This window comes from Gastrolobium bilobum, unplaced genomic scaffold, assembly GCF_033153095.1.
Source record: "Gastrolobium bilobum isolate Gb01-03AN ecotype WA unplaced genomic scaffold, APGP_CSIRO_Gbil_v1 utg1831, whole genome shotgun sequence".
Lineage (NCBI taxonomy): Eukaryota > Viridiplantae > Streptophyta > Magnoliopsida > Fabales > Fabaceae > Gastrolobium > Gastrolobium bilobum.
The window spans coordinates 4,138-76,226 of record NW_026895199.1 but is presented as its reverse complement, the minus strand read 5'-3'; the positions used below and the strand labels follow the sequence as shown (position 1 = coordinate 76,226).

The 72,089-nt window shown below is 36.4% G+C and overlaps 4 protein-coding genes across 6 annotated transcripts; all 4 read right to left on the bottom strand.

The window, feature by feature from the left end:
* Positions 1 to 339: 339 nt before the first annotated feature.
* Positions 340 to 3,520, bottom strand: LOC133299319 (inactive protein RESTRICTED TEV MOVEMENT 2-like). Its single transcript, XM_061498775.1, has 2 exons — positions 3,391 to 3,520; positions 340 to 1,370 (listed from the first exon to the last, which is right to left on the bottom strand). Exons 1-2 carry the CDS (start codon positions 3,518 to 3,520, stop codon positions 340 to 342), a joined length of 1,161 nt encoding a protein of 386 aa, XP_061354759.1.
* Positions 3,521 to 38,727: 35,207 nt separating this feature from the next.
* On the bottom strand, positions 38,728 to 53,178 carry LOC133299270 (histone acetyltransferase of the MYST family 1). Its single transcript, XM_061498712.1, has 9 exons — positions 52,834 to 53,178; positions 51,941 to 52,029; positions 51,057 to 51,119; positions 50,310 to 50,519; positions 45,572 to 45,640; positions 41,517 to 41,678; positions 41,053 to 41,146; positions 40,806 to 40,948; positions 38,728 to 39,329 (listed from the first exon to the last, which is right to left on the bottom strand). Exons 1-9 carry the CDS (start codon positions 53,117 to 53,119, stop codon positions 39,126 to 39,128), a joined length of 1,320 nt encoding a protein of 439 aa, XP_061354696.1. The 5' UTR covers positions 53,120 to 53,178; the 3' UTR covers positions 38,728 to 39,125.
* A 4,205-nt stretch (positions 53,179 to 57,383) lies between these two features.
* LOC133299299 (uncharacterized) lies at positions 57,384 to 58,979 on the bottom strand. The gene is made up of 2 exons (XM_061498749.1): positions 58,854 to 58,979; positions 57,384 to 58,526 (listed from the first exon to the last, which is right to left on the bottom strand). Exons 1-2 carry the CDS (start codon positions 58,977 to 58,979, stop codon positions 57,384 to 57,386), a joined length of 1,269 nt encoding a protein of 422 aa, XP_061354733.1.
* A 3,626-nt stretch (positions 58,980 to 62,605) lies between these two features.
* Positions 62,606 to 66,629, bottom strand: LOC133299279 (ribosomal RNA small subunit methyltransferase-like). 3 transcript variants are annotated; one of them, XM_061498738.1, is made up of 4 exons: positions 66,490 to 66,599; positions 66,242 to 66,307; positions 65,595 to 65,944; positions 62,606 to 63,731 (listed from the first exon to the last, which is right to left on the bottom strand). In XM_061498738.1, exons 3-4 carry the CDS (start codon positions 65,901 to 65,903, stop codon positions 62,988 to 62,990), a joined length of 1,053 nt encoding a protein of 350 aa, XP_061354722.1. In that variant the 5' UTR covers positions 65,904 to 65,944; positions 66,242 to 66,307; positions 66,490 to 66,599; the 3' UTR covers positions 62,606 to 62,987. The 3 variants fall into 3 exon arrangements, with proteins under 3 accessions (XP_061354722.1, XP_061354709.1, XP_061354716.1); XM_061498725.1 differs by having other exon boundaries at positions 66,249 to 66,307; XM_061498732.1 differs by lacking the exon at positions 66,242 to 66,307 and having other exon boundaries at positions 66,490 to 66,629.
* Between the last annotated feature and the right edge of the window lie 5,460 nt (positions 66,630 to 72,089).

Sequence of the window (72,089 nt, the reverse complement as noted above, 5' to 3'; positions counted from 1 at the left end):
TTGGGGGTAAAAATGAGAAGTTATTTGTTCCTATTGAGTGAATTTTACTTTGATTAAGGGTGTTTTCATCTATTAGTTAGATGAAATCTATTGACCCTTCTTTCAAAATGAGTTTTGTGTAATTTTTTTAATAATTTATATTTTTTTATATCGGTGAAGATTAAATACTCCTTTCTACTTGTGATTAGCATTAATTTTGTAGTCATTTTATTTTCAAGACAAATAAATTAAGGTGTTCAATTACATATTTTTGATGCATTCTTTTGCACAGTGCAATATTCCAATTACACTTCAAGATCATTGTGCAAATGTTCCCCAGGATTGATCATTTGAGTAGAACTAGTTTTCAGTTCTTCCAGAAGAGGCAAGCTTATAGGCTACATAAGTTCCCAGTGCTACAATTACTAGAATTGCAGCACCCATATTTGCAACTAAAGGCTTGTCTTGTTCATTCAATTTTCCTTCTCCAATACTTGTCACAAGCCGTGAAGAAGAAGCAGCCAGTTCTTTGATTCCCTTCCCTATAGTGTAGATCTCATCCTCCTTTTTAGCAGAATATTTTGCTTCCTTTGGTGACTCTTTTCTTGCCCTGATTTCTTTTCCTTTAAAAACCACATTCTGATCCATTACTTTCTCTGGTTTTCTTGTCTCATAAGGCTTCTCATCTTCTTCTTTAACTTCCTTTTTTGTGACACCTTCCTTCTCAGCCTCTTCATGTAATTGCTTTTTCACTGTTGCTAATATGGTCTTTTGCCTAATATCCTCTTCAAGGTTTTCATTTATTTTCTTCCTTGAATCCATTGTTAATGTTGGTTTTGGCTCAATCTCCTCTTGACCCTTTTGAGGCATACCCTTTTGTTCTTTTGGGGTTGCAGCTACTGTGGTACTTTTTAGTGCAGTTTCCTCCTTAACATTTTGAGGTCTAGGCTCCAAAACGGGTTCTGAAAGGTTCAAAGTTCTCAATCCCTTATCATTTTGAGCTAGAGGAGTGTCTTTTTGAGTACCCTTTAAGTCAGTTGAGCCTTTCACAATACTTGGAGTAGTTGTAGATTTTGGAGGAATGGCTTCCTCGGCTATTTTAGGCTCTGGCTCAGTCACAACTTTCTTTGAAGGACTTGGACCTTTTTCTTGGGTTTTTTCTACTTTTGCTTTAGGTGTAACTTGTGAAATCAACTTCTTTGGCATAGTAACAATGAGAATTCCTCTTTCAAACTTACCTTCAAGTTTCTCAACCTCACAATTTTCTGGAACAGGATATGTTTGCTCAAAACGGCTCCATCTATTGCCACCATCAATTGAACGTTCTCCTCTAACCCTCAACACTCGGGAAGATCCCACAAAATTGATCGTTATCCTCTCCTTAATAAAACCTGCATGACGCAAAATAAAATGATGTATTAATTTCGATGAACCATTAACTGTGTGATCTTACTTGTAATGGTTCAAGTCAATAAGAATTGGTCAGAAAAATGTAAATTATAGGACAAAAATGTATTTAGAATTACAGAGTAAAAAAGATACATGGTGTCCTACTAAAGATTTTACATCAACTTTTTTTTTAAACTAAAATAAGAAGAGTTGTTGGGATATGATTGCACTTACATCACTTTGGAAGAATGTACTACATTTAAAACTACAAATCAATATTTGATTATGTTATGCCAATTAGGTTAATCACCTTGATTAGTAATGTAATAATGAGGTTTTTTTTTTTATATTTTCAAATAACAATCTTTAAAATCATTCCTAGGTAGCAGGTATCGAGTTATATTCCTTTTTAAATTATAAAAAAATTAGAAGTCTTATATATCGATATATTTTATGGGTTTAATATTTCTCATATTATAGGAGATAATTTTATCTTCTATATACATATAAAAGTATGTAGGGACTTATATTTTTTTTTTCTCTCTATTTTCCTTACATGATCTCATATGGGTCCTATACAGTTTTTTCTCTCTTTTTCTTACATGACCTCGTATGTGTCCTACATGAAAAATATTAAACCCATATTTTATTAGGCAAGAAGTGAGTTATTAGAACTCACAATTACTTTTTTACCGTCTTCATTAACTGCATTTATTTACAATTTTTCAATTTAATTAAATTAGTGTGAACAATCAAATAAATTTAACTTGAATAAATTAATTTTAAGTCGTACAATTCTGTATCCACTTGTATCAGTTTCAATTCATTTTTAAAATAGTTCAAATGTCTTTAAAAAATAACTATCAATTATCAAGGAGTAGAGCTAATCAATGTTATTAAAACCATACTGGACCGGCTGATTCGATTATTTCAATTGAAAATTAGACTACCGGCTAGTCCGATGTAATGAACCGGAAATCAGACAACCAACTGGTTCGGTCCAGTAATCTAATAGGTTTTGCATTCGAATCGGTATAAACTGGTTCAACCATGCATGAATCGGACTCAACCGGTACAGAATTAGAGAATTTTATATAAAATATTGCTACAGTTGTATTAGATGGTAATCTCACCCTAAACCAGATGATAGGAATATAAGAAGTTTATAACTAAATTAATATTAACTCGTGACTTATTAATTGAATCAATTTTCATTGACTTCCGGCAAACCAACAAAATTGATGAATGGTCCGAATTTAAAAACAATATAGTTAAATGCACAGTCTTAAATTACAGCTACGTGAGAATCCTTTTTTTTTTCAACAACCTAGCAATAGTTAAATTTTACTTTAGTTATTTTAAGGGTACTCGCAATGAACATTCCCTTTTGACTTATGTGCCAAGAAAGCGAAAATTTAAGTAACCTTTTTCGTCCACGTCGTAATTAATAACATTTTTCAAGTTATTTTCCCCATGTAACCTATTTGATATATAATTATAAGTTTTTTATTTGACACAAATATTTAATAAGTATTAGAATTAACTTCTTTTGATTTAAACAAAATACATAATCAAAATATTTCAAAGAAATTTTTACTCAATTATTTTCATATAAAATAATTAAAAACATATAATCTTATAAATTATAATATAAAGATTAATAATCCAAACTTACTAATTATATGACTCAATTTTATTTTTTTTATTTGTGTAAATATTTGAATGAACATTTAATATAAATTTATATACACAATTTATATATAATTTTTTGTAAATAGCATGTTAATATTGTAATATAATCTTACACGTTAATTTTTTTTTTTTTGAGACATGAAAATTTTTATAATTTTCTTTTAACCTTATTTTATGTTTAAATTTTATTTATAATTTTTTTCGTTAATTTTAATTATATAGTTAATATAAATTTTAATCATGTAGTTCAAGATAGGCATATTTAAACATAAAAAATGTGGCATGCAAAAAAAAAAAAAAAAAAAAAAAAAGCAAGTAAAATATACGCACCAGGAAGATAAACATGAAGAAGGTGTGCTTCATCGTTTTCCTTCATCTCTGACTTGGGCTGGAAATATTCATAGAGAGGTTGAAGGGGTGGTTGTGCTCTAAATGTAGGTGCTCTTGGCCTCAAAGCCATTGCCCTTATTGCTTTTCTTTCTGTGCTTTAGTTTTGTACCTCACCAATGAATAAAATGTGTTTAACGCTTTGGATAGGATCCTATCTGGGTCATTGGTTTGGATGTGTATATAAATGGAGTCCTACGCGGTTTTCTTGTTGAAGAGACTATTCCTTTTTGTGTACATTGGTTTGTTAATGCAATTGGGTTTTTCCCCTTCCCTCGGTGAGTGGAAGTATAACTTCTCATGCAAATAAAGCAATGTTCTTTATTTTTCCCATACACTTGCGTAGCTAGCCGAGCAATTTTCATGTATTCATAATGTGAAAAACTAATGGTGTTACTTTTCATTATAGGTTTTACTCCTGATTCTGGCAACTTCAGTCTGTGGCTGTTCACATGATGAAAACACTTTTGTAGAATTTATGCTATCCTTTTTGTTTTAGAGTGAGGATATTCTAATTACCAAAAATTCTTACTACTAACTTACTACCCATCACATCACCATTGGATCAAAGAGAGAAAATGTTAAAAAAATTTTGAAGAGAGAAAATGTTAATCTAATAGTGATTAGATAGGTAGTAAGTTGGTAGTGAAAATTTTTGATAGTAAGAATATCCCTCCTCTTTGTTTTATGCCTATTTATTTTATTTTTTTGTGTATTCGAATATGTGAGGCTTTTAGTATGAATTTGTCAATGAGAATTAGTAACCCATCCATTATCCCAAAAACCAAGTAATTAGGTTTTGTTCTGGACGAACATTAATGGTTATTCTGTATCTCTGGTCTGTCCCTTGTGTATGGGGCTTTTATATAGATACGCTATCAGACGGTTATTTGTGAGAGTGGGCAGTTATTAGAGATCCACTATCATTATCGTGGTAGGGCCCATTAAGGCCACTAACATTGGGGTCTTACACTTGTACCTAGTTCCTTGTCCGGGTTATGAGGTTGATTATTGCACCTTAACACGATATCCTAACTCGGATACATATTTTACTCAAATTGTCCTAAACTTAAGTGACTAACCCGGAACATTAAGCCCCCCAGCTCAGAGTATGATGTCTACTCTACTCCGAGTTAATAATATAGGCTATCTTTACATAATATTTATTATCTTTACTTTATTAGTCCTATCATTAAACGTTTCATGTCTATTCATCTTACTCATGCCACGTGTTCTCTTCTTACTGGTATCGGTTTTCTCAAACGGCGCAATTGATATTTGTCAATCATTTAACTTCGAAATTCAGAATACCAGTTGTCCTTTGGGTTTCTTTTCATCTTCTACATAACTTCTGTTGTCAAGCTTTATTTTCTTCCGCTTGTCAAAATCCCTCTTCTTCTGCCTCATTACTCTTCCTTTGTTCTTCCCTGTTCTACGTTTTCTTTGCTCTCTTGTTGGCTTTGCTGCCAAGTTGTTGTTTCTGTTCGCCATCTTCGTCGAACTCTTCAACAAGTAAGTTTACTATTTTTCTTGTTCTCTTTCTTTGTGCTTGATCTATTTCTTTATCATCTTTATTTGTTGCCTTCCTTGTATATTTATTTTTCTATCTATCTTCCATGCATTTATAACTATTGTTTTTCTTCTTGTTATTATGAAACCTCTTGACATTTTCTCTATTGTCCCCTCAAAGAGAAACCTTTTAGATTCACCCATATCCTCTTTGCCTGAAAGTTATTTCACTTATCACCGTAGTTTTACTCCTTTTAGAGCTCATACCCTCCCTTTTTCAGGTTCCGGACGGATTAGGGTAATTTTACGCCCACAACCATCTCCCACTAACATATTAACTATTAATTCCTTTACTGAATTAGATTTTAATGGTGCCTTTCCGTCCAGGCACATGCCGAGGAATCGCCCCTATCATTCGCTTCCCGCCTCTCGCTTTGCGCTCCCTTCTACTATGGCGGGTTTAGAATGGGTTGACGAAGAAACTTTAGGATTTCGTTCAACTTATGGAAAATGTAACACCCTGTGTATACCCGGTTTGTTAACATGTCATCGTATTAAGCCACACTTAATTAAAAATGCGAAATATCTTTTTCTTTTCAATTATGACGTCATTATCATTACCAAGTTGAATTACTTAATTCATTTTCTAAACATTGCCTGTATGTAAATTGCAAATCAACAACTAACTGAAATATCTCATAATATAGATGTGTATCTACTCACGGATCTACAACACATAGTCCGAAGAATATTCTGATAGTTTATACAACTCAAGTCTAAGCAAACGGTACATGATCAAATGTGGCATGGACAATCCCTATGCTCACCAAATAAGACAACATAATCAACAGAGTCTCAGCTTAATAATCCATAAAATGAAGCTAATAGCATAATAGCAACAGACATAATCCAGCATCCAAGCATAATCAGCATAAGCAGGTAAACATCAATCAACTAAGCTCCGGCCTCCTACCGCCCGAGGTCTCAACCCCCGAGTTACCTGAACCTAAAAATGGTGCCCCAAACGTGGGGTGAGATCTCTAAACAGAAATCTCAGTAAGACAAGGGGTCCTCAAGGATCTTCCACCCCTAGCTCACTTACATGTGCAATATAAGTTCTAAAAACAGTTTAACAATATAAGTTCTAAAATCAATGCAGTGCAGCAGATAATCATGCCATGTGTGTCAACTATTCTACTGGCCAGAGAAATACAGGATGTATGTACGTCTACAACCCACAATTAGTACAAGGAACACCGCTTGCACCTCACCCACAGCCTCACCATCTTGTATGTCCCCACATACTCAGGCTTACCGTATAGGTGAAACACCACATGCATATCATAAGGCACTCGCACATAACAGCTCAATAGCATTTCAACAATTCAATACATGAAAACAACATCATGCATATAAACCATCCCCCCTTGGAGTACGGTGGAGCCAAACATGGGTAAAACCGAGGACTCGAAAGCTTACCTTGCAAGCTAACTATCCAAGCCAAGAGTCCAACCAAGAGCCCACACTAGCTCAAAGCCCACAAGCAGCTCAATCACAATCTGTATGGACCAATAATCATATCAATAATCATACTCTACAAGCATATGACATAAAGACAACGTCTTTCCTTTTACATTTCATGTCTTTAGGCTTCTCACAAAACCATAAGCCCTTAATCCCTTAGATTCTGACTTAGATTAGTTATTACAGAAGTCCACATTCACCATTCATGGGTCCACAAACCCAACATGCCATTCTGTATGAACAGTATCGTTACTGTCTCGAACTTCTCAGAATATCTGGATATTTGTTGGGGTAATATCCGGATATCATATCCGGATATCATATTCGGATATCGCAAGACCCCATATCCGGATACCAATATCCGAATATCATATTCGGATATCAATATCCGGATATCATATCCGGATATTTCGCGACAGAATGCAGTTCTGCATTTCGTAAGATATCCTTCCCAAAGGTTGCTGTTTTAGCGATTGCAGAAGCTTAAACATGCATTTTTAGGTGTGTTTAACCTTACCCAACCAGTGTTTTAAAACCCCACCCCACCCCCCGGTTGACCCGGGTCAACCCTGACCCCTCCCCTCTGAGGGTTGGGGTCACAAGTTGGACCCTATATGCACATTGACCCCTCTGACCCCCAAAACCCAGCCGGGTTTCAGTGACTCCCGGGTCAGAGGGGTCGAAGAGGGTCATTGCATGTTTTCTTTTTTTTTTTAAAGAAATTTCTGTGAAACAACATCATTTTATTAAAAAAAATAAAATAAAAATGCTTGCAAACCTAAATCTTATCGTTCTATTCTCTCCCAACGACCTAGACGTCTTCAATCTTCACCTTGCTGCCATAAATCTTCTAGAAAAGGTAAAAATTTACCCATTCAAATGAAATCTTTATGGTCGTAGATGAAAAACAAAAACTCATTCTTACTTCCTTTAAATTTTTCTTTGTTAGAGACCTTCTCAAAAGAGGCAGAACTGGATCAGCGTAGTGATCCCATTAACTTGTTGTTGTAATTGGTGAATTATGTTAAGTATATTTTGAATCTTTGATGATTGGTGGTTTATTTTTTAATATTTTCATATAGGATATATATATTTAGAATTTTTTTAATTGAAATCTTAAAAAATTATAAATATAAAGACTATTGTAACCCTAAAATAAATTAAAATTACAAAAACACCATGATTTCCGTCCCAAAACGACGTCGTATTGACTTACTGCAGATAACTTATCTGCAGTAACTGCAGAAAAAGCGAACCCTTTTTTAATATATAAAACCGGGTCAGCGTAGTGACCCCGTGACTCCCCGGTTGAACCCGTGACCCCATGACCCCTGACCTTGGTCGGGTCGATGGTCGGGCCGGGTTTTTAAACACTGTACCCAACCTTAAGTTATGAACTTTAGCTTATTACATACATCAAGGCTTCATTTTTAACTAAGGAAACTCATGATCAAGGTTGTGAAGCTTACCCAAGCTTAAAACAGAGCGGAGGTGCTCTTGAAGCTCTCAAGTCAGCTTCAAGGTGCGAACACAAGGGTGCACGAAAATGGCACACAAGACTTGGTTTTTCTTCACAAAGGTTAGCACTTGGAGCTTCAACAACCAAGACAAAGGCTCCAACACTACAACCCAAGAACTCAGCCCCTACACTCACACAAAACAGCCACCAACACTCATAAATAGTGCTCCTTTCTCACTCACAAGGATGGTCCACACTCACCCAAGGTGTTTTAGGTGAAGGAAGAAGAAGAAAGGTGCTCACTTGGAGCTTCAATAGAGGTAGAAGATAATGGCAAGGTGGCTGACTCCACTCCTCAGAAATTCCCACGTAGCAAGGCACAAAATGACCTAGGATCATGTGCCAAGGTCTTATATAAGTCACTTAAGTCTTAATCGCATTGTATTAGCGCTAATAGCTACACTTAGCATTTTAATCTCAAACTTAGGATTCTGAACCTACTCATTTTTCTAAGATTTTTTATATTTTTATTTTATTTTTCGCAGCACCTTTCCGGTATGCGCTTTTACGTAGACAGTATCAGTTCTGACACCAGTTCTCATTATTTTGACCTGAAACTTGTTATGCTAGTCCTATACATTATTCTAGGAATATTCTCACACTTATTATAATTTTTCGGGATACTTCATCGGTACACATTTATACCGAGTAGCAGAATCAGTATCTGCACTTTTCGTCAGAAAAGCAACTTTCAGCATTATTAAACACTTACCATAATTATTTAATCCTTCTCATAATTATTTAATCCTTCTCATAATTATTACGGTCAATTATGGAATTATTTCCTAATTCTCATATTTATATAATTAATTTCCTAAATTAACGGTGCGGGTTCTTACAAAAACAATTCAAGTACTCTCCATGTTTGACACGTTTTAATATTAAATAATATTTTAATATATATATAATATAATTTATATTTAATACATATAACATCCCATAATAAGTCATATAAATAATCAAATATTCAAATTTCATAACATAAATATAAACAAAAGTAATTTTTCGTACCTTGTTAATTTTTTAAGTCAAATTTCATAACAGAAAAAATTGATTTATAAATTATTTTTTATGTTTAGTTAATAAAATAAAATTGGATACCAAAAAATAAATAAAAAATACAATTTAGACTTAAAAAAACTTGTCGGCACGTTGACCGCGTGTCCCAAAATGCTGACCACGTGTCGGACGCGTGTCGAAACGTGACGGTGTCCGACACGCATTTTTTTAAAATTTGTGCGTGTCCTTGCTTGTTAGAATATAAGTAAGAGGGAGGGAACTAGGGTTACGGTTTGACATATTGAATGACAATAATACCCCTTTTCTTCTTTCATTTTTTTTGTTAATAATATCTAGAAAAGGAGAAAATTATACTTATAACCTATTTTCGTTTACAATCTTTTATGATCATATCTTAACCGTTGATTTTCGTCAATCAACGATTATCATCTATTGCGAATTAATAATTGATTAATGAGTTTGATTTGCGAAAATAATAATTGTTGATTGACAAAAATCAACGATTAAAATATAGTTGTAAGAGGTTATAAATGAAATAGATTGCAAGTATAATCTTCGTCGTATAAAAGATATGCAAAATGTTCTTAGAGGCTTGTATTGGTTTTTATTGTTTTATTATGACAAATATATAATCCAAGAGGTAGAATATTTTTACTATCAATTTTTTTAGTACCACTCCACTATCACTTTAATCACCATTGGATTCAAAAGTTATTTTTGTTTTCTCTCTCTTTATTCAATTTTTCCTCTAATCCAATGATAATTAACCAAGTGGAGTGATTATACAAAAAATTAGTAGTAAAAATATCTTACCTCATTATTCAAAATTTCAAACTTAATTAGTTGAGAATATACGATTTTAGCAAGGGGGTGAAGGCGATTTTGGAAGGTAAAAACCAAATTAAATTAATAAAAATTCAAAAGAACAAGCTAAAAAATTAAAAAATTAATTCTTTTGTACTTTTTTAATATAAATTTAAAGATGATTGAACCAAACCGAATTAATACTTTATATATTATTTTAACAATAATATTTAACCAAACAAATTTTCATACTATTCATATTTTTTAAGAGTTATTTTATTATATTTCAAGTCAAACTTAATTACTTCTTTTGTATTTGAATATATATTGTATAATTGACAAATAATTTAAAAGTATATTTAGAATTTAAATTTGTATTCTAATGTGTATTGATGAATTTTTATGAAATTATATTTAATGTATTTTGATAAATTAATTTAAATTTATATTTTAATATTTTCATAAATTTATATTTATATGCTTAATTTGATGAATTTATATATTCAAAAAGTTTTTAAAAAAATTAAAAAAAATTGATGTGATTCAAACACATTTAGAATATAATGAATTTCATTATTTTATTTTTTTCATCAGTTCATTCATTACTCGACTAGATGGCTTCATTCAGGCAAGACCAAAGGTAACAAGTTATCCTTACCAAGTTTTTAACATAACTACGCATACCCAAGATTCGAATTGAATGTACCCCTTGGCCACTAAGCGAGCTTTGAGAGGGTCAACAATGCAATTAAGATCAATTTAATTGTGAACACTCGGCAACAACCAACATAAGATGATTTGCCTATGAGAGCCGGAACAAGATCCTATGTGTTATTAGAGTATAGAGCAGGGATTTCATCAAACATTGTCTGGTGCCAACCTAGATGAAATAGTGTTTCACTTGTGGTTTTACGAATGGAAACCGCATAAGGATTTAGCACAAAGGTAAAATATGTTGAAGAAAGGCAACCATGACTCAAAAAGACATAAAGAGGATGACGATTGTAAGTGAAGTAAATACCTTTGCAATGAAAAATTGGAGTAGTATCTTGAGCAAGAGCTGAAGGGGATGGGACTATAGGCGAAGATGGTGAGTTAGCAGGAACTAGCTCCAAAGTGTTCCTGGCACCAACGGGTGGTGGCTGATGATGTTGATAGGTGAGGAGGGGATGATCCTTAAGATCATATTCACCTAAAGTTATTAAAGAAGAATCAATAAAGGCAATAAGGAGAATATAATCAACCTAAGACATTAAAGTGTGGAAAGAGTTGAAGACTTATTAATAAAAAGGTGACATCTGCAGACATAATGTAATGTTCAAGGTTAGGATAATAGCAACGATAGCCCTTTTGAAGACATAAATAACCAAGAAAGAGACACTAAAATGTTTTAGATGTTAGTATTGAAAGTCATCAATAAAGGTAACAAATTCAAAACAGATACAGTTTGACTAGAACCCATATATCATAATGAACAATAAAAAAAGAGCATCAGCTTGTTTATTGACTTTACTCGCAAAAGAAGAGTGAGTGTGTTTTCCCTTCTGAAAAAACTAACACTTTGATTACTTGAGATCAGATCGGATGGGAACCATCCGCTACAAAAATTTGGACAAACTTAAGTGACCAAGATAACTGTGAATGAGTCCTGGAGACTCCATGATAGAACATGTCACTTGGGGACTAGGAAAAATGAGATGGTAGAGGTCTCGTGACTCACGATCGTCTTCCCTATACCCGGATCCTGCACAAAAATAGAACTTTTGGAAAAAAGTGATGGGGGATAAAAGAGAACGAGCTAATTGGCTAATGAATATTAAATTAAGAGATAGCTAGGAACATAAAGAACATATGTCAAGGGTAGAGAAAGATTTGGATAGGCTTGACCAAATACCAAGAACAACGACATTAGTTCCATCAGCAAGAGTAAATAAAGGGTAAATTATCAAAATAGGTAAAAGAGGTAAAAAAAAATCTTATTACTATAGAGGTAATCAATAGCACCCTAAGTTAATTATCTAGGCCTAATGGACGATTGAGAAAAATAAGCAACGAGATTGCCAATTGATGGGACAAAATTTCATCCCCATCTACCTCAGTTTTTAAAGCGGAACAAAGGTCTTTCCGTCCCTTTTCAGTAGATTTCGTATAAATATTGGTATAAATGCAATAAGTGTTGGTTTGCTTAAGGGAACGACTAACAGCGTGTAAAGTGAAAGAAAAAGGGGACAAAAAAGACTAAGAGTGAGCTATCCACTACTTTAACTTTTCTGATTCCACTATCTGTAGCTTTTACTTTCTGGAGACACGTCTGAAATGTACACAAAAAGAGTAGATGCACGTGACTAAAACAGAGAAGGACATTGCCACATACTACAATGCAGACAAACTTGATGGACACGACCGGGTGTCAGAGAATCATCCTTGGAAAAGAAAAATCAAATAAGACAGATCAACCCTAATTACAACCGATCAATTGCCTCTGTTTGATCAAGAAAAGATAAGCCTTAAATTGAATGATGAACGACCTGAGATAATCACAAGAATACCACTGTCTCCCCAGCTTATAAATAGAAGATCAAACAAAGGCAACAATAGTAAGTTTTTTGGGGTTACATCCTACTCTTTTCTTTCCCTTTTTAAGTAGAGTATTAGAGAATCGTGATGCAGAACAACAGCAGGAAAGGACAATGCGACAAATAGCGGCACAGACAAAGATGCAGGACGCGTCCGAGTGTCAGAGAATCGTCTTTGGGAAAGGAAAAGCAAAGGAAATAGCTCAGCTCCAATCTTATCCCCATAAATTTAAAGTTCATTGTCTAATTGAAGAATGGAAGAGACATCCTTAATCCAATGGTGTAGGAACGACTTAAAGTAATCACAAGATTGCCATCGCCTTTCCCAGCCTATAAATAGAAAATCAGACGAAGACACAAGAAGCTTTGGCATATTGGTGTAACATAGGAGCAACATTCTTCTCTTTTCTATTCTTCCCATGAGACTCATCACGAGAAAACCACCATTTTCTCTATTTTCTATTTCATCACTGTATTTGGTTTCTGTATTGTTAAGTTTTGAGTCTGTAAACTGCTTTTCCACCATTTCGTCTTCATCAGTTTGAATCTCTATGTGATCTCAAATTGTTAGGATTATGTTTGTTTTTTCAGCCATGTCTTTGAATATGAGCTAATTTCTTTTTGAAATAAAAAAGTTGTGAAACTGTTAAAGCTCTATAGTTGAATCTCTTGTATTTATTTCAATGGGGTTTCTTGTTAGGAATGTGGCTTCCATACTCAAGAGGGGTGGTGAATTGAGTATTACAAGATTTTCGCAAAAACCCCCTTCTAGTTTCTAAATAATCATTTCAAACAAACTTTAATATGTAGAAAGCTAATCAATATATTCAGACAATCCATAATATTTAATATATCACAATTATAGAACTTATACTAGCACATACAAGATATCAGAGAAGCAATTTAAGTGCTAAAAATAAAGAGTTTAGAGTTTAGAGAATTGCAAACACAATATATCCTGATTCGGTCACCACCACTTGTGACCTACATCCAGACTGAAGTCGCTCGATCAACCCTTTCACTAATCCAAGACTTCGGGTTTTTGGATACCTTTCAATCTCCAAGTTTATGGGTACTTGGTAACCTTATAATCTTCCAAGACTTCGGGCTCTTGGATACCTTTCAAGACTTCGGGCTCTTGATGCCTTACAATTTTTCACTCCAAATTTACTTAGGAATTTGGTGACCTTTCAAACAATGGGTCTCACAACCCTTTCAACTCAAGAATACAAGGAAGAAAATATTTGGAAATGAATATACACTCTCAAAGTGTGGGTATACAACTTGAAGCACTATGGGTATATGGATTTTCAAGATATGAGCTCAAATATGTTTGATCTTTGAAAGATATAAAAAAATATGCAAATGATAGTGTAGAAGCTCTCAAAGTATGCTTAATATGTGTAGAAATGATGTCCAATGTTTTTGAGTCATTGAGAATGCATTTATAGTGTTTCCATTGAAAACTAGTCGTTTATAGCCGTTGGAAAACTAGTCGTTGGGAAACTAGCTGTTTATAGCCGTTGGGATCTCATTTGAAAAACTAGCCTTTTATAGTTGTTTATAGCCGTTGGGATCACTTTTGAAAAACTAGCCGTTGAGATCTGTCGCAGTGGTAATTGATTCCTAACTTGACAGCAAAAATATTGTTTCGTATTTTGGCTATAATTTGAGTTATACTTGTCAGATTGATGTGATCTTGGTCTATTTGGAAAGATAAAAAAGAGATCTACAACTTTTATGAAGAACACAAAATCCAAATCCATCATCTTGGATACGAAAAATTGTATAGAAGGCAGCAGCAAATTAAAGCAATAAATTCTAAGTTCAAATGTGTTCTAGCTTGCTTCCAACCACTTTTTGTGAAAGATCTTGACTTGATAAATATGTTTTGAAGTTATAAAATATGTCAAGGATCTTTTCCATGGATTTTTCAAATTTCTTTCAAGTATATATAAAGGCTATGATTATGCAATTTGAAAAACACATTTACTTTGAGAAAAACTTTGAGCTCATGCAATGCAATCTATCATATACCCTCACATATATTCTAAGTCCTAAAGATATATTCTAAATATGATTTTAGACTTAGCTTTATGTCTTGTGTCTTGGATCTTTTCCTGAACTTGATGCTTTGACTTGTTGAATATGACAATGCTTGACACTTTGTTGGTTTTGATCATTTTTCACCATAGTTATGATATTGAGCTTCTCGTAGATGTTGTCCATGGTTAGTTGTCTTCGATCTTAGTGTTGCTCTTGTAATTATTTCTTGTTGCTCTTGATCCAATGATCTTGCCACTTTGATATGACATTATTCTTCTTGTGTAGATACATCATACATATTCAATATCCACGTATGGTTGATGTTTTTTGCTCTTGATCAAGGCTCTTCTCTTTTTTTTTTTTGCCACTTTGTTATCATCAAAACATACCTTGTATCTACATTTCTGTTGTTTAAGTAAATTAATATCTTGTATCAACAAAACTTGAACATGACTGAGAAAAGAACTCACATAAGGAAGGAATTTCAAACAACTGAACAATAGGAGGAAGGTGAAGAGTGTGGAAACACTTTCGCTGATTGCCTTAAAAATAAGGGACCCCTCGTTCACAAAGATTCTGCACAGAGTAAACGATGGAACGAAGTCGCCATAGGAATATGGGGCTTCGTATACCATTTAGCCCATGATCTAAGGAATCAGAGTTGGCATCGAAGAGACCTAAGCAAATCCTTAGGATGAGGTCTTGAGTGTAAAGAACCAATTCAACCCAAAAGCTTAAGCTGTTGGGTAAGACTATATTAATGGTTTTTATAACACCTCACATTTTTAAGTTTAAATATTAATATATTAAATGAGAATTAAAGGGAAGGACTAGTGAAAATCCTGAAAAGAAAGTCGAAATACGTATAACGGTAAACTGACAAATTGTTGTTACCAATTAATTTTACTTAGTATAAACTAAAGTGTGTAGAGGAAATATAAACTAAATAGTATATTTTTAGTCTCCCAAGTAAGTGATTCATTACTTTGTCCTTATTGAGATAACAAATCAATAAATGGTGTAGTTGGTACCCAAGTAGGTGATGCAATCCGTTAGCTTTACTTCATGAAAAGGTAAGTGATTTGATACCAATAAAAGGATAGGTAGCAAACGGTGGAAAGCAATCCCCAAACGGTGAACAAAAGCAATTGAAGAAGGAATTTAATAATCAACAGAAACAAAAGAGCAAAGTCGGCCATTTTCTCCAAGCGGTGGAATTAATAACCAAAGGTGCAGCCTGGTGTAAAGCGTGGAACACCAAGAAAGAATAAAAAAAGAAGAAGAAGGAAATAAGTGAAAGTTCAAAATGGCCTTGAAGGCCGATGCATGCAAGAGGGAAAAACAAAATTTTTCTTTGCGGAATATACATGCACATCAAGATCATGCTTTAGGAAAGCATGATGTTACCTTGTTCGTGAAATCACCAGATGATCAAGGCCTGTCTGAAGGGTTCAGACCCTCTAACGTTGATCCACACCACCCACTCGTCTAGGTGCAAGAACCCCTTCTTGTGAAGCCACCGTATGATCACCACAAAGAGGCTTGCTAGGCGCTCTATGTGTGAAGATGGAGGCTAGGTGAAAGTGTTTGAAAAAGTGAAGCTCTCAATGTGAAAGCTTCACAAGTGGCGCAGGAGAGAGGAGAGAATAGGCTAGGTTTTCAGAAAAACCCTTGGAGGAACAACTGAACACTTAGGCACATAAGAGGAGAGTATTTAAAATAAAATACCAATCAGATTTTTCTCCTAAAAATCTGATCATTAGGCGCCAGATAGGAGAGAGAGAAGTGGAGCTGTTTTATTTCAAAAATTGCTAACAGGCTCCTAGAATATTCTCTTGAGAATTGGTTCAAAACCTATTCAAAATTCTGATCAGAAATCTTCATAAGATCAGCTATATGGTGCGCCCCATATAGCCCAAAAAGGTGACCAGATACATCTGAGTAGTTGCATTCAAATTTAAATCAACTCACTCAGATTTTCTCCCAACTGACTGAATCTTCTGGAGCTGATTTTGATGAGCAAATCTTGCTCACCAACAACCTAAATCAGCGCCATATATGGCCTTGGATCTTGTCCAAAAGATTCTCTCATGATACTAGTGATTTGTTCCAACAAGATCTCATCTTATCCTTTTGTTATGAAACAACCTTTCATAGGCAATTCAAATTCAAATTCAAATTCAAATATTTGAATTCAAACATTCAAATATTCAAATTCAAATGTTCAAACATTCAAATTCAAAATTCAAATTCAAATTCAAAATTCAAATTTTCAAATTTCAAAATTCAAATTTCAAAATTCGAATTCAAAATCCAAATTTCAAAATTCAAATTTCAAATTTCAAATTTCAAATTCAAAATTCGAATGTTTGATAATTAATTTAACTAATTAAATGAATTAGTAATGTCTTGGACTATCCAAGCCCATTACAATGAACCATTCGCCCTCCACCCCTTTAGGTGGAGTTCCAAACAACTTCTTGGGCTAATAACTATTATTAGGCACAATACCTTTAATGCTAGAGCATCTAGACAATTAGGTGTTTGTGTGTGACCCATTAGGTCTAACTTAGCCACTGACATAAATGGGCTTGGGCCCAATAAGCCCACAACCCATCTAATGACAACACAGAGCACTAGCAATGCTTTGTTGCCCCAGAACTAGTTAGATTAATGATTTGATCATCCTATTAAACATATTTGGTTGCCGTACATATTTCCTTTCGTCTCGGTTACCTTCCCATAGAACTAGGGTAAGGAAGCGTATCAACCCCTGCGGTTTAGGGTAAGCTTTATTCGAAATTAGGGAATCTTCAATTTACAGACTCTAAAGGCATATCATCTCATGATCTCTTTTACTATGCATAGATTCCCGAGTCCCTGTAAATGTCATCCCGATTTCTCCGGTTTACAGATAACCTAATCTCTCACAGAGATTTGACGAATTCCTTCAGCTTATCACCCTAGCCCTGTGTTCTTTCAGGACAAGCCCAGCAGTATACCTATGAGTCTCCATGTTTCAGGCAGACGAGGTGCACAATCAAAGCATGCCTTTTAGAACACAGTCTAGGTAATAACTTCTGGTCTTAGGAAAGACATACCCAAATATAAAGAGACTACTCTAATGATACTCTCTGTGAGAGTTCCTCATAGAGTCTCTTTGTGGGTCCGTTCAGTGCGAGCTATACCCTTATAGGTCCACCCACGACTTTAGCTAAGACATCTCCATATCTGTAGCACATGAGGTCCTATACCTTGTATCCATATACAAATAGATAAGTCGTGCTAGTCTTACTCGAGATTACTGACCCCATTCTCAGTATCTCTAGACTAGGAACATAAAATTAGGAATGAACATCCGGTATTCTTGAATCCTCATGATTGTGATCTCATCACAGATACTCAAGAGATACCTATTTTATTCCACGGGGTTTATCAAGTTATTCATAATATATTAATATTAATATTGAGACATAATTATGAAACAAGATAAAGAGTGCTTTTATTTATTTGCGACAATATTAAAAAGGTCTACATCTCTGTCCTTATTTAATCATAAGATTGTCTCTAGGACACCTAAATACTAACGATAAGATCCTTAGGGTTAAACATCAAGTCGGCAATTTAAGCATGAGGTGGAGCCAAGGAAGGAATAAACAAGTAAAATTCTGAATTCTTAAGTCATCCAAGTCGGTTCTCCCTTGTCCCAATACATCTTAGTCGGTCCTTTTCTTTCCCATTCAAAACACATGACCGCCCTTGTTTTGTTTTATTTCTTTGCATACGGCCAAGGAGAAATTGGGTGAGAATAAGGAAATACAAAAAGGGAACTAATAGACAAGCCTTTGGTTGTTTGAGTCGGTTGTCTCCTTGTGATATCAAGCAGCTGAAATTCTTCTTCTCAACCGTACAACCAAGGAGACCTCAAGCAGTTCAATCCTTTTTTCTAAAACCGTAGCAGCCCAAGGGAGTTAAGAGGAGCCCCCTAAAATGCTTAATACTTTGAGAAAAAGAATCCTTATGTTCTTGTGGTCATAACCTTGTATTTCTTCTTCTTAATAAGTGGTAAAAGATGAGTTCCAATCATATATCATGCGCACCAAGGGGCTGACTTTGGATGGAGTTTCATTTAAATATGTTATGGCTTGATGGTTGATGAATCTCTTGGATTGAAGTGCAAAAACATGGTTATATTTGAAAGAAAATCATGGACTTTAAACTTGGCCAATTTGGCCAACAGGAGAAAATTGTGTAAATAGTATGTTAATAAAATTCTAGGTGGAAGTGGATGTTGGTTTCTATAAGTTAAGATGATGTTTTGACATTTTTTCGTATTCTGACAGAATTACCGTGTATTGACGATTCGTACATGGTTGTTGTAGGTTGCCGTACGTTGATTTGAACCCCGAACTGTGAGCTCGGTGGATTGCCCTTGGTCCTGGATTAAGTGGGATTGAGGTGAGTAATTGGAACCATGCTTGTAGAATTAGTAACTTGCATGTATTCGTATGAACAGTAATTAATTGAGAATGTCCTCTGTGTAGGCATTTATGTTGTATAGCGAGCTCGAGAAATACTACTGTGGAGCTAAGTGAAGAGGCTTATTGAGGTAACCTCTTGGTACTGGGGCTTATTCTCCTTGTGTGTTCCACCATGCCGTTGAGGGTGATGGTAGGAAATGTATATGAGTAATGTAGAATAACATGATCATGCATTTAGTATGTATGTTGGTACATAGGTACCGAGTCTCTGGCCAGCAGACAGTTTTGCCTTCGGGTGTTTCGGACTTCCACTGGATAAGTCTCCGAGAGGGAGTTCCATTTGACCTAGGGTCGTGGTGTGTGATCCGGATAGGAGCTCACTAGGAAGTCTCGGGTGTATGCGGATGGGAGGGGTACCTTGGTTGATGTTCTAGGAACACGCCTTGGATGAGACCCGTAGGCTTATATGCCGAGGACGTTGCGTGGTGTTGGTAGCTACCATTCCAGCTTCGTCGCATTTTGTATCCTATGATCCTTGTTTTCTCCGAATCCTTTGCTTTATCCCGTTTTTTCAAGATGTTATTTTATATTATTTATATGCATCAAAGTAAGCCATTGGGCGGAGTATTCTCCAGAACCTCTGGGTTACTGAGATATATTCGTATATCTCACCCCGTCTTGGGGTCTTTCTTTCAGGAGGTAGCAGTGGTGCAGGAGGGGCAAGAAGCCCGCAGGATGATTAGCTGGAGTATTTGCAGTATTTTGCATTTTGGTGGCCACTGGGCCTAGCTAGACTTAGGGCATGAACATTTCATATGTATGTAGGATGAGATTCATTGTCATATTTGTTCATGTCATTTTGCCTAAGTCTAGTACATATATCATTTTGAGGTTTTTACATTATGTTGTATTTGAAGACTTTGAGTTGTAAAGTGTAATATGCATATGAAGATTGTAAACTGTACCTGAATACTTGATGTAATATGTAAGCATGTAATATGATGGAAGGGCAATAGGCCTATTTTAGGAACATGATTATGTGTATGTTTAGAAGATGGATGCAGTTGGACTTTGATGATTGAAACGTATTAAGTATAAATCCAAGAAGCAATGTGATATGTATTATATAAGCAAAATAAACTGTGATGGGTTGTAAGTGCCCCAAGGAATTGTTGGTTCTTGTGTGTGCCACCCACTGATTATTAGGTACTATTTGAGGTCATAGATCACTTGTACAAATTTGGGAAATGTTGGAAAAACAAAGAAAACTCTCGCGAAATTTCTAGAAACTAACAGTTTTTAGGCGAACTTTGGGAGAGCATATTTCCCTCCACAGAGGTTCGATAGGGACGTGCCATACACCATTTTAAAGCTTGACATGTCCCCCAAATTGTGTTAAAATCTTAGAATTTCCTGGGTTGCACGCAACCCTGTGGAAGCCTGTGAACTCGGACTGTCCAGAACGCACCTGTGCAGGGGCTGTTTCTGGAAGGTTTTGGGAATTTTATTCCCGCTTCGTTTCTTAGTCCAATTAAGTGTATGATATATAAAATTGAATCTTGATGTGTCTAGTTTGTTGTATAAAAATTTGAGAGCAATTGGATGAGTTGATTTTCTGCAGTAATTCGTGGAGGGATGTTTGGAGCTGTTTTGGGGTTGGTTGGCAGTTTTGCTTGTCCAACTTCAAACGGCGATATCCGGAGCAAACGAGATTGAAATGACTCGTGTGATGGCTCATTGAAAAGGTATTTAAGTAAGAAAAAAATATAGCTAAAGATGAAGGACTGGTTTTGTGCGGTGCGTCTGCAGAAAAATAATAATCGAACCATGTTCAGATTGGTAGAAAACGTAAGATTGTGAAATTGGCTAAGTAGGTTTATGGAAACCCCTTAGTGACTTGTATTAAGTAAAATAAGATATAAAAATATTTTAAACAAGTATTCCGCAAGAGTTTACAGTTATGGTCACAGCTTTTATTTATTACGCTTTTTACGGTTTTAAATGCTCGCGTAATAAACGGAAAAAAGTTTACTCGCATTTTATAAATGAATTGTTGTGATTGTAACTGCGCTTAATATCATAATTAATATTAACAATACCGGTGTACAACGGGCTGTTACAGTTTCATATATCTCTAGCATGCCCCCTCACACGAGAGCCCATTGGGCTTAAAGGGTGGATGATGCATCAGGTCCAGCCTACCTGTGCTAAGAAACTCCATAAGACTTAAATAATTATTAATTAAATGAGAAACAGTGAAGATCGAACCCGTGACAACCAGGCTCCAATACGAACTTTATAAGAAGGATTTGAATATTATTGAATTATGTATATAATTATACAAGAATTCTCTATTTAAAAAGACTAAAAGGCCTAATGGGCTAAGGCCAAAGAAACTTCTAGAGTATTCTAGAGTAATCTAAATAATACAAATAATAATCAAATAAATAATTCTAATATTTAAAACACTCCCCCTCAAGCTGAAGAATGAATATTTATCATTCTCAGCTTGTTAGTAAGTTCTTGAAATCTATCATTAGGAAGACTCTTAGTCAAGACATCAGCCAATTGATGACCAGAAGGAATGTATAGAGCAATGATCAGTCCACTGTCTAATTTCTCTTTAATGAAAAGGCGGTCAATCTCAATATGTTTGGTTCGATCGTGTTGGACTAGATTGTGTTTGTGGGCTATACAAATAACTGACTTGTTATCACAGAGTAACTTCATAGATCCTTTATATCTCACGTTAAGATTGTCAAGAATGATTTTCAGTCATAATAACTCACAGATACCTTGAGCCATGGCCCTAAGTTCTCCTTCTGCACTTGATCTTGCTTCTTACTTCTCTATGTTTCTAGATTTCCACATAGAGACATACAATAGCCTGAAGTAGACCGTCAGTTAATCATGGATCCACCATAATTGGTGTCTGTATAAACTTCTAAAGATAGGTTTCCTCCTCTCTGGAATAACAGTCCTCTGTCTAGTGTGCCTTTTAGATATTGGAGAATTCTGTCCACTGCTTGTTAGTATTTTTCCCTCGAATCATGCATGAATTGGCTAACAATACTAACTGCATAAGCTAGTTCAGGTCTAGTATGAACCAGATATATCAACTGTCCAAAATGTGTTGATATTGTCCTTTGTCAACTGGAAGGCTTTCATTTTCATTTTCTAATTTGTGATTCTACTCAATCGGAGTATTGAAAATTTTACACCCAAGTTTTCCTGCTTCTTTAAGGAGATCAAGAACATACTTTCGTTGACAAATAAAGATCCTTTTTTTTCTAATGAGCAACCTTTGTCCTAAGAAAATATATCAGTCTTCCAAGATCTTTAACTTTAAATTCAGCAGTCAATCTTTCTTGCAGAACACATTTCTCACCTACATCATTCCCTGTTATAATTATGTCATCAACATAAACTAAAAGGATAGTGATCTTTCCCTCCTAAGAATATTTAAAGAAAAGTGTATGATCTCCTTTTTGCTTGTATCCCAATGAAATTATAACCTTGGTAAATCTTCCAAACCATGCACGTGGGAATTTCTTCAAGCAATACAATGCCTTCTTTAATCTGCAAAATTTATTAACTCCATTTATAAAGTTAAATCTTGGTGGGATCTCCATGTAAACTTCCCCCTCTAATTCTCCATTGATGAAGGCATTTTTCACATCAAATTGTTTCAAATCTCAATTAAAGTGAGCAGCGAGGGATAATAGAACTCTTATAGTGTTCATTTTGGCTACTAGAGTAAATGTTTCTTCGTAATCAATGTCATAGGTCGGTGTGTACCCCTTGGCTACTAGTCGAGCTTTATACCTCTCCAGAGTCCCATTAGAATTATACTTCGGAGTATACACCCATATGTGTCCTACTGCCTTTTTTCTGTTTGGCCTATCAATAATTTTCCATGTTTTATTTTTTTCCAATGCATTCATCTCGTCATGCATGGCTTAAATCCAATTATCATCCTTTAATACTTCATCACTGATTTCAGGATTGAAATGGAGTCAAGTGCTATAATAAAATTTGTATGTTGCATAGAGAGATTATTAGAGGAAACAAAATCAGATAAAGAGTGTTGGGTACAAGACCTTTTCCATTTCCTTACAGTAGTGGCTAAGTCAACAGAATTAATATCAGGCTCAAGAATAAAAGAAGTAGTGCATTCAGTACTTAACAGCGGTTCGGGTGATTACAATTGTTGGTAGGGCAGTGTGAGTTGTTTTTTCCTTTGGTACAATAGTTTATGTGTCCCAGCTTTGCGTACTTTTTGTCTATCAATAGGAGATATATCAGATGAACTCTCAGCCTCATCAACTAAGTCTTCCTTCCCATTGTCATGTAGTGTAGCTACTGGGGTAGGAGGTATAGGTGTAGGTAATGGAAAAGAATACTCAGACTCTAAGAAAATAGATGAAGCTTCTATATTGTTCTCCCCCTGAAGTTGAGAGTGTAGAAAATAGGACTCATATTTGTGGAAGCTAACATCCATAGAGACAAAGAACTTACGACTTGGAGGGTGGTAACATTTGTATCCTTTCTTGTCTGGAATATAACCAAGGAATACACACTTAAGGGCTCTAGGATCTAATTTGCTCCGCTATTTTTTATGGATATGGACGAAGGCAACACACCCAAAGACACAAGACTGGAGACTGTTCATAATTGGAACAGAAGGGAAAAAGGAAGTCATGAGATCAACAGGACTTACACGGCCAAGAACTCGGAAAGGTAACTGGTTGATCAAATAGGTTGCAGTTAATACGGCTTCTCCCCAGTAAGCTGGGTACATATGTATAAAACCATAACGCTCTGATAACTTCAAGCAAATGACGATTCTTCCTTTCAGCAACCCCATTTTGTTGAGGGGTATCCACGCATGTAAGCTCATGAATCATACCTTTATCTAAAATGAATTGTGACAGACATTGGTTGACATACTCCGTACCATTGTCAGATCTTAATGGCTTAATACTTTTACCAAACTATGTCTCGACCATATGAGAAAATCGAATAAACAATTCTAGTACTTTTGATTTGTCTTTCATCAAGAATATCCATGTCACCCGTGTGCAGTCATCAATAAAATAAACAAACCCTCTACCACCTGAGATACAATGCACTTTAGAAGGGCCTCAAACATCAGAATGGATAAGAGTAAAGGGCTCAATACGTTTTATTGAACTTGAAGGAAAAGGCACACAGTGGTGTTTTACAAGCTCACAAACATCACAACAGAAGGAGTCAATTGACTGATCCAGAAACAAAGAAGGAAACATTGACTTCAATAGTCTAAATGACGGGTGCCCTAGGCACTTGTGATGAAGCCAAATCTGTGAGAATGAAGTAGATGGGTGATGAGTCATCAATAATTGATTCTTGGTATCACTTGTATCATGCTCTAGAATGACATAATACAACACACCCTGCTCCTTAGCAACTCCAACTGTCCTCCCCATGGTGAGATCCTGAATAAAACAATGGGTAGAAAAAAAAATGACAGAACAATTTATGTCAATTGTAAGCTTATAAGTCGAGATGAGATTGGTGGAGAGTTGAGGAACATGAAGAACATTTTTTAAAAACAAGGAAGGTTGAATTTGAATGTTACCAGAACTCACAACTGATTTGTGGGATCCATCAGCTACAACTATAGTATGGATACCACTAATAGGGTGATATGAAAGAAACGGATCAACTAGACAAGTCATATGACCAGTTGCACCAGAATCCATAATCCATGAATTTTTAAAATCAGTGCAAGAAGCAAGAAGAGATATACAGTATGTTATCTTACCGATCATATCCGAAGAACAAGTCTCCATGGATGAAAAAGAAGAAGGTAGCACAAAAAGAGTGTTGATAATTACCACATAAGCCTTTGAACGTCCCAAGTAGTAACAAATAAGTCAGATCTGATCAAAAGAGGCTTGAGAGACCGAAAAAGACTCGATTTTTATGGCGAGATCAAAGGTCCACTAATGAAAAAGTGTTTGATCAAGAAGCTAAGGACAAATATGGAACCAGGGAGTCAAGACGATTCCTACCGATGTGGTCCGAGCCGGAACGGAGGCGGAACGTGCCGTCACGCTCCTTGAAGGTGGTGATGCGTGAGTCCCACGCGCAGAGAGTCAGGGACGCTCGTGAAAGCACATGAGGCTTCAAACAATAGTGGGCTTTTGAGCGACGGTGGTTCCCGGTGATACGACCTGTTCTGTGGGTGGTCGGAGGTCAAAATCTACCGAAAAAGTGGTCGGCCAGAATCTGAACAGTTGGTGGAAGCTTTTACACGCAATCGAAGAGTGTGGGTCTTTCTTATGATTGGGAAATTTTGAGAGGAATGGTGGTCTTCTCGGCCAAAGAGGTCCTCAAAAAATTTTTGGTGGCAGCGAGATGATCGGAAATGGTCAGAAAGGGATTCTGCACTCAAGGCGGTAAATGCAAAAGCTAACAGAACTCCCAGATCGAGAGCTCTGATACCATGTAAAGAACCAATTTACCCAAAAGCTTAAGCTGTTAGGTGAGGGTCTCTTTAATGGTTTATATTATTCTCTAACACGCCCCCTTACACGAAAGTCCACTAGGCTTAAAGGGTGGACAATGCACAGGTCCACCTACCTATGCTGAGAAAATTCCACAAAAGAAAGTGGAGGGCGGTGAGAATCGAACCCGCGACATAAGCTCTGATACCATGTAAAGAATCAATTCAATCCAAAAGTTTAAACTGTTGGATGAGGCTACATTAATGATTTATATATCTCTAACATTGAGCCTAGGCTATAGTTGATTTAATAGTGGATCAGTGTATCCATTCCTTTTCTTTAAATCATCGGTCTGTTTATCACTCCACTATGTTAATCCTGTTATTCCTGCTTGCCAATACTCACTTTATTTTCTGCACATTTTATTTTAAAACCAAACCACGCCACAACCAATATTTTTCCTATAACTTGTTGTTCCTCCTCGAATTAGGAATGACTGAAATATATAACGACATGTCGAAAAGTGACATTATTCACTTTTCACTATTTACACTTTTGTCTCGAAAAGTGACTTTATTCACTTAATTATATTTTTCATCTAATTAACCTCTTCTAACTTGATTACTTAATTTCATGGGCTAATGGGTTTATGTGGAGTATATTATACATAATTATCCTAATTCCAGACAGTTTTTACCAAATTATCATTTTATCCCCTGTGAATACTTAACCCTAAAATCACTATTTCCACTTGATCAACCCTTTAATTATGTATTGATTTTCAATTAATTTTATTTGATTATTTGGGTCATTATACTTTGATAACTTGTTGGACTGGATATATACACTCTTTGACCATGGCTTGTGACATTAAACTTCTCTTGAATATTGTCCATGGTTTGTCGCATTTGATATTGTTTTTGCTCATCTTATTCTTGTTGCTCTTGATCCATTACTTACTTTCTTCAAAGCTCGATAGATACAATTACCACTTTCTTAGCTGGACATTGGTGTTAATCTCCGAACAATACAATATACGAGTCAATGACATTTATTTTTCTTTTCAGATATATCCATCAGTTAAGGGAAATAAGTTTCTTACCACTTGAACCAATGGTTGTTGTAGTCAATAGCATTTTCTCTTATTGATGAAGATGCTTCAAAGGTTTATTATAACCGTAAATTTATTTTAAATTCATCATTTTTTTTTCAAAAATAGATTAAAAACAAAATTAATCAAAGAGAATTTGAATTTAAAATTAAAAAAAAACGTTATTTTTTGAGTTAGAAAAAACTTAAGAATAGCACAAAGTCATTTTTTAAACAAAAATATAGTAAGAAATTAATCCGTTTTCATATAAATGCACACTAATATAATAAATCAGGGTAGATAGATTCCAAGTAATTATTTGTTACACATCCAATTAATTGTTACGCCATTTATTCTTGAGTTTGATGGTAAAATGGTGCAAAGTTAAGAAAAAAGACCGTGTGCTAGGGCAAGAAAAAATACAAAGGATGAGATGCTGAGTTCAGTCACGACCAAGCGATGGTGCCAAGAGATGAAGAGTGGATGAGGGAGGGTATGTCCTTTAAGGAAATGCTAATGAGGCATAATGGGGAATGGTGTAGTGACGAAGAAGAGGTTCCACCGGATGACGACATCGTGGAGGGAGAAGAAGAAGAACAGGGCAGCAAGGAGAAACCACCGGAGGTAACTTGGGAAATAGATGGTGATGGGCGTACTAATTTCAAACTTTCAACTGAATTCAAGAGGAATGCTTGGCGACCATGGCAGAAAGCACTCTATGTCAAGCTATTAGATAAGAAACTCTCTTTGACTTTCATGAAAAAAAGATTGGAAAACATGTGGGCACGAGAGGGGCAAGTTTTTATCACTAATGTTGAAAATGGCTACTACCTCGTTCGGTTCGCAAGTCAAAAGGATTTGGATCATGCATTAACAGCTGGACCTTTGGTAATATTAGATCATTATCTTGCAATTAGATCTTGGGAGCCAGACTTTAACCCTTTCCAAGCAGCTATAGCTCGAATTACAGCCTGGGTGAGGCTTCCGGGATTCCCAACTGACTGAATATGCTAATACAGAGTTAATTAAGGGGATCGGCAATTGGTTGGGGAAATTTATCAAAGTGGATGCTGCTACAACTTCCTTGGCTAAAGGACATTTTGCTCGCATTTGCGTTGAATTAGATCTTACCAAGCCACTAAGTGCTGAGTATAAACTGGAGGGGAGAATTAAGCAAGTGGAATATGAGGGTTTACATGTGGTGTGCCATTCTTGCGGCCAATATGGTCATAGATCAGAACTGTGCCCCAATAAGAGTCATACTGTAAATGCTGAACCATCTCAAGACCAGATTAGTAAGGATCATGAAGATGGAGTTGATACAACTATGATCCCTAGCTGCTCAAGTGGAGATATAGTTAAAGACAATTCGTATGGTCCTTGGATGTTAGTGAATAGACAGAAGAGATTCAACCGGACTAGTGATTCTGGCTACAAAGGGAAGAGAGAAAGCCAAGCTGGCCAGCCCATGAGAAGAAATTCGTCCAGATTTCAGGCTCTGGCAGATAATTCTAATGAGGCTGAGGATGGTAAAGAGGAGAAGCTGGGTGTGGAAAATAATGAGGAAGAGCATGCAGCAGATACTAATTCAAAAAATAAGCAGGAGAGAAAAAATGAGACTATAAATGTTGCCCATGTAATTGAAACCAGTACCAAGTTTAAATTGGTAGGTGGAGATAATGAGGAGATTACTGCAGAGAAGACCCTTGTAGACAAAACAACAATTGTTCTGAGAAAAGAAAGACAAGCTTCGAAGAAGAAAACACCTGCAAATTTGGGGCAAGGTGAGAATGATATGAGGCAAAAAAGAATTCAGTTAGGAACTGCAGAATCCAAGACCAATGAGATCCCTTCAATCCAAATCATTTCTCCTACTAATCTGAGCCAGAATAATACCTCTCAAAATATGGGTATTCAACATGCACCAAGGCCACTGGATCAGAATGGAGATGAAATGGATCATGATATTACTAGTTCAGAAGTGCAGAATAGTGAAAAATTGGGTGGAAATACTTCACCAATGGAATTGGAGATACAGGTACTCCATAATCCTGTAAAAACTGTTTAGTTTTTTTTATGTCTATGCTTTTCTGGAATGTGAGAGGGGCTGCTGGGAGAGAGTTTGGGCGTGTGTTGAAGAATACAGTTAGGAGTAATCAGATTTGCATGATTGTTCTTTTAGAAACTAGAGTTAACAGTTCTACTGGTTCAAAAATTATGAAAAAGTGTGGCTTTAATAGTTGTTTTGTGGAAGAAGCTCAGGGGTTCTCTGGTGGTATTTGGATCATGTGAGATTCAAATAAAATTAATGTGGAGCCTCTTTCCCATTCTAATCAGATGATTCACTCAAGAATTACTCTTAAAGGTGGGGACAGCTTTCTTTGTACAGCAATATATGCTAGCCCTAAGGAGATAAGAAGATCTGTTTTGTGGGATGAATTGAAGAGACTGGGGAGTAATATGAATGAGCCTTGGCTGGTTGGTGGGGATTTTAATGAGATAGTGGCTGCTACAGAAAAGAAAGGGGGTTCTCCTCCAAATTATGCAAAATGCCAAGCCTTCAAAGACATTCTTGATGAGTGTCAATTAGAGGATTTGGGATTCACTGGTTCAAAATTCACTTGGCAAGGTCCAAAGTAGGCTCATTTGAACAGAGTTTATACAAGGCTGGATAGGATTATCACTAATATTCAGTGGAGGCTCAAGTTTGATGATGCAAAAGTTGTTCATCTTCCTAAGGTTCTTTCTGATCACAATCCTTTGCTTTTAAATCTAGTTGCCAGAAAAGATACCAAGTGCAAAAAGCCTTTTCGGTTTCAAGCAGCTTGGCATCAAGATCATGCTTTTCCTAGTTTTCTAAATGATAATTGGGAACAGAAGTTTGATATTCCATACATGCTTCAAAGATTAATTCCTGCTCTTCGAAAGTGGAATAGTAAGGTGTTTGGTGATATTCATAGAAGAAAGGAGATATTATTGAAGAACCTGGAAAATATTCAGCAACAAAGGACTGGGAATGATAATGATAGGCTAAAGAATATGGAGGAGCAGTGTCAAGAAAGATTAAATAAAGTTCTGGAGGAAGAAGAGATGTTGTGGTTTCAGAAGTCTAGGCAACAGTGGATTGTTGATGGTAATAGAAACACTAAATTCTATCACCTAAATACAATCATCCGCAGAAATGCCAATAGAGTTGTGAGACTAAAAGATGACTGTAATAAGTGGATTACTGATCCAGAGGAACTTAAAATGCATGCCTGTAAGTTCTTCCAAAATCTTTATTCTGAGGATGTTCATCATAGAAGGTGGCTTTCTTCTCATAATTTATGGCCTTCTCTATCAGAGGAGGATAAGATCATGTTAAGTATTAAGCCGTCAGAAGTTGAAATCAAAAGGGCTCTTTTTCATATGGGTTCTTATAAAGCTCCAGAAGTAGATGGTTTCCCAACTGCTTTTTTCCAAGTTAACTGGGATAAGCTGAAGACCCAGTTAGTTCAGCACATTCACAGTCTTTGGGAGAATCCGGATTTAGTGGCCACTATTAATTCCACTCTGATTGTCCTTATTCCTAAGGAAAATAATCCTTCCAAAATGTCTCAATTTCGGCCAATATCTTTATGTCCAGTTATTTATAAAGTCTTGAGTAAGAATGTGGTGCAAAGGATGTGTGGTTTAATGGATAAAATCATATCCCCTGTTCAGGCAAGTTTTGTTCCGGGGAGGCATATTCAAGATAATATAATTATAGTTCAGGAGTTGATTCACTCTATGCATAGAATGAAAGGAAGGAAGACCTTCATGGCTATCAAGGTGGATCTAGAAAAAGCTTATGACAGATTGAATTGGGATTTCATTCAAAAGACTCTCCAGGAGGTGCAATTCCCAGATAAGTTAGTTAGGATTATTATGACTGCAATCTCTACTACAAGTTTGAATGTCCTCTGGAATGGAGGGATGTCTCAGGAATTCCAGCCTTCTAGAGGGGTCCGGCAAGGTGATCCTCTTTCCCCGTATGTGTTTGTTATTGCAATGGAAAAACTCAGTCATATTATCAACACTGCAGTTCAGGGTAATCTTTGGAAGTCAATCCATGCTGGAAAGGGTGGACCTGCTATTTCCCACTTGATGTTTGCCGATGACTTAATGCTTTTTGTTGAAGCCTTTATGGATCAAATCCAAATTATTCTTAAGTGTTTGCAGCTATTTGGTGATATCTTGGGAGAAAGAGTCAATAAACAAAAGACTAGTATCTTCTTTTCCAAAAACACTCCAGATGATGTAGCTACTGAGATCTCCAATGTTTGTGGTTTTAAGAGGGTGAGAAATGTAGGGAGACATCTGGGTGTGTGGATGAAGCATGGAAGGGTGTCTAAGGATGCATATGCTAATATTGTTGACAAGGTTCAAAATAAGTTGAATGGATGGCAATCAAAGTGCCTTTCTCAAGCGGGTAGGATCACCCTTGCCCAATCTGTTCTTCAAGCTATTCCCTTCTTCCAAATGCAGTGTGATAAAATTCCTAGATCAATCTGTCATGCAATTGAAAAGTTGCAAAGAGGATTCATATGGGGAGACACAGAGGAGAGGAGAAAGATGCATCTTGTGAGCTGGGAGACTATTACAAAGCCGAAAGCTGCTGGAGGTTTGGGCTTTAAGCAGTTAGTATCCATGAATGATGCTTTTGTAGGGAAGCTTGCTTGGGAGATTTTTACTCATCCAGATAAATTTTGGGTTCAGGTTATTAGAAATAAGTACCAGAGCCCGACTCGAGGAAGTTCCTTGTTTAGCTGCAAAAATGGTGATTCTAGATTGTGGAATTACATATGCTCAATCTGGAAGAATTTAGAAAATCACCTTAAATGGGAGATTGGGAATGGTACAGCGATTTCTTTTTGGAAAGATAAAAGGACTCATGATGGTCATAGGTTGATGGACCTGTCTACAGTTCCAATTCCATGGGAGGAAAGCAACAAAAAGCTTGTTGATTATGTTGATGATCAAGGTAACTGGGATACTCATGCTCTCACTCGGTGGCTGCCTTATCCTATTGTGCTGTCAATTAGGAGCATATTACCTCCTAATAAGCAAGATGGAGAGGATTATTTGTGTAGGAGCTTAGACCATTCAGATCGGATTTCAGTAAAAATCCATTTATCAAGCTCTTACAGGTAATATTTCTGAACCATCTAGTAATGCAAAAATCTGGAAAAAGGTTTGGAGTTGGGAGGGTCCACTAGTCCGTTTATTTTTGTGGAAGGTCCTTCATAATAGATTGCCAACAAAAGCTAGGCTGAGTTCTTTTGAATTAGGCCAAGCTTCCTGTCCAATCTGTCTTGATGAGGCCGAAACATCATTACATTTGCTTAGGGACTGTGTGAAAATGAAAGTGCTTTGGGCTGAATTAGTTCCAATTGGTTTGCATAATTCTTTTTTTTCTGATGATCTTCATGGTTGGTTGGAGAAAAATTTATATTGTATGGACAAGTTTACAAATAATATACTGTGGTGTATTGTGTTTGGCACTACCTGCTGGCTGGATTGGAAATGGAGAAATGATTTAGTTTTTGGAAATTCTATTTCTTATCTATTCTATAAGAAGGATTCGGTTATTAGTACAGCTGAAGAGTACAAGTTGGCTTTTCGTTCTGCTACCTGTAATAGATTAGTTAAGCCCAGAACTGAAATTTTCATTAGCTGGAAACCACCAGAGGAGAATTGGGTTAAGCTCAATACTGATGGAGCTGCTAGGAGAGCTCAAAACTTAGCAGCCTGTGGCGGTATTGCTCGAAATCATGAGGGTCACTGGCTCAAAGGCTTCTCTTACAGGATTGGGAATTGCAATGCTCTAAATGCTGAATTGTGAGGTATTCTTAAAAGTTTGGAGATGGCTTGGGAGGCAGGCTGGAAGAATTTAATTGTTGAATCTGATTCAACATCTACAGTCACCATTCTTTCTAGAAGCGGTGCTGCAGCCCGTGAGTCCCACTTGGTGACTCGCATACGGGCTTGGTTACAAAAGGATTGGCATATTCAGCTTGTCCACACTTATAGAGAAGGAAATTATGTTGCTGACTGGCTGGCGAATTATCCCATGGACAATACTACTTCTCCTGATATGTCTAGCTTTGTTTTTCCCCCTTTGCAGATTCAATCTGTTTTTATTGCTGATTTAGTCTCTGTTTGTAGAGCTCGAACAGTGACTGTTTTGTAGTTTTTTGCTGGGTTTTCCTTAGCATACCAAAAAAAAAAAAAATGGTGCAAAGTTAGATAACGATGTATGTATCTATTTATTAATTATTTGTTTTGCTGTATGATATTGAAATTCATAATGCTTTCAGGTGCTCCAAGAAAGGAAAAGAAACTGTTTTTTTTTTTTACACAATGTCATGCATACATGTTATTATATTATGTGTGAGAGCTTTTCATGATAATCTTCTACTAATATTAGAAGCCCAAGGCATAGAAGATCTAATCCTCAAAAGTCCATGACTGCCAAATAGGTTTATAAATTAACACGCAACCCATGACTGAATAGTTGTGTCGCATTGTCATTTCGATCAAGGATCACGATCAACACCTCAATAACCAGCCAAAGGCAAAATTACATAAAAGCTACTCAAGCACAAAATATACATATAGCCCACAATAGGCAACTTCATCTCGGCTATCACAAAGGGGGCTAATGAGAGGTAAAAGCCACGAGTTCCAAAACTCACTCATAAAAAGGTTGTGGCGCGATTTTTTAAGTAGATGTAAATAAAAATCATTCCTTAACACTACATGTGATAACGCGGTTATCTTAAGCTGATCAAAACTTTAATTGCTTATATATGAATAATAATATAAAATCTTTGAACGTATTGTCTATTAGTTAATACTGGTACGCTTTTATCTATCATATTCATATCATCTTTTATATTATCCCACGCGCATTGACCTATTAAAATACAAAAATAAACCCATTTGATTACTTCACTTTGTTCTATAAGTCTGTTAATTTTAGAAACATTACATTGACAGCTTTATTTATCGCAGAGGATTTTGTACCATGAAAAAAAAACTTAAAAGGATTGTATGAGATTATCGTGAGTTGAAACTTGACAGGATAACACTACCAATCTCAAGATTAACTTCTCCGAATTATTTATTTATAATATGTCAACACCAGAAGGCGAGGAATATAGTTAAATGTAAAAGAATACGTTGTGTATTGATCTGTGTCAGGGAGTTACAATATATAGAGACCCTAATGGGCTTAAGTGTAAGGCCCAAACCTAATCCAAACTTAATCCTAATACAGTCAGAATACAGTCAGACTATTTACGGATAAGACAAAATCTAATCATATCTAATCAAATCTAATCATATCATATCTAATATTCTAACACTCCCCCTCAAGCTGGTGCGTATATATTATAAGCACCAAGCTTGTTACAAATGTATTCAACCCGAGGACCTCTAAGAGCTTTAGTGAAAACATCTGCTAGTTGATTAGACGAGTTGACAAAAGCTGTCTTGATTTCTCCTGACTGAATCTTTTCCCGAATGAAGTGACAATCAATCTCTATATGTTTGGTCCTCTCATGAAAAACAGGATTAGAGGATATATGTAGCGCAGCTTGATTATCACAGATGAGTGTCATGGGTTGTTTCTGTTCACAAAGATGAAGCTCCTGAATCAACTGCTTTAACCAGATCAACTCACAGGTAGTATTTGCCATTGCACGATACTCAGCTTTTGCACTAGATCGGGAAACAACAGGTTGTTTCTTGCTTTTCCATGAGATTAAGTTTCCTCCGAAGAAGACACAATAACCAGAAGTAGAGCGTCTGTCCGAGGGTGATCCTGCCCAATCGGCATCTGAGTAACCACAAATTTCTGTATTTCCCTGATCCGAATACAACAAACCTTTTCCTGGTGCTCCTTTGATGTATCGGAGGATCCTCACAGCAGCATCCTAATGTGAATCACAAGGGGAATCAAGGAACTGACTGGCCGTACTGACAGCGAAAGAAATATCTGGCCTAGTCACAGTAAGATAATTGAGCTTCCCAATCAGCCTTCGATAACGTCCAGGATCAGATAACGGCTCCCCCTGTCTGGGCAATAACTTAACATTAGGATCCATTGGTGTATCAACTGGTTTACACCCCAACATACCAGTCTCCTCTAGGATATCCAAGGCATACTTCCTTTGACAGATAGAAATGCCCTGTCTAGATTGCGCCACCTCAATTCCCAAGAAGTAACACAGCTTCCCAAGGTCCTTTGTTTGAAATGCACTGAATAAATGTTGTTTTAACTGATGGATTCCGTCTTGATCACTTCCGGTGAGGATGATGTCATCAACATAGACTAACAAATAGATGCACTTGTTAGGAGATGTAATCCTATAGAATACAGAATGGTCAACTTTACTGCGAATTAGGCCAAACGCCTGTACAACATAACTGAAGCGACTGAACCATGCTCGAGGAGACTGCTTGAGACCATATAAGGATTTTCGAAGACGACATACCTTCCCAGACTCCCCCTGAGCAACAAAACCAGGTGGTTGCTCCATGTAAACTTCTTCTTGTAAATCACCATGAAGAAAGGCATTTTTGATGTCAAGTTGAAGGAGTGGCCAGTGACGAACAGCAGCAAGGGCAAGAAATAGGCGGACGGACGCCATCTTAGCGACTGGAGAGAATGTATCGCTATAATCAAGGCCAAAGATTTGAGTAAAACCCTTGGCAACTAGGCGTGCCTTGAGACGATCAACATGGCCATCAGGTCCAACTTTCACAGTAAACACCCAGCGACAACCAACTATAGACTTCTCTGGAGGAGCAGAAACAAGGTCCCAAGTGCCATTGGTATGAAGTGCGGTCATCTCATCAAGCATCGCTTGGCGCCATCCTGGATGGGAAAGTGCTTCACCTGTGGTCTTAGGAATAGAAACAGAAGAAAGACTAGAAACAAAGGTGAAATGAGGAGCAGAAAGGCGATCATAGCTCAAGAAGGTATAAAGAGGATAAGGGTTACGAGTAATACGTGTACCTTTTCTTTGAGCAATGGGAATAGCCTCTGGTGAAGGATCCGGAGGGGAAGAATCAACTGCAGAGGGCAATGAGTCAGCAGGGGTCGAGTCGACTGGAGGTACTGTCTTACGACGCTGATAAGTGAGAAGTGGACGGTCCTTAGGTACTGGAGCAATAGGTGATGGCTTATCTGGAGTAGAAGCACCTGCATCTGGCAAAAACAAGTCAAGAAAAGGAACAGGAAGAACATGATCAACCTGTGACAATGGAGATGGGATAGAATTAAAGGGTTGTTGATCAAAAAAGGTGACATCCGCGGAAACTAAGTAACGCTTGAGGTCAGGAGAGTAACAGCGATATCCCTTTTGAAGACGAGAATAACCAAGAAAAATGCATTTAAAGGCTTTGGATGTTAACTTATCCTTACCAGGAGTGAGATCATGAACAAAACAGGTACAACCAAAAATATGTGGGGATAGAGGAAAGAGAGGAACATCTGGAAACAATAAGTTATGAGGAATATCATTATTAAGCACAGATGAAGGCATGCGGTTGATGAGAAAGCAAGAAGCAAGGACTGCATCAGCCCAGAAGTGAAGAGGAACATGCATGTGAATAAGAAGAGTCCTGGCAATCTCAATGAGATGTCTATTCTTACGTTCAGCTACTCCATTTTGTTGTGGGGTGTGAGGACAAGTGGTTTGGTGTAAAGTACCCTGTGTGGCTAAGAAGTGAGAAAAGTCAACAGAAACATACTCCTTAGCATTATCACTACGTAAAATACGAATAGAAGCACCAAATTGAGTATGAATTTCAGCAGAAAACTTTTGATAAATAGAAAACAACTCAGAGCGGTTTTTCATTAAATAAATCCAAGTACAACGGGAGAAATCATCAATAAAGGTGACAAAATACCGAAAACCTAAAATAGACACACTACGACTAGGACCCCAAACATCTGAATGAATAATTGAAAAAGGAGCATCAGCTCGTTTATTGACTCGATTAGCAAAGGAGGAGCGTATGTGTTTTCCTTGCTGACATGACTGACAATCTAAAGTTTGAAGACCGGATAAAAGAGGAACCATCTTCTGCAATTTCGCAAGACTAGGATGCCCGAGACGACTGTGGATGAGCTGTGGAGATTCTGTGAGAGAACAAGCAACTGAAGGACTCGGCACATCAAGGTAGAACAGACCCCGTGACTCACGGCCCACTCCAATCATCTTCCCCGTACCAGGGTCCTGCACAGAAACAGAATGGTTTGAGAATGTGACAATACAATTAAGAGAATTGATCAATTTACTAACCGATATTAAATTATAAGGGATGTGAGGAATGTAATAGACAGATGTCAAGGTCAATGAGGAGGTTGGACAGATTTGTCCAATCCCATGAACGGGGGCCTTAGTTCCATCAGCAAGAGTAAAAGAGGGTAAATTATTAGAATATGTAAGGGAAGAAAAGAGTTCCTTATTACCACAGAGGTGATCAGTAGCACCTGAGTCAAATATCCAAGGACCAAGTGATGCAGAATGAGAAACACAAGCAACAGGATTACCAGTTTCTAAAGCAGAGGCCTGAGATTGAGGAGAGGACTTCCTGAGAAGGGCCTGGAATGCTGCATATTCTTCAGAGGAGAGAGAGAGACTGAACCATTTGAAGCAGTATCCGATTGAGCTACATTAGCAGCAAAAGAAGGTCGCATGTGAGGATACTTGGTGTAGCAGCGTTCCTCATAATGACCAAGTTGCTGACAGTAATGACAACGAGGTCGCTGACCACGTCCGACTGGACCTCCTGGGCCTCCTGGGCCACGACCTCCTGGGCCCCGGCCTCCTGGGCCTCTACCACGACCACGTCCACCTCCAATATGCCCGCGAAAATCAGTACGGGAAACTAGAGCAGTAGAATCAACAGCAGAAGACGATGCAGGAGCAGATTTCTTATTCAAATTCAGAAGACGCTGATACGTCATGAATAGATCAGGCTCCCCACTAGTCAAGATAGTATCACGAACATTATCATATTCTTCGGGAAGGCCAGAAAGTGTGGCAACCATAAAGAGACGTTCCACCTGTTTCCGATATGCAGTAGCATCAGTAGGGTAAGGCAGCATATCCAAATATGCCTGCATCAAAGAGCGACTCTTGCCAATATATATCTCCATCTGAATGTCGGATGATTTGCTCAATTCCATAAACTGAGAGATGATGAAATAGAGCTGCTGAACATCATTAGTGTAGAGGTTTTTTGCTTCCTCCCACACTTCAGTGCAAGTTTGAAATGAATAAAAGATATCCAAGACAATCGGATCAATGGATTGCCAGAGGATACTCAGAAGTTGGTTGTCAATCTTTTCCCAATCAGACTTGTCCTCCTTAGGGACATCAGTAGACTTAGTTGTGAGATGGTTCCCATATCCTTGTCCAAAGAACCAAACTCGAACAGAGGTGGCCCAGTTCTTGTAATTAACAGATCCCTTCAATTTTGAAGAGGTAATGGACCCAATATTGGTAGAGATGATATTGGGAGAATTTCTCAAAGGAGGAGATGAAGACTTGACCTCCGAATGAATTGGAGGGTTTGCTGCCATATCAAATCACAAAGATACAAACCGAATAAAGAGAAACGAACCTGATCACCAATCAAGAAGAGGTGCGCACAAAAAGTCGGACCCACAAAGAACCAACCACAGATCCAGAAAGAGGAGGAGAAGACGAGCTTCTCTGTCGAAGACCGGCCGGAAAAAGATGCCGGAATAGTGCTCACGCGCCGGCAGAAGGTGGCGCGTGAAGCCCACGCGCAGAGAAGACTGGAGGCGCGTGAGAGCGCGTGACAACTCCGATGGTGGCCGGACTTCCACAGAGCAGGTCGCCGGGAGGAGAGGGTTCTGTTCGCGTTCGTTCCAGACTGAAAACTCGCCGGAAAAGTACTCCGGCAGCCTGAACAGTGGCTGACGGTGGCTGATGGTGCTCCGGTGACTGTGGACACGTGCAGAAGATGCCTGGAGAGGACTTACAGCCTTTGATATCTTACCGGAAGGACGCACGGCAAAGAAAAGATGACTCCTAAGCAGTGGGCTTAGGTTTTAAAGCGAAGAACAAGATTTCTAAGCGGAAGCGAGGGTTCCCAGAACGAAATAGCTCTGGTACCAAGTTAAATGTAAAAGAATACGTTGTGTATTGATCTGTGTCAGGGAGTTACAATATATAGAGACCCTAATGGGCTTAAGTGTAAGGCCCAAACCTAATCCTAATACAGTCAGAATACAGTCAGACTATTTACGGATAAGACAGAATCCAATCATATCTAATCAAATCTAATCATATCATATCTAATATTCTAACAATCCATGAATAAAAAATCTTTCCTAGGGGGCATTCATCATTAGAAACGAAGATATACTTAATACAGAGAGCAAAGGTTGAGCACATTAAACAATCAGTTATGCTCCTATTCTCATCCAAGATGTACTAAACCATATCTGTTAATACACATACATCAAAGGAGTAATGTTGACAACTAAGAAACCTAGCCTAGGCTCTATACACAAACTATATCATAGTATTCCTTTGTAGATGGATATGACCATCAACTTTGTTCTTTATAAGGAGTCCAGATCAATTTGCTAACATCAACCTCCAGACCCCCTCTCCCAGCAGCTTTAAGATGGCGATCCAAAACTTTTGGATCTGCGCAAATAACATGCTGTCCTTTCCTGTACTGAATCAATTCCAGGCTTTGAAGAGTGGTCAATATATCTTCAGCTTTAATGGCAGTCATATCACTCAGCTCCTGCAAAAAAGCAGTTTTTAATATTTTAAAAAAATCCCTTAATATGAGAAACTAAATAAGAGACCATGTTCATAACAAGCCATTACAAATGCTTAAAAAGATTTTTACAGAAAATAAAAATAAAAATCCTAGGATAGTTTGGTATGAAAGAACTGGTAGGTAATACTTGATACTTTTTTCATTATAACTTCTTACAATCACTTTGTTATTACTGTAAAATCAAAATCAAATTAACGGCTTTTATTTAAAATCATTTTATAATTGTTGATTTAATTTTGATCCAACGATAAGAAAGATAATTGTAAGAGATTATAAGGAAAAAAAAAGTCATAAGTATAACCTTCTCTTAAAGAAAATAAAAAATGATTATGGTTAAAAGAAAAATAAAAGATTCTCATGTTTGATATCACTTATGCCTTATAAGGATTTCCCCACCCTTTATAACCTTTCTTCTCTTCATCAGGTCCCACACAATGCTTATAAATCACTTAGAATAACAACAACGTTAGGAATCAAGACAAAGAAGCAGCAGAATTGCAGCCCCTCTTTCTGATGCTAGAATCATTTTCAGTTATTCCTTTACTTGGATAGAAGAGATTGAACTCTTAATACCTCTTGGTTCATTTTCATGTCCTGCTTTCACTTTTTTTAACCCAACATCTTCGAATAGAGATATATTTCTCCTTGATAAAACCCATTCAAATCCAAAGCAAGCTCCCTCGAAGGCTAAGTTAGATGGCGACTCTCAATAAGATCAATAGTAATGATACACTATAGGAAACCCCACAACACGATCTCTCCTGACATGCCATGCATAGTTCTAGCTCTGAAACAATTCACCTTTCATTAACACTGCCCTAGATCCATCGAGAATAGACTTTTTGAGGTGTTTGGTGAATCAACCTCTTAATCTAGGTAAGTTTCTTATTATTAACTTAAGGGATTTTGACAACACCGGAGAGGGGAAGTTTATTTAGCAATGTGCTATGCATGCTGTTCTTTCGAGTAGTTTGCTTGAGAAATGCTCGTATTTTAAGAATTCTTTTCAGCCCGCAAATCTGCTTTGGGACAAGATTGTCATTCATCAATTTGGCCCCTCTTTAAAGCTAAGTGCACAATCTCTTTACGCGGGAATATATGCAAAGGGATTAGAGTGCTCTTTTGATTAGCGTGTTTGTCAGTCTTTTGTTCTCTTTTGCACATCTTTTGAGGAGGATTTCTCATTCTCTTCCTAGATCTTTTTCTTACCTCTAATAGACTTTCTTCTATGCGATATATATAAAAAAACAAGGACCCAATTGGATAAACGATATCCCAATAATTAAAATCCTAATAATAATCAAAATCCATATTGATCCACATAACAATTAAGTTCAAAATTGACCAAAAAATCGAATAACTTTATTTTTAAGCAGACAAACTTGAATTCGCCATTACTTTAGAAACATTAATAGAAAGAAACAAGGAGGGACTTACCTTGATAGAAATATTGCCCTTATGCTTTTTCAGAATGTCTAAGAGAACCCTGGTCCAATATCCTCGGTAGCTTAGCAGTCCAAGGTCTGAAAGGGGTCTTTCAGGTGTCCCAACTTTGCCCTCCTTCTTGGAAAGTTCATATGCTGTTCGATGTTTGAAATTATAATGAATTTTGCTCACATTATCATATATAACTATAACAAATACAAAGAGACCCATTTTCCAGAGAGAGAGAGAGATCTCTTACAGAAAGCAATTAGAAATTTCCCATAGCCTTTCCTTTGGTAAGGTGGCAAGGTGAGGATACATGCCAAATTGTAAGATTCCTCAGAATGTTTTTCCTTTATGATAAAAAAAAGTAATCAATTTCATAATGTAAACCAAATAATGAATAAATAAGTATGATAAGAAATAAAAGTAAAGAGATTCAAGATATTTAAATTAACAAAGTTCGTTTTTCATATTACAACTAACATTAAGATCTGTTAATAAACTTCATAATCTTAGCTCCTTCCAAACTAGCGGCTCATGAATGAAAAATAATAATAATAATAATAATAATAAGCATGATAAATAGTCCTGCTCCTTTAAAGGCAGTTTGTTGTAGCCCTTTCAGAACAGAAACAAAAGTTATACAGGATTGTTCGTAGTAAAATGTAAAAATTAGAAATTTCTCATGCCGAACCAAAATAATAAAAGCACAGTAATAACCTTGGAGAAATAGCCAACCATGTGACATCCTCGATCGTCACATTCACACAAAACATAGAACAGAAACAGATCAACGTCGTAATACAGGGTCTTGTGATCAAGAAATAACTTTGCCAAATAACAAAGATTCTGCCCATAAACCTTGTTCTTTTTTCCATCAACCTGTTTGCAGACAAATAATAATAATTAATAGCAACAACAATTCAAACTATCATAATAATCAATAATAAATAATATTTATATCACTGTTCCAACTTGCAACTTCCTCCCAGATATGAGATAACACAACGTTCTCAAAATTTAGTTATCACTGAACTATCAGAATTTGTAAATAGAAATAATTTCAAAAATTTGAGATTTGTAGCTAAGCATACCCTAAAATCATTTTTATTTTATTCAAAACTTGTACAAGATGTTTTTTTTTTTAAAGATAAACTATAAGAATAAAAATAATTTATACCATTAGAGAGATGATGCACGTTAAGCAATAATTGGAGCCAAAGGAATTGGGGCAAGGGGGATCCAATGGCTTTCAAAATGAATTCTAGATAGAAAGGAGGATGATAAACCATCTAAAACAGAGAAAACAGAGTACAAGCAATAAAATATGCAATAAATGCAGCAAAGCAGGACAATCTATGTACATCTCAGAAATGGAAATGCCCTCAAAATACCCGTTAATGATAAGCAAGGTTTTAAATTGCAGTCATGGTAGCAGTTGCAGTTTTTGCTGTTGGAAAGGATTGCAATAGCTGTGGTTTGAGTTTTTAAGACTTGACACAAATTATATCAAATTATCCATATTAGTGTATAGTATAGGATGTTATGCCTATCTTTTTTCATACCTACTTTATCTACTTCTCTATCCACCGATAAATCACAATCTCAACCAACTCTTTCTAACTCCCACCACTTTCACTGTTGGTTGAGATTGTGATCTAACGATGTGGAGAGAAATAAGTAGACATATCCCTTGTTGAACAATATATAATAATAAATTTTATATATTTTTTTTGTAAATAATCTATTCAATCCAAAGAATTATACTATTAGGTATGGTAATAGTTTTATATATTACATTTCTCTAACATGCACCCTCACACAAAAGCTCATTTGGTTTGAAGGGTAGATGATATATAGGCCCACCTACTTGTGCCAAAAAAACTCCACAATATTTAATTATGTATTGATAGAATGGAGGCGGCAAGGATCGAACATGTAACCATTATGGCAACCTTCTTATGGCTTGCAAAAACCAGTCAGTGATGGCTGGAATTTCAATGAAGAGTCTTCCGCTTTAAGCATTTGGGACTGTACTTATTCTTTTTAGTAAAAATCCAATGGTCTTTTTTGCTAAAATTTGTCAATACCGCCTGCCAAATTGTATAGTTAAACACCCGAAGCTCTTAGATCACCTTCTGCATGGGAAGAACATAACGTTGCTAATGATAACAAACAATTTGAAGGGATATCCCAAAGTTCATAACAAAAATCTCAAACACCATGTGTGAGTCCTAGTATTTTGAATACATCTCCTAGGTCAGTTTAAGACATTTTCAACACCATGTATAAACCAAATCCAATTTTAATTTCAAATATTGTAAGGGGTGAGGCTAGTGAATCCAAAGAATTTTCGAACCAGTAGAATGATTATTCTCATCAAGAAAGACACGAGCTTCTTCTAATCAATGACTCAAATGATGCTTCTCACGGCTTCGGACAATTTCCCTTTGGGTCAAATCAAGAAAGTGTTGATTTCAATGGCTCTAAAGCTATCCAAGCCCAAGTGCTACTCGGAAATAATGCCATCTTGAATGGTAGTGCCATGTTCGACTTATATTGAGTGGTGGTCTCAAGTCAAATGTTGTTAGGAAGTTGTTGATTTTGGAGAGAATGATGATTTCCATGCTTTAACTCTTCCCAACCCCCTTCTACCTATGCTCTCGATAAAAGTTTTCTCATCACGTGATCATTTGAAGATGGAGAATCACGAGAGCTATAAAAGATCATCAAATGAGTTTACGGGGGATTCCAAGAGACGAGGAGTCATGAGATATGTCAACAAGATGCCTGGTTCAAGGAGAGAGGTATTTTTGGAGTTAGTTGATTTACATCGTGAGGCTTGCTCAGACAAGAAGAGAAAAAAGACAGATTCATCCTTGAGTAAGAAAGGTAGTAGTAGAAACATAATATGCAACACATAATAGGCCATGAAGAAAACAAAAATTCCCACCAATGGACAGCATTATGAAAGCAAGTATTGCCAAGATTTGAAAGCCCAGCTCCCACCCCAAAAGGTACAACTGCGGAGGCAGAAATTTCATTATTAGAAGGTGCCCCGTTATCTTCAAAGAACAGCTAGTTCCCTTCGGAAGCATGCTCCGGATCCCACAAATTCAGTGCAACAATGGAAACTCGTGACAATTGCCAAGAACGACGCTCGTTGGAAGCCAACAACAACCATGGAGAGGGCGAATCATTGATGAGTTGCCGAAAGGGGGAAGATTGGCCAGGGTTTTCTTGTTGAGCTTCCTTATCGAAAATGTCAGCAAAAATGCCGTTGGCAACAGATGCCTCAACAAAAGAAAGTCAAGCCCATTTAGATTAGCGGATGATGGGACCAATTGAGAGGCATCTAGGGTTTCAAAAAGTGGGTTTGGAGCCAAACGAGCATCCATTTGGTCCTCTACTACGTCTTCAGTGAGTGCAAAGAGTAATGAGCATATGGAATTTGAAAATGGGAAGTTAAATTAGGGTTTTGAAACAAAGATGAAAAGGGTTGAATTTTTTAGACTAAAATTTTGGGAGAAAATTTAGGCTCAAACCTCAGATTATAAACTACCAAAAAGATTTAGTGGAGTTTGGGAGTTAGGGTTTTGAGATGGAGAAGAGGAGGGAAGATGAAATTGCGTTCAAACTTTTGAGAGAGAAAAGAGTTTGGAAATAGGAAAATTCTTAGGAAAGTGACATCATGCACTCTCAACTCCCATTCACACTACTATTGTTTTCTTCATGGCCTATTCTATGTTTCACGTTACGTTTTTGCCACTGCCTCCATTGATTAATGAGAAAAGAATAACATTTGGAAGTCAATCATTCCTGCTTTAGTCTTTTTGCGGTTTGGCTTTTCTAAATGTTAATTTACAAAATGTTTCCAAGACTTTCTTGCTTATTGTACTGAAATTAATGGCTTTACATATTATATTTCTCTAAAACTTTTTACTAATAAGATAGAGAGGGGTTATATTTACAACCTATTTTACTTTACAATCAATTTCTTTATCATTGGATCAAAATCAAATCAAAATCAAATCAATGGTTACAAAATGATATCGAATGAGAGCCCTAAGTTAATTGACTTATTTAATTCTTAAACTTACCTAAATTATTCCTCAAAATTTCCCACTCCCTCAGAGTTTGAATTTGTCAAGAATCTCTCCAATTTTCCCCCTTCACACTCACCTCAACTTTCCATCTGTATTTGTTAAGAAGAGAAGGAATGACTACAAGTGGTTGTCCCCCAGGAATTTGAGAGCCTGGTCGTTCTCACAAACTTAACTGTTACCACTCAATAATCTCTCCGCTTTCTCCTGATATCCTAACTGCTACCCATTTAGAGAAATATCCTCCAATATCAGGAAATCCTAACTGTTGTATCTAACAATATCCAGTGACATGAAGTACCTCTTATCTATATATATAACTATCAATCAATAACAAATACACCTTATTTCTCCTCAAATACACCTTCCTAATATTGGGCCTATTACTAACACTTTGTACCTGAACACCAAATAAACGCAGCACAACCATTTATTCAGTAAATGTAGTAAATTGCATCAGCTAACAAGTCAACAAAAAAGATTTTTTTTAATCCATAGACCAGGATTACATTAGACATGATAATTTTAAGATATGTGAGACTCGAAATAGAGAATTCATATCGACCTCCAAAAATTTAACCAGAGGGTGTCAGAGTGATGATTGACAACAAAGAAAAATACAAAATTAAATGAGGAACTTTAATAACAAGAACAATGGCGTTAAAAATGTACCTCAAACATTGACAGCGTACCACTTCTATATATCTCATCACCAGGGGGATGCTTAAGATCACATTTTCTCTGCATAAACACGAAGCCAATGTTGGTACAATAGGCTGAAAACAGCATGTACATTTAGTCTATAAACTTTAATAGACTAATTCATATGACTTTGTAGCCTTTTATCAACCGCCTAGTGGTCAAACAAATAATGAATTTGTTTCAACCAGAAAGCCTCATTTTCAGTTAAACAAAAGCAACAATAAAATTTAAGGATGACTAATCGATTGTCGAGTCACAATGAAAATGGCAGCATGTTGTTTGGAATCCCATACAATGCTACAACAGATAGAACTGCAACGAAGTACCAGCATGATACATACAGATTGTGCTCAGTATAAACACAGTCATACAGGGGCAATAAGGAGGACAACAGTGGTAAAATTGATAATGGTAAAATTTATAGAGAAAAACAATTTTTTCTCCATTCATAAGTTTATTGCCTTAATTTTGTTTGAAAAAAAGAATTACAATCCAAACAATTTATAGAAGCAAAACCAAGGGTCGTTGGATCAAAGAAATATACAATGCATTTAAAAAAAAAAATGAGGCTACATCTGTATCTCAAATGATGGTTGGAATGGTAAAGGATGGAACGGGATGGGATTAAATGGAATAATATTACCTTATTGTTGTTTGCAAAATTTATGATGGAACGAATAGGAGTAGTACAAGTGGCTGAAAAGATAAGAAAACATACATTGAGATAGTTGGGACATATAATGCGCAGACCCATTAAATTCTCTCATAAGTACCAAAAGTTTGTTACCAAGATCTTGACACAAGAAAAAGAAGAGGTCGGTCAAAACTTACTTTGGGGAAAATAATAAAACAAGACTTAATTGATTGAGAATTAGATTGGCAGACAGCTCCGTTACACGGACACGTGAATTTTTTTGAAATTTACGTGTCGGACACGTGTCCGACACGGACAAGCTCGGACACGCGGTCAACATTTGGGGACACGCGGTCAATATTTGGGGACACGCTCGGACACATTTTTTTTTGTTTTTTTTTAATTTTTTTAAATCTTAATTTTATTTTGTTAACTAAATATAAAAGAAATAATTTATAAATTAATTTTTTTCTGTTATAAAATTTGACATTAAAAATTAACAAACTACGAAAAATTATTTATATTTATATTTATGTTATGAAATTTAAATATTTAATTGGTTATATGACTTATTATGGACTCTTATATGTATTAAATATAAATCATATTATATATATTAAAAATTTTATTTAATATCAAAACGTGTCCCAACGTGTCCAAATATGACATTTTTTAGAATTAACGTGTCGGCGTGTCGTGTCCCGTGTACGTGTCCGTGCATCATAGGCAGACAGTATGTCTTCGGACAGTTTAGAGGAAAATTATTAGCATTGTTGAAGGGTAAACCCGTTTTTCTTCCCATGTTATAGACCGTCCTTGTTTAGTCCTTTTTCCCTATATTTTCTTTTATTTATTTAGTTATTTATCTAATTATTTTCCGCTCTATTTTATTTTTTCCTTTTATTTATCTATTTTTATTATTACTATGTATTGTTTCTATTTTTTTCTCTTATCTATCTTCATTTTCACTTTATTTTTATTCTATTTTATTGGATTTTTCTTTTTTAATTTTCAATTTTAATTTATTTATTTATTTTTCCCTTACTTTTCCCTCAATGTTTTCTTATTTTTCATTTGGGTTCATCGACAGCTGATCCCAACTAATTTGGGATAAAGATATTGTTGATATTGATGTTGAACGGCGTAGGTTTGATTCCATTGTTTGGGAAATGGATGGAATTGTAAGAGTTATAACTTTAGTAGAGTGGAATTATCCCATAACCCCAACATTGGAGCAAATAAAATTGAAAATATTGGATGCACTGAGATGTAACAGACTTCATCATGTTCCGTTTCATTCCTTCCAATTTTATGAAATCCAAACAATGGTAAATTATGGTATTTCGCTCCATACCTCTTCATTTCATCTCTTCCACCAAAACAAACATAGCCTAAAATAGAATGATAAAAAGAACACAAGATTATCTTCGGTTTTTGATACAATTCAATGTCGTCAATTGATCCATGTAGCCAACCCCACCTAGTGGGATAGGTATTGGTTGCTGTTTGATGGGCCTTAAAGTGAGAGAGTTAGTTAGGAAATTCTTCTAGAAGGTTCTTAGAGAATAGGATAAAAGGAGTGGGAGTGTGTGGAGTGAAGTAGGCATGTATTAAGTGAATAGTGGAGAATTTGGGGATCTCTTGAAGCGAAGGTTTGTTGGCTTTGAGGGTGAGTTGGGGTCTTTTGGTGTATTTTTCTGCATTTAATCTTTGTAAGGAACTTGTCTCCATTTCTGTTTTCATCAATTTCAGATTAATAAAATTAGGTTCCATCAATTTGGTATCAGAGCATCTTCGATCTGGAGGTACTTCTGGTAAATGAAAACCATGGGAGGAATCAGAGATTTTGAGCTTAGGAAAATGTTCATGAAAATGGCAAAAATTATAGATGAGGCATTAGAGAAGACAGAGTTCTAAAAAAGTCGAAGATAAAAAAAGAAAGAGAGAAAGAAAATGCAGCAACAGGGAAAGAAGAAAAAAAAGAGAAAGAGGCATGATTAGAAGAAGGAAACGTAGAAAGAGCAGAAGAAGAAATTAAAAAAGAAGAAAAAAGAAAAAAAACATGAAGAACCAGAGAAAGAATAAGGAAAAGCAGAAGGAAGAAAAAAGAAATCAATGAAGAAAAGGAAACTGCAGGACGCGCAAGAAACGAAGAAGCAGAAGCAGATTGAAACATAAATGAAGATGCAGAAGAAATTGGAGAAAAAGGAGAAGGAGAAGTGCAAGAAGATGAAGAAGGAGCAAAAGAAAAAGCAGAAGAAGAAGATGACACAGAAGCGGAAGACGAAGATGATGCAAAACGGGAAGAAAAAGAAGATGCAGACCGAGAGAAAATAAGGAGATGGGTCAGGTCTCAAATAGAGGCCGAACCAGCAACAAAATGGATTTTGGGGACATATCCTGTGCATACCCAGCTTCGACCACAAGCCAGGTCCAAACAAATGCTAACGCAAGACCCAACATGGGAAATGCTGATGTGCGTTGTGGACTGGGCTTACAAATAACTAATGGGAATAACGGGCCTAATATAAACAGCCCGCAAAGTGTCTCTCAAACAGGGGAGCAAGGAGGTAGTTCTCATTTGGGAAGTACTAAGCAAAATAAAAAGGGACTCAGTATGATGAAAGAAGGAAGTTCTTCGAATAATAGAAACCCCAACGTGAAGGACGGAGGTTGGAGCAGGTATCATCTTCTGAAGCAAAAAAAGCTCAATGGTAGACGACAACATAACTGCGGGTGTCGTTGTGATGGCCCTTTTTTCCTAGTCATGTTTGTCCAAATCCTCAATTGCAAGTTATGCTTTTAGGAATGGGTGACGGCGCGCCAGAACCAGAAGAGATGATATGCGAAGGGGAGGGTGAGCGGGAAAACACAGCACTCCATTTGAGTGTCAAAAGTATAGTAGGCATCACATCACACAAGTCGCTGAAGCTTTCGAGCGAAACTAGAGAGAGTAACATGGTAGTTTTGATCTATTCTGGGACTTCCCATAATTCCTTGGTGAGAAGAGTCGCGGAGGAACTGAATTTGGCAGTAGATTATTCCATGATATACACTGTAGAGGTTGAAGAGGGGCAACGAGTGCAAAATGTGGGTATCTGTAAGAAGGTAATGTTGAATTTATCTGAATTACCAGTAGTGCAAGAATTCTTCATTCTTAATCTCAGTAGAATAGATGCCATTGTGGGGGTTAAGTGGCTAGAAAATCTGGGAGAGTTCCGAGAATGTTTCGTGACCAGAATTGACAGAGGACAAAGCATTAGAGGACAACAAAGACATAAAAAATTCCAATGGTGCAGTGGGATCCATTTGGGAATCTTCAGCCTCAAGCATAAACATGTCAATATGCTTCAAACAATGGGACCCCGGTAGAAGTTCTCGCACATCACCTATCCTCTTTCTTCACCTTGAGGACAAGGTGAGCTTTGGAGGGAAAGTATTGATGGGCCTTAAAGTGAGAGAGTTAGTTAGGAAATTCTTCTAGACGGTTCTTAGAGAATAGGATAAAAGGAGTAGGAGTGTGTGGAGTGAGGTAGGCATGTATTAAGTGAATAGTGGAGAATTTGGGGATCTCTTGGGATCTCTTGAAGCCTAGGTTTGTTGGCTTTGAGGGTGAGTTGGGGTATTTTGGTGTATTTTTCTGCATTTAATCTTTGTAAGGAGCTTGTCTCCATTTCTGTTTTCATCAATTTCAAATTAATAAAATTAGGTTCCATCATTGTTGTTGCATCATTACACAAGATAATAAGTAGTATCAAAATATAAAAATTTCAACGAAATACATTTTAGAATTGCAAGGAAACAACTTCACACATAAGATATGATTAAATTCTCTAAGATATGATCAAACTAGAATTTAACAAATAAATTTACAAAAATCACAACACAAATTACAAAAACCAATTAGAGCAAACTACAAAATGACAGAAGAAACAATAAGAGCAATGCATGCAAATTGCAAGACATTAATCAGATGTACAATCATCTTTAAACAAGGATAGCACACAAGAAAATATCCACTTTCCAGAACAAAGAAAAATAAAGGGAAAAAGGATTATTTCAAGCACAGCTCACCATATGCCTCTGAAGCTGTTCTTTGCGCTTCATGAAATTGAGGCAAAACTCACAAAAGTACAGCTTCAAACAGTCATTGTATTCTGGTGGGAATGGGGAGAAGTACCATGTCTCAATCTCATATCTTCCAAGTTCAATAGTAGCTATATTTTTCACTTTTGTAAATTCCTCATGTTCTCGCAAACTGGCAGCATCAAGCTCCTCATGGCCCTACAATTTAATAATACACATAAATTTAAAAGGAACAAAGTTCAGCTTGAGGAAGGAATAATTTGAACAGTCCATAGAGTGTCCTGGTTTCACACTCAAGAAAGCAATTATCAGCATCAAACTCCAACACAAGAATATCACAATTACATGTTTCCTCTGACTTCAGCCTCATGATCCAAAACTATTGGTAAGTAAACAGGTTTATTGTTTTGGAAGCCCCTACACGCGAAGTGTCTCAATATGCCATTTTAAAATAGCACTCAAGTACTGACAAGAAGTTATTCAATGAGAGCAGAGAGAACAAATATTTGTGTCAGTGCAAAAATTATCAACTTATAGCATTCATACCAAGTTGCCAATTACCTTAGGTTCAAATAGCACCTACTCACCCTTGAAGAACATGTGTGAGTAGGTGCTATTTGAACCCTTGAAGAGAGACAAAGGTTATAAAGTCTAGTAGGTTTTTTTTTGGTTTGTCTTGTGTTTATGTCTAACAACCTGTGACCAATTTATAATTGAAAAATAACCATTCAATACCTCTACATGTGTCTCATCAATCTTCCTTTTTTGGTGACGTGTCATCTTCAGACCTGTTGCCCCCTGGGAAATCACAAGTGCAATTTTCTAAATGAGTTGAGTCATAAAAAAATGTGTATTTTGAAAGAATAGTTATACATAATAGAGAAAGAACCCACCACTTATGACGTTAAAATGAAGAATGGGCAGTGCAAGTGTTACCAACAGAGATGATGCAGAGCAACAAACAGAACAGAGGGCAATCTGGGTTTCTATTGATATGAACAAAATGGGTTACAGAACAAATGACTCTTCCAAGGGGATTTTCCCTTCACACCTACTGAGCACTCTCAATGGTCAATTAGAAACAAAGCTGAATATCCCTCAAATGAGACGACTTCATTTATTTATACACATGAACTATTCACTCACTCACTAACTACACTTTGACTTTTTCCTAACTAACTCTTTTGTCTCCTTCAATAAACTTTCCATACTTTGGACTCGCTTGGATTATCCTTCCTAGCCACGCCCGTAACAGCAAGTGACTACACGTTCCAGGTCACCAAAAAACACGTGACTACAAGTTCTTAGGACATAAGAACTCTTTTCTATCTACAACCACACCACCCAAAAGAGAAACAAATGAAAAAAAAAATATTTTTACTTAGAACAGATATCTGAAAACTAAGTTTTTCGCATAAAACAATAGCATCATATGATCCATGTAGCTGACTACACCAAGTGGGAAAAGGCTTTTGTTGATGTTTATGCAGAACAACATACAGAATACAGATGTCTGGACTAAATTAACACTTTATCAGAAAACCTCTATTATCTTTCAAAACAGAAATAGTTCGGGTAACAAATGCTGCAAAGCAATTTCGAGAAGAAATAATCATTACCTTCTCTTCCACTTTCTCATCAACAACAGCCTCCACGGAATCAAGATCAAGCTGCTCAAGCTTCACCCACTCATCAAGCCTCCTATTAACTGCCAAAAAGTAAAAAGTAATAACAGAAGATTAAGCAGTTAGCATCCCTGCCTACGATAGACCATTCAACTTAGCAAAAACATTGACATAAACTGACAATTAGAAAAAATAATATAGAAAGGAATTACGAATGTACAAATACATAAACAATGGTAACATGATGAGGAAAAAAAGAAAAACAAAAAAATACCAATAAAAGTGAAAGTTTATTTATTTATTTTTTTCCATTAACTAATAAGAATAAATTAAAATGTTACTTACCACTGCCATTATCTTACGCCTATTTCTTGGTCAGAAAGAATAATATATCCCTATGTTTTGCCCCCTACAAATACTAAAATAGATATAAGAGAAACATAACAACTTTTAAAATAGAAGAATGATGATATATTAAAGGATCATGTTTGAAACAAGACAACGGTGATTTCAACATTTTGTTTATCCAAATATAAAAATATTACCAACAAAATCAAAAATTCATCCACACATCCTTATATTTACAATAACGATTCACAAAAGTCCAAAATATTAGCAAGCATCACTAGTAGTATTATCACTGATCCTGCAACAGATGCACAGTGAACCCTATTCGTGATAATATATTAAAGACTACATAAATAAACGGATATCATAGTATTCTAGCACTTTACGAAATCAATAGCATACTAACAAACCCACAATCAAATCAATACATAATCCAACCAATTCTAGAAAACTACAACACACCGAACCCTAACCATTCATTCACTCATTCAAATTGAGCAAGAACAAAGAAAAAAGAAAGAAAGATTGAGGGTTCTTACACTCAGTGTAATGGACATAATACTCGTAATCGTTGGGGCCAGAGACGTTCCCCTTGCGGCGTTCTATGACTTTGACAGGGTGATACTTCCCGTCCCTCCAACGGCACATCACACGCGTCCCAACCTCTAAGGGGAGCACCGACGATCTCCGTCGCTTCGATACGTCAGGCTCCTGCGCCGTAACCGCCTGATGGACCCGGGCGCCTCCGTCGCCGGAAGATTTTCCGTTGCCGGCGGTTATAGAGGAACCGTTTTCCGCACTGGTCGGTGTCTCGAGCGAACCCATGGTTCGAGAAACTGCAAATTCGCGTGGTTTTTCTTTTTCTTTTATTTTAAATAGAGAGAGGAGTAATGAAGCGGACGAGGAGGGAGGGTTTAGATTAGATTTAGATGTATAGTTGTGCATCCACAGTGTGTGCCCAATCCCATTGCCCAATGTACAAAAAGTCACGGCTTTTTAACAGTAACGTGAATATGGAGAAGTGTTTTTACCGTGCGATTCATTTTATTTTATTTTTCCACTCTTTTTTTTCTCTTTTATCTATTTTTTTTTCTCATTTAAAATGACATAATTTTACATCTTTTAAAATGACACACACTTTTCTCTAACGAGAATCCATTTTTTTCTTTTTCTTTTTGGTACATATCCATTCTTTTATGGGATTTATTTATCTCATGTTGCATCAGATAATTATCTCATTCAACAAAGACACGATAGTAGAATCCATTAATTTTAAAAAAATAAATAAAAAATAATGGACCCCACTACTTTGTCTCTATTGCATGAGATAATTATTTCCCTTCTTTTTATATTATATGAAAAGTTTATATTTATTTGTTTTATGGGTTTGGTGTTTGTCATTTTAAATAACATAGGTTATGTCATTTTAAGAGATAGATGTCTACAAGGAATGAAAATCATGGGGGTGAAAGTGGATGGTTTTTTTTTAATTTAAATTTTAAATAAAAAAATATTTTTTTGTGTCTATCTCTCTCTTAAAATGACATAATTTTATGTAATTTAAAATGACAAACACTTTTCTCTTATTTTATAAATATTAAATAAGGAAAAAGCATATGTTATTATTTAAAGTGAAATAATCATGTTTTAGTATATACTTTTCTCTTTGTTCTGGACGAACATTAATGGGTTAATCTCTTCTCTAGTGTGTGTCCCTTACTGGGTTGTTCCCTCTTAATCGACGGTTATAATCGTGATGGGCAGTTACTGATAATATCATTATTGAGATCGTGGTAAGGTCCATCTATGCCACTAATGCTTGGGTTGCAGGCACGTTCTGGGCTCCTTGTCTGGGTTTCGTGCATAAATGATACTCCTTACCCAGTTATCCTAACTTTAATCTAGGCTTTATTTAGGCTTACCTAAACCCATATGACCAACCCAAAACATTAAGCCCCAAAGCTCATAGTGTAATTCCTATAATACTCCGAATTAATAATATGGGTTGGTCTTATCTAGTGGCAAATAATATTACTTTAGCGGTACTATCGTTAAATGTTTCTTGCCTCCTCAGCCTATTCTTGCCAGCTAAACTTTTTTTATTGGTCTCGATTTTCCCAAACGACGCGATTTGACATTTTTCAATCATTTCGTTTCGAAATTCGAAACGTCCGTTCACCTTTATGCTTCCTTCTTTTAAACTCTTCATTTTCTCAGTTTCTATACTCTCATCATTTCGCTGATCTTTCTTCTTCTTTTTTCTACCTCATTCGGCCATTATGGTTCTCTGGCTTCTACTGGTAACATCGCATCAAATCCATAAGTCATCTTGAATGGAGATTCTTGAATGCTAGACTGGATTGACGTTCTATACCCCCACAACACGTTATCTAACTCTTCTAACCATTTTCCCTTGCACCCCTCTACTCTCCTTTTTAAGCCATTTGTCAAAATTTTGTTGGCTAACTCCACCTGTCCGTTCGTCTGGGATGCTCTAATGCTGCAAAATGATGTTTTACTCCCAACTCAGCAACCGCTTGTCAGAACTTCCTGTCTATGAACTGAGTCTCATTATCAGTAATAATTATTGCAGGTATACCAAACCTACAGACAATTTCGCAAAAAAGAACTTTCGGATCTTCCGAGCAGTGATACTTGCCACGGGTTCCGCTTCTATCCACTTTGTAAAGTAATCCGCTACCACAATCAAATATTTAACTCTGCCTGCTGTTTTGGGAAATGGGCCTAAAAGGTCCATTCCCCACTTATAAAATGGCCAATGAGAAGAAATTGTAAACAACTTTTCCGAGGGAGCTTTGTATACATTAGAAAATTTTTGACATTATTCACACCTTTGAACGTGTCTTTTTGCGTCCTCCCCCATCATTGGCCAAAAGAAACCTTCCCGGATAGCCTTGCATGCTAAAGACTTCCCTCCGAGATAATGCTCATTGATACCTTCATGAATTTCTTCTAGCACATACTTTGTAGTTGGTGAAGTTATACACTTCAACAGCGGCGAGTTAAACCCCCTCCTATACAAGTGCCCTTCTAATATTACAAATCATGTCGCCTTCTTCCTCACTTTTAATTGTTTCCTTCTTATCTTTTGGTAATTCTCCTTTCTCCAAGAAAGCTATAATCAGATCCATCCAATTGCCTTCCCATATCATCCACACGACACTCGGAGCCTGGATGCTCTGCTGCATTATGGTCCTCAAATTCCCCATAGCTTTAGTACTTGCTAATTTAGAAAGTACATCAGCCCGAATATTATCATTTCTCCGAATATGCTCTACTCGGACTTCTTTGAAATCTTTCATCAACTCCTGCACTCTTGCCAAATACTTAATCATGACTTCTCCTCTCGCCTGATAAACTCCACTTATCTGTGACGTCGCCAGCTGTGAATCACTATATACTTCTAAAAGCTCAGCTCCTAGTAGAGCATACTACCATCCGCCCTACTAAGTCCGACTTCTGCAACATTTGCTTAATAGGCTGATTGGTTCTGACTACTACTTGGTGACACTGAAAATAATGACGAAGCCTCCTTGCTGTTATTAATAATGCCAACGCCACTTTTTGTACATGTTGATATCGAACATCTGCCCCTTGCAGTACTTTGCTTATAAAGTACACCGGCTTTTGGTTGTCGTCTACTCCTTCTCGGACAAGGACCGAGCTAATTGCCTCCTGTGAAACATGTGAAACAGATAAATATAAGAATAAAACTTCACCTGGTTCCGGCTTGCTGAGGATTGGAGGGGAAGCTAGAATTCTTTTTAAATGCTGAAAAGCGACTTCACACTCCTCCGTCCAAGCAAAATTATTTCCCTTCTTTAACAATTGGAATAATGGTAGTGAAACATGGGCTGACTTTGCCAAGAATCTGGATAACGCCGTTACTCGCTCATTCAGCTTTTGAACCTCCCTGATACTCCCTGGACTCTGCATTTCCAGTACGGCTTTGTATTTATCTGATTGGCCTCAATCCCCCTTTCTGTCAACAAGAATCCCAAAAATCTTCCTGCGGGAACCCTAAAGGAACACTTAGTTGGATTCAACCGCATATTATGCTTCCTAATTTGCCCAAAAACTTCTTGTAAGTCGGTTAAATGTGTCCTGCTATCTCCCAACTTCACAATCATATCATCCATATAAACCTCCAACATCCTGTCGATCTTCTCCTTAAACACCTTAGTCATCATTCTCATGTAAGTGGCCCTTGCATTTTTCAACCCAAACAGCATCATATTGTAACAATAAACTGCATTCTCTGTTATAAAGGACATTTTTTCTTTATCTTCTTTCCACAACGGTATCTGATTGTACCCAGAGTAAGCGTTCATAAAAGATAAGACATTATACCCAGAAACAATATCCCCTAAATGATCAATATTTGGAAGTGGAAAAGGATCTTTAGGACAAACTTTATTCAAGTCAGTATAATTAGTACACATCCCTCATCCAGCTTCTTTATTAGTACCAGGTTAGCTAGCCACGTTACATACTCTATTTCTCTAATGAAACTGGTTTCCTAACAACTCCGTTGTTTTTTCTTCAATCGCCTTCCTCCTTTATGGGCAAAATCTTCTCTTTTTCTGGGCAACCGACTTCGAACCTGGCATCACTGACAATCGATGACATGATAAAGTCAGATCTATCCCCGGCATGTCAGAAGGTTTCGAAGCAAATAAATCTGCATTCTTTCTCAACAACTCCTTTAACTCCTCTGCCACCTCCTGATTCAACTCGGAACCCACTCTAGTAGTTAACTCTAGTAATGATCCGAGTTGAAATTCCACCATCATTCCGGCGGGTTCCGGTCTTTCCCCTTACTTTTCACCCAAGGATCTAATCCTACTACCATCACTTGTAGTTCTTTCTTTTCTTTTCTCCTACCAGCCTTCTCCTTCTCTTTATTTACTTGAATTCCTTCTTGTGGGGCTTCTATCTCTACCTTTCCTTTTTTCTTCTTATTTTCTTGCGGAATCCTCAGACTTATATTATAACAACTCTGAGCAACCACCTGATCCGCCCTTACTGTAGCTATGTTCCCATCCTTGGCTACGAATTTCATAGCCAGCTAATCTATAGACAAAAATATTTTAAACTTCTCCATAAACGGCCTGCCTAGAATAACATTGTATACAGACCCTAAATCCACAACTGCAAACGACAAAGTTACTGTCTTATGGGTAGGCGTTTTGCCTAGTGTTAATTTCAATGGCATATATCCCAATGGCTTAATTTTGTCTCCTGTTAAAGCCAATAAATCAGCTCCGCACGGCTCTAGTTGATCACAATCTAAATCTAGCCGCCTGAATGCATCCCAAAATATGATATCTACTGAGCTCCCAGGATCTACCAACATCCTATCAACGCGATAGTTTGCTAATAGTCCTGAAATGACCAACGGATCATCATGCTCCGGGTCCAAGATTTCATCATCCAAATCCTCAAACACTATATGCTTGCCCTTCTTCTTCCTTTCTTCTTTAAAACGGGGCTTCTCCGAAATAGCCATGCATGTCTTCAAATGCCTTTTCCGAGTATTATTAGATTCTCCTCCTCCAACTCGCTCTCCGGCAATAGTGCATATATGCCCAACTTGTACATGACTAGGCGAAGATGTCTGTGTTTCTGCATTCTGGCCTTTGCTCGCTTCTTTCCTTCTTTCTCTTGGCGGGCTGCGGCTTTGATCTGCTCGATTATACTTACGTTCTCCTTCTCTGCATCCCTTGCTTTCACCCCTTCTTATATACTTTTGCAGTTTTCCTTCTTTAATCAATTGCTCAATAACATTCTGGAAATTGAAATAATCATTTGTGAAATGGCTATATAACCTATGGAACTCGCACCATTTTGTTTTATCTGCTTGTGCACAACTCGATCCAATAGGCGGTGGCCTGGGAACATTCCTCATCTCCGTGCTCATCACCTCATTCAAAATTTGTGCTCTCGAAGTATTCAACGAAGTAAACTCCCTTCTATATGCTTCTCGAAACCCTTCTCTGACTAAACGATGTCTCCTCTCTTCCAGTTGTCCTCTACCAGCGGGTCTATCTGGCATCCTGTTTTGTGTAGCTTCTCGGAAACCACATTCAATTTCTTTTTGTGAGGTTTTAAATTCCTCCAAATCAATATACTTCTGAGTTCTTTCTAACAAGTCTTCTTTAATGGCCAGCCTTTTTTTTGCCAAAGAATTTGCCAACCCTCCTGGTTGCAGCTCGGTAGTGAATAGCAACAAATATGTCTAATTTTCCAACCCTCTGACTTGCCTAGCCTCCACTTGAAAATGCTCGTAATATTCCCCCAACTTCTCGCCAGGCTTTTGCCTCACTCCACATAAATTATGCGTAGTTTTCGGCTACGGTCCACAATGAGCAAATTGTTAAGTAAATCGCAATGCCAACTCTCCCTAACTATTAATTAAATTTTTCGGCAAGGCCGTAAACCATTCCAAGGCTTGTTTTCTCATAAAAACAGGAAACATTCAGCATAACAGAGAATTTGTTTCTCCACACAATGACATTGATGCTTCGAACACAGTTACAAACTCCCTAGGATCTGAACTTCCGTCGTATGCTTTCATATCATTAGGTTGCTTAAACCAACTCGGAATCTCTGCTCTCAGCCTCTGTGATAGTGGCGTTCCCGATGGTCCCTGATTAGTCGGCATTACTGGAACTCCCTGCTGAAAATATGGCTGATATGGTGCCATCCATGCTTGCTTATTCGCATACGGTCCTCCTGGTACCCGTTCATCACCTGTCCTTCATGAGGTTGAGCCCTATAACCCTCCTGGCGATCTTGCCAATAATGGTAATATTCTGGGTTATCCCTCTAATTACCCGACTGATACTGGCCTCCTCTTTCTCCTTGATTTTCTCTATCCCAGACATAATAATACTCGGGTTCCTTTGTTGGATGCTCTCCTCGACGATCATGATGTAACTCTCCTTGTTCCGGCCTCCTACCTCCTTGGTACTCATCACCCTGCCGCCTTTGATTACGCCATCCCTCTTCTTGGCGAGCATAAAATTGGCGGCTTACTTCATGCTGAATTTCTTCCCGAGCATCCTACTGCTCGTAAACTACTCGTTTGCCTTCTTATTCTTGTCCATTCTCCCTTCTTTCCTGATATCGCCAACTCCTATCCGCCTCACGAGTATGCTCCAGGTGTACTCGCTCCTCATTTCTCTGATTCACCTCTCGTCCTCTACCTCTGTTATCCATCCTTTCTGGAGGGCTTCTTGATTCCCTTGAAGGTTGCACCCGACGATTCTCTTGTCCCATATCTCATTGATCCCTAGGATGAGATAACGAAATATAACTGGGAACCGGGGATTGGGAACCCCTTCTGAAATTTCTGCAATGCTGCACATTCTCCCGATCTGGTCTCTCTTCCGAATGATGTCTTATTCTTCTCCCTTCATTATGATGTCTATTCCTTATATCTTCTGCCAACTAGATTAAAGCTTGTCCAATTGTGTTTAAAGAACGACTCCTCGTATTGGATTGGAAAGAATTTTCTTCTTCTTCTCCAACGAGAGGACCATTTTCAACTCTACGCTCCTCACGATTGTTACTAGCCATTGAAAAAGGTAGGAATAGTTTTACCTTTCCCACTAATGGCACTAAATGTTCTGGACGAACATTAATAGGTTAATATCTTCTCTAGTGTGTGTCCCTTACTGGATTTTCCCTCTTATATATACCATAATCGATGGTTATAATCGTGGTGGGAAGTTACTGGTAAAGCCATTATTGAGATCATGATATGGTCCATCTATGCCACTAATGCTTGGGTTGGATACACGTTCCGAGTTCCGTGCATAAAAGATACTCCTTACCCAATTATCCTAACTATAATCTAGGCTTTATTTGGGCTTACCTAATCCTATATGACCAACCGAGAACACTCTTCATAATAAAGATAATAAATGTATATTAAAATATGATTATTTAGCTTAAAATGACATTAAATTATATCATTTGAGTAAAAAATATTTTTCAATAAATAAATATGTTCCTAAGCTCCTCTTCCTCATATTGGCATGAGAATTATTTTCTCATGTTATGACTTAATTAGTAGTGAGTTTCATATTTATTTAAAAAAAAAAATTAAACACAAATCGAAAAATCATAATATGAGAAAATACTTCTCATGTAATATAAGAAGTGTTTTTTTTCCAAATTTTATATAATATCAACGAGTAATATGAAAGTACCATCGTTAGACAAGTACCATCCTATTCACTTACTACTTTGGGTCTATTTTCACGGAATTAATGTTTTTTATATTATTGAAAATAATTTAAACTTTATACACGTAAATAAAAGTGTGTGAAACTCATATTTTATTTTATTTATCTTTTTTTTTATATAAACTTTTTATGATGTATAAGAAATAATTTTATCTCTTACAATATAATAAATATTTTGCGTGTTGGCCACGGATTTGGATATTTTCACTGCATGTCATGTAGTGAGCAAAATGCTAAATCAATATCTCATGCTAAATTTGTGCCTTATTCGAACCTTAATGGTTCAGTGTTTGCTTCTTGTTTCTCAAAAACTTTCTTTATTTATTAGTTTAAAAATAGAATAAAATAAAATTGCTAATGTTGAGATTCGAAATTTTCTATTTGATGGATAGAATAAAACAAAGATGGTAAATAAGAATAGAAAATGATATACATTTAATGCATAATAGATAAATAGTTTGATAATATTATGTTATCTTATAAAGTGCTTTTTGGATAAAAAAATTCCGGGACGTAAAGTAATTTTCTAAGAGTAATGAAAATATTATGTAATAAAATATTATAAAAATATTATACAATAAAATATTATGCAATATTTTGGTCAGACATTTGTTATACGTAAAACACAAAATCAGTGTTTTAAAACCCCACCCCGTCTCCCGAGTTGACTCGGGTCAATCCTGACCCCTCTCCTCTGAGGGTTGGGGTCACAAGTTGGACTCTATATGCAATCGACCCCTCTGACCCCCAAAATTCGGCCAGGTTTCAGTGACTCCCGGGTCATAGGGGGTCACTGCATGTTTTTTTTTTTAAAAAAAAATTCTATGAAACAACATCGTTTTATTAAAAATAAAAAATAAAAATACTTGCAAACCTAAATCTAATCGTTCTCTTCTCTCCCAGCAACCTAGACATCTTCAATCTTCACCTCGCTGCCATGAATCTTCTAGAAAAGGTAACAATTTTATCCATTCAAATGAAATCTTTACGATCGTCGATGGAAAACAAAAACTCATTCTTACTTCCTTTAAATTTTCTTTTTTTAGGGACCTTCTCAAAAGAGACAGAACCGGGTCAGCGTAGTGACCCCGTTAGAATATGAGTTTTGTAGTTTGGTATCTTGATACTTTAATTAGGTTGTGTAATATTGACTTATGGTTGTAATTGGTGAATTATGTTAAATATATTTTGAATCTTTGATGATTGGTGATTTATTTTTTAATATTTTCATATAGGATATATATATTTATATTTTTTAATATATAAAACCGGGTCAGCAAAGTGACCCCGTGACCCCCCGGTTGAACCTGTGACCCCTGACCTCAGCCGGATCGATGGTCGGGCCGGATTTTTAAACACTTTGAATTTTTTTTTTCCTAATAGTCTAATACAACAGTTTCAAAAATCCTTCTAGGATTGACTGATTTTTTTTCTTTCTTTCATAGTCCTTTAGGATTAATTCTAGTGAACTCATCTCCAAACCTTTCATATGAGCTTGTAGCAAATCTTTAAAAAGAAAATTCTAATTTTAAGGATTTTATTCTCAACTCCAGTGGTGGGTATTTTTTTCGAAAATTTTTCTACCGGTTCATCAAGTTCGAGCCGGGTAGGACTGTAAAAGCCAAAAAAAACTATTTCTTCCAAATTTTTAACACAACCGTGTAGGGAAAACTCCTTTTTTTTTCTTCACCTTCAATTGCTCAAGTAGAGCAAATAAAGTCAAATTAAATGGATCCACAAATTGTGAAAAACATGAGGAGTTTGATTGTATGTTGAAATTTACTTTGTTGAGCTTATTTTCTTTAGTTGGTTTATTTGACCTGTATTGCATAATTTTTTTATCTTGGCAAGGCAGTATCATTGACCCATAGGCCAAGTTAATAATGTATTTACTTTTTATTCGGTGACAAAGTTAAAAGATAACTATCACCTTTTTTATTAACATACAAGACATTTGAACAAAAATTAACACATACAGAAAAGATACAAATACAGATCCTCATAAAGCAATAAAAGAACAGTAAAAACTGCTATAATTCCATAGTCGGTCATATACATACATGAATAAGCTCAACAAAATAAAATGATTAACACCCGCACTCCGGATTAGTGGGGTTGGATATGTGTTCGATTCCCGCTGAATGCATTTTTGGGGAGGGGGCTGAACCTTTAGCCATCACTGTTCCCCCGCACTCTGGATTAGTCCCATAGCCGGCTCAAAGAGTCGAAGCTCGTGGGGATACCGGAGGGAGCCAACTCGTCTCAAAGAGATAATTAGGGTTGGGTAACTCCAAAAAAAAAAAAAAAAATGATTAACTAGTGTATAGAACAATTGTATCTGATACCACTCTCTTGTAAAACAGCCCAATACTAAAGATTTAAACAGTAAAGGAAACAATAAGAAAATGATAAATCTAAAATCAGGAAAAGTGTATGCCAGCTTTGTTAAATAGAGAAAGCAGGTACAAGAACTCTTGCAGCGTGAGCTTGGACGATCTCTTCTCTTCAAAATCTCCCTCTTTAAGAACACCTAAAACCTTGTCCTTGAACTCAGATTGCACCTGATCTGCTTCCCCATCCTCAACTTCCATTTCATCATCATCATCTACTCCATCATCATCCATTTCCATAGCTTGATCGTCACCAAAACTAGAGAAGTCCATTTTAGTGTCTATTTCCTTCAGTGAACCTTCTTGCGAGATTTTCAATGCTTGCACAGTCTTGTAGTTCTTTTCAAGCAAAGATATGACATTCTTTTGCCTAAATATTGAACCAAGTGTTTTGTTCTTTCTGTTAAAACAAATTCGTAAAAACCCATCCCACTCCTTCTGCTTAACTTCAATACGCGGCTTTCTGGGCTCAATTCGTACTACAGAGGAATCGACCTTGGGTGGAGGCCTGAAATTGTTTCTTCCAACTTTCAGGAGGTGGAAGATTCGAGCATGGAGCTGAGTGTTCACCGTAAGACGACAATAGAGTTTATCACCTGGCTGAGCAACCAATCTCATAGCAAATTCTCTCTGGAACATTATAATTGCACACCGAAATGCAGGTTGATGGTTGAGTAACTTGAATGTGAGAGGAGAAGATATTTGATAGGGAATGTTTGCCACACATATGTCAAAATAAGGAAGCTCAGTCTTCAGCACATCACCTTGAATAACCTGTAATCATAAAAAAAATAAAAAATAATAAGATAAGTTGAAAATACCCCCGGGAAAAGGAAAAAATTTCTTTTGCTTTGGGGAAATTGGGATATTTATAGATATAACACCGCGTGTGCACCCGATACGTTATCCCTTGTAGTCTCAAGCACATTGGGAAAAATTGTCTTATGCACACTAAAGTCTATTGATACCACCATAGCACACAATTATAATTTCATTCATTTAGCTAGTTAAATAGCATAATCAAGGGTGGCCACACAAACAGGTCCAACGTTTTTCTCACGTAACAAGCAGAAGGAATATTTGCACATACAAGCATAAGTAAAAGATTAACTAAAGCACTAATATACACCATTAAGTTAAGACCAACACCTATACCCTAGGGACTTCTTTCTTGAAACTTTACCTGACCTTGACAGCCTATGCCCAACAAAATTCCTTTAGGGGTCTCCTCTCAGAAAGTATGGTTAGTAACAGGGAAGGTGTTTCAACTTACGTCTGCCCACCGATGATAGACCATTAATTTATAATTATGCTGTTGAGGCCTCTTACAGTTATTCACGGTTCTTTTCATGACTCAATAATCCAAGCCGATCCTGCCAGGTAGACATATGTGGTTACCATCTACCAAACTATAAGCCATACGTATATGTCCACTGGACATAGTCTTACAGCCGACTTTTTTTTTATTTTAAAAAACCTAAACCTAGGCAGAATTAAATTCTCAAAATATTAAAGTTATTGCTTACATCCATACACATATTACTTATAGCATTTCAACCAAAACAAGTAGGTAAACATGGTTCTATTAAGACAAAGTTTAGCCTGTCCACTCAGCCACCCGAATCTATCATTCCACCACGCAACAATCTCACTACCTTATTTATAATTGCTTGCTGGCCATACAATTCCTTCTTCAAGAACACATATTCCACATATTAGTCTAAGCAAACAAGTGAACACGTGGCCGTTTATTATGCATTATAGAGGTTAATTACACAAGTCTTTCAAAACAAGGTATAGTTCATCCCAAAACAGCCATACTATGAAGGATTCGATACATATTCTTTCCAAAAGCTGAATAAGACAACTAACGACAAAATGGTTACAAGCACAACAACATTACAGCCATCATTCCTTTGCATTGGATCCTTGTATAATCTTGCCTCTATCATTTATTTTTTTATTTTTTTCCTGCATAAGCAGCCCCAAAGGGGGTGAGTTACCCCTCAATAAACCAAGGACCACTTTAAAACATTCCCTTCTCAATTCAATTAACATTTCCTGCTAGGAGTTAGTATGGAACAACTTCAAGATTTTATATAAATTCCTTTCACAAACAAAGCATAATCACATAATGACAAACATTTCCAGAGAGCTTTCTTCAAATAGAAATACACCATTTTCAGTGACTCAAACTCAATTTCAATCAAGAAGGTTTTAAATTCCTAGCTCTCAACCAGAATCAAATACACAGTAATTATTTGAAGTTTAAATTTAGATGGCTTCAGCACAGACGACTCCTACTTTTTCTACTCTATATTTCTCACCACTGTTTCATATGCCAAAAAAAAAGAAAAGAGTAAATACTCTTTTGGTTCTCAACAAAAAAACACAAACACTGAACCCATTTTAATCCCTTACAAAAAAAAAAAAAATTGATTTGTGGTCTCTCTTAAATTCCAGTTATTTAAAATTGTGATCCCTCTTAAATTCAAAAAATACTCACGTTAATCCCTTAAAAAGAACTAATACAAGTACTTTTTTTTCTAAGTGATTAAAATAGATTCCGTATTTTTTTGTTAAGGATCCAAAATGTATTTACTCAAAAAAAAAAAAAAAAAAAGAACTAAGACAAACCGTGAGGCGATTGGAGTAAGGGGTCCCCTGGAATCGTTTCTGGAGCTCAAGAACCATACGTGGGTCAATCTCAACAGCAATAACCTTCTTGCCAGCTTCCAAAAGTTTCTTTGTCAAGTTTCCAGTACCAGGACCAATCTCGAGGATTACATCAGTGCTTTTGATACCAGATTTTTGCACTATGGCATCAACAAGTAATGGGTTCTTGAGTATATGCTGACCCTTTGATTTGTGAAAAGATATGCCACCTTGGTAAGGCGTGTGTTGCTGTGGCTTGCCCTTTTCCTTCTTGATCTTGCCTCCTGCCATCGATGGTATGCGCCTATATCTCTTTTAGAAACACAGGAACCCTGTTTTTGAAAATAAATCCACAGAGAATTCAATTCAACCCCTATTATTGAGTTCTACTATACAGTTAATTTTCATGTTTGGAAGAAATCTTAAATTGTAATTGACTTCAAACGCGAATACACCATAAAATTCAAAATAAAACACACGTTAAGAGGCGTTTGGTACAGGAAATTTTTTTTTTTACCCGAGAATATCATCTCAATTTTTAAAAATATAATTTTTACATTCAGTTTACGATAATATTCAAAAATTTAAAATTTAGAAAAATTCAGTTTCCTGGGAATCCGGTAAAATACTTCGTACCAAAGGCCCCCTAATTGTCACTTCCCCGGCAACGGAATGCTCCTTGGCTTTACAAGTTACTAAGGCAATACACAAAAACCACAACCAATCAGTTTTCGCTATTAGGGTTAATCTACAAACATAGTTAAATCTTAACACTGCTAAAGAGTATTAACAACATTAACTACAATCACTATCGAATGTAAAGGTTTGTTGAATCCAAAAGTGATGCAAAAAAAACGCAAAAAGAAGTTTAACGAACCTGATGGTGATTGGTGAGAGAGTGGAGGACGAGATAACAAAGGGGTGACGGCACTTACGGCACTCTGAAGAAAAAGAGCGAAACGGTTATGTGGGGGTTTAAGGTTTTTGTCTCCTGGGAGACTCCAACTTGTGAATGAGAGCACTTATTCACAAAGAGGAAGAAAATTTGGGCTTGCATTTAACGAAATTAATATTTGGGCTTTTCCGGTGATATGTGAATGAAGCTCGCAATTATATGTTTTTAGATTGGGCTAATTTTATTGAAAACTAATAATATATTATTTTAATTTAGGGTTATTTGGATGAATTTTATTATTATTCAATAAATTTATTTTGTTAAAATAAAAAGTAATTCACAATTTAACACGTGTTTGGATAGTAACTTTAAATGAAAATAAAATTTAAAAGAAAACAAGTTGAAATTTTATTTATTTTGAGGAAAAGTGTTTCTCTTATTATATAATATAAAGATATATATATTGGGTTTGTGGAAAAGTAAATTTTATTTCTTTCTTTTTAAATTTTATAATGAAATCATTTTGGAATTATAGAAGATAATTTTATTTATTACAAGAGAATTATTTAATCATTTATTTTTTTGAAATTCATCATTCCCCATTTTTTTAAGAAATTAAATTTTATTCTCTGCTTAAAAATATTTTATAGATACTGATCCAAATTGAAAATAACTCCTACTTTAAAAAATAATAAATGGGCTGAGACATTACCTCACTTTATTTTATCTTGTTTTTAAAATCTACTGTTTGAAAGCATAAATGAACGTCGCCAGCAAACTGCAAATTATAATTATTAATACAATTAGAAATGCATATCTTGGTTATCCAAAAAAAAGGAAAAAATAAATGCATATATTGATAATAGTCGACAGGGAATCTCATTTTCGGGTTAGATAAATCTGAAAACATATAAAACTGCTTATAAAGCAAGAAAATATCTATTGATTGTTACGTAGTATAATAATCCTCACATGTAATTTTAGATTTAATTATAAATTAATGATTTAATCATGATATTGAAAAATAATTATTAGAAAATAGAAAAAAAAGAAATAAAGTCATCTTTAGTGAAAAAAGAGTTACACTAACAGTTAAGGGATAAAAATATGGATAAACAAAGTTACCCAAAAAGTGAAAGTAAAGTTAGAAACATGACTAGAAAAATATTCTAATCTATTGGATAAAATTTGGTAATGAATACTGGTGACTAGATAGATAAGTCTTTATCCAATTGAATTTCACTTAACCTATGTAAGTGAAATTTCTCAAAAAATTTCACTATTCCTTCGTCTTCCACGGATTGAAACGACGGAGGAGAAAAAAATGGAAAATGGGATTTTGATGGAAAATCTTCCAAAATTCATAGAGAGAGCTAGAAACCTCCAAATCACTACTTTTAAAAGCCAAATTTGTGAGAAATTTCGAGAGGAATCCATTGGTACCAGTATTTTTGGGTGGGGTTCACTGTAAAGAGAGTTATTCCTCCCCTAAGAATTCGAATTTCATGGAAAAGATAGATTTTGATGGAGTTTGAAGTCATGGGAACTTAGAAACTCGACTCTCCTTTGTTCTAGAGTGCATTGTGATAAGAAATTCTTTTCATTTTCATGTTTTTATGAAGATTGAATTTCAGTTTTCATTTTGAAAATTTGGCTTGGCTGAGCATGTTAGAGCTTGATTGAGGCATAGCTCATGTTGAGAAAAGTGTTTAGATGAGGATTTTAACGGTGAAAATGTATTCGAAAAAATTTAAGATACCGTATTTTTGAATAGTGTCGTACACGTGAATAATGACGTATACGTGAATAGTACTATAGATATGAACAGTACAGTATATATGAATTGATGATGGATAATGATGTAAATGTGTTCCTTGGTTATAGTGTGAGACCAAGTGGACTGGTGGAGCAAGAGCATGGACATTGAGCAAGGCTCTTGATTGCTTGAGATTGAGGTAAGTATCAAACAATGGTTTGATGTGAAACTTCTATAAAATGGAAGTATGTTTAATTGTGATAAATGTTAGTATATGGGTGTCCTAGAGACAATCTTTTGATTAAATAAGGACATTAAATGTAGACCTTTATTGTCGCAAATAAATAATAAGCACTCTTTATCCTGTTTCATATTATGTCTCGATATTATTGTTAATATATATTATGAATAAACTGGATAAACCCCTTAGAATAGAACAGGTATCTCTTGAGTATTTGTGATGATGAGATCACAATCATGAGAATTCAAGGATACCGCACGTTTATTTCTAATATTATGTTCCTAGTCTAGAGACATTGAGAATGGGGATCAATGATCTCGGATAAGACTAGCACGACTTATCTACTTGTATACGGATACAAGGTAAAGACCTCATGTGCTACAGATATGGAGAGGTCTTAGCTAAAGTCGTGGGTGGACCTATATGAAAGTTCGAAATGGCCTTGAAGGCCGATGCATGCAAGAGGGAAAAACAAAAATTTTCTTTGCGGAGTATACATGCACATCAAGATCATGCTTTAGGATTGCATGATGTTACCTTATTCGTGAAATCACCAGATGATCAAGGCCGGTCTGAAGGGTTCATACCCTCTAACGTTGATCCACACCACCCACTCGTCTAGGTGCAAGAACTCCTTCTTGTGAAGCCACCGGATGATCACCACAAAGTGGCTTGCTAGGCGCTCTATGTGTGAAGATGGAGGCTAGGTGAAAGTGTTTGAAAAAGTGAAGCTCTCAATGTGAAAGCTTCACAAGTGGCGCAAGAGAGAGAAGAGAATAGGCTAGGTTTTTCAGAAAAACCCTTGGAGGAACAACTGATCACATAGGCGCATAAGAGAAGAGTATTTAAAATAAAATACCAATCAGATTTTTCTCCTAAAAATCTGATCATTAGGCGCCAGATTGGAGAGAGAGAAGTGGAGTTGTTTTATTTCAAAAATTGCTAACAGTCTCCTAGAATATTTTCTTGAGAATTGGTTCAAAACCTATTCAAAATTCTGATCAGAAATCTTCATAAGATCAGCTATATGGTGCGCCCCATATAGCCCAAAAAGGTGACCAGATACATCTGAGTAGTTGCATTCAAATTTGAATCAACTCACTCAGATTTTCTCCCAACTGACTGAATCTTCTGGAGCTGATTTTGATGAGCAAATCTTGCTCACCAACAACCCAAATCAGCGCCATATATGGCCTTGGATCTTGTCCAAAAGATTCTCTCATGATACTAGTGATTTGTTCCAACAAGATCTCATCTTATCCTTTTGTTATGAAACAACCTTTCATAGGCAATTCAAATTCAAATTCAAATATTTGAATTCAAACATTCAAATATTCAAATTCAAATGTTCAAACATTCAAATTCAAAATTCAAATTCAAAATTCAAATTCAAAATTCAAATTTTCAAAATTCAAATTTCAAAATTCGAATTCAAAATCCAAATTTCAAATTTCAAATTTCCAATTCAAAATTCGAATTTCGAAATTCAAATTAAAATTTTCAAATTTCGAATTTCGAATTCCAAAATTCAAAATTTAAATGTTTGATAATTAATTTAACTAATTAAATTAATTAGTAATGTCTTGGACTATCCAAGCCCATTACAATGAACCATGCGCCCTCCACCCCTTTAGGTGGAGTTCCAAACAACTTCTTGGGCTAATAACTATTATTAGGCCCAATACCTTTAATGCTAGAGCATCTAGACAATTAGGTGTTTGTGTGTGACCCATTAGGTCCAACTTAGCCACTGATACAAATGGGCTTGGGCCCAATAAGCCCACAACTCATCTAATGACAACACAGAGCACTAGCAATGCTTTGTTGCCCCAGAACTAGTTAGATTAATGATTTGATCATCCTATTAAACATATTTCGTTGCCGTATATATTTCCTTTCGTCTCGGTTACCTTCCCATAAAACCTAGGGTAAGGAAGCGTATCAACCCCTGCGGTTTAGGGTAAGCTTTATTCGAAATAGGGAATCTTCAATTTACAGACTCTAAAGGCAGATCCTCTCATGATCTCTTTTACTATGCATAGATTCTCGAGTCCCTGTAAATGTCATCTCGATTTCTCCGGTTTACAGATAACCTAATCTCTCACAGAGATTTGACGAATTCCTTCAGCTTATCACCCTAGCCCTGTGTTCTTTCAGGACAAGCCCAACAGTATACCTATGAGTCTCCATGTTTCAGGCAGACGAGGTGCACAATCAAAGCATGTCTTCTAGAACACAGTCTAGCTAATAACTTCTGGTCTTAGGAAAGACATACCCAAATATAAAGAGACTACTCTAATGATACTCTCTGTGAGAGTTCCTCATAGAGTCTCTTTGTGGGTCCGTTCAGTGCGAGCTATACCCTTATAGGTCCACCCACGACTTTAGCTAAGACATCTCCATATCTGTAGCACATGAGGTCTATACCTTGTATCCATATACAAATGGATAAGTCGTGCTAGTCTTACCCGAGATTACTGACCTCATTCTCAGTATCTCTAGACTAGGAACATAAAATTAGGAATAAACATCCGGTATTCTTGAATCCTCATGATTGTGATCTCATCATAGATACTCAAGAGATACCTATTTTATTCCACGGAGTTTATCAAGTTATTCATAATATATTAATATTAATATCGAGACATAATTATGAAACAAGATAAAGAGTGCTTTTATTTATTTGCAACAATATTAAAAAGGTCTATATCTCTGTCCTTATTTAATCATAAGATTGTCTCTAGGACACCCAAATACTAACACTATAAGGGTATAGCTCGCACTGAACAGACCCACAAAGAGACTCTATGAGGAAATCTCACAGAGAGTATCATTAGAGTAGTCTCTTTATATTTGGGTATGTCTTTCCTTAGACCAGAAGTTATTACCTAGACTGTGTTCTAGAAGGCATGCTTTGACTGTATACCTCGTCTGCCTGAAACATGGAGACTCATAGGTATAATGTTGGGCTTGTCCTGAAAGAGCACAGGGCTAGGGTGATAAGTTGAAGGAATTCGTCAAATCTCTGTGAGAGATTAGGTTATCTGTAAACCGGAGAAATTGGGATGACATTTACAGGGACTCGGGAATCTATGCATAGTAAAAGAGATCATGAGATGATCTTCCTTTAGAGTCAGTAAATTGAAGATTCCCTATTTCGAATAAAGCTTACCCTAAACCGCAAGGGTTGATACATTTCCTTACCCTAGGTTAATGGGAAGGTAACCGAGACGAAGGGAAATACATACGACAACCAAATATGTGTAATAGGATGATCAAGTCATTAATCTAACTAGTTCTGGGGCAACAAAACATTGCTAGTGCTCTGTGTTGTCATTAGATGGTTGTGGGCTTAATGGGCCCAAACCCATTTATGTCAGTGGCTATGTTGGACCTAATGGATCACACGCTAACACCCAATTGTATAGATGAACTAGCATTAAAGGTATTGGGCGTGATAATGGTCATTAGTCCAAGAAGTAGTTTGGAAGTCCACCTTGAGGGTGGAGGGTGCATGGATCAAAGTAATGGGCTTGGATAGTCTAAGACACTACTAATTAATTTAATTGGTTAAATTAATTATCA

Excerpts from the sequence above, each read along its gene's own strand:
- LOC133299319 (XM_061498775.1), bottom strand. The coding sequence starts at position 3,520 with ATGGCTTTGAGGCCAAGAGCACCTACATTTAGAGCACAACCACCCCTT. Across the intron at positions 1,371-3,390 it reads TCTTCATGTTTATCTTCCTG|GTTTTATTAAGGAGAGGATA; the intron begins GTGCGTATATTT and ends TGCGTCATGCAG.
- LOC133299270 (XM_061498712.1), bottom strand. The coding sequence starts at position 53,119 with ATGGGTTCGCTCGAGACACCGACCAGTGCGGAAAACGGTTCCTCTATA. Across the intron at positions 50,520-51,056 it reads TTGATGAGACACATGTAGAG|GGCCATGAGGAGCTTGATGC; the intron begins GTATTGAATGGT and ends ATTAAATTGTAG. Across the intron at positions 41,679-45,571 it reads GTACGCTGTCAATGTTTGAG|GTTGATGGAAAAAAGAACAA; the intron begins GTACATTTTTAA and ends GTCTGCAAACAG.
- LOC133299299 (XM_061498749.1), bottom strand. The coding sequence starts at position 58,979 with ATGCCGACTAATCAGGGACCATCGGGAACGCCACTATCACAGAGGCTG. Across the intron at positions 58,527-58,853 it reads GTTCAGATCCTAGGGAGTTT|CTGCAACCAGGAGGGTTGGC; the intron begins GTAACTGTGTTC and ends TTCACTACCGAG.
- LOC133299279 (XM_061498732.1), bottom strand. The coding sequence starts at position 65,903 with ATGGCAGGAGGCAAGATCAAGAAGGAAAAGGGCAAGCCACAGCAACAC. Across the intron at positions 63,732-65,594 it reads CTTACTCCAATCGCCTCACG|GTTATTCAAGGTGATGTGCT; the intron begins GTTTGTCTTAGT and ends TTATGATTACAG.